Source organism: Ochotona princeps, chromosome 16 (genome assembly GCF_030435755.1).
Source record: "Ochotona princeps isolate mOchPri1 chromosome 16, mOchPri1.hap1, whole genome shotgun sequence".
Classification (NCBI taxonomy): Eukaryota; Metazoa; Chordata; class Mammalia; order Lagomorpha; family Ochotonidae; genus Ochotona; species Ochotona princeps.
The window spans coordinates 49,089,114-49,155,633 of record NC_080847.1 but is presented as its reverse complement, the minus strand read 5'-3'; the positions used below and the strand labels follow the sequence as shown (position 1 = coordinate 49,155,633).

General features: G+C 56.3%; 6 protein-coding genes across 11 annotated transcripts in view; 2 read left to right on the top strand and 4 right to left on the bottom strand.

The window, feature by feature from the left end:
- The window catches only part of CATSPERG (cation channel sperm associated auxiliary subunit gamma), a 25,869-nt gene extending 21,470 nt beyond the window's left edge, over nt 1-4,399 (bottom strand). The window contains exons 1-3 of one of the 2 annotated variants that reach the window (XM_058674529.1): nt 4,285-4,399; nt 2,569-2,853; nt 2,434-2,487 (exon numbers count right to left, since the gene is read on the bottom strand). In XM_058674529.1, coding sequence (XP_058530512.1) covers nt 2,434-2,487; nt 2,569-2,823 — 309 coding nt within the window. In that variant the 5' untranslated portion in view covers nt 2,824-2,853; nt 4,285-4,399. The remainder of the gene's footprint in view (nt 1-2,433; nt 2,488-2,568; nt 2,854-4,284) is intronic. The other variant, XM_058674530.1, reaches the window with a different exon arrangement.
- Nucleotides 4,400-10,014: 5,615 nt separating this feature from the next.
- Nucleotides 10,015-16,255, bottom strand: KCNK6 (potassium two pore domain channel subfamily K member 6). The gene is made up of 3 exons (XM_004595075.2): nt 15,844-16,255; nt 10,420-10,815; nt 10,015-10,273 (listed from the first exon to the last, which is right to left on the bottom strand). Exons 1-3 carry the CDS (start codon nt 16,160-16,162, stop codon nt 10,050-10,052), a joined length of 939 nt encoding a protein of 312 aa, XP_004595132.2. The 5' UTR covers nt 16,163-16,255; the 3' UTR covers nt 10,015-10,049.
- A 7,078-nt stretch (nt 16,256-23,333) lies between these two features.
- Nucleotides 23,334-31,654, top strand: YIF1B (Yip1 interacting factor homolog B, membrane trafficking protein). Of its 4 annotated transcripts, none has more exons than XM_004595074.2 (8): nt 23,334-23,490; nt 28,915-29,153; nt 29,271-29,375; nt 29,476-29,554; nt 29,684-29,741; nt 30,133-30,288; nt 30,368-30,461; nt 31,404-31,654. In XM_004595074.2, exons 1-8 carry the CDS (start codon nt 23,451-23,453, stop codon nt 31,557-31,559), a joined length of 927 nt encoding a protein of 308 aa, XP_004595131.1. In that variant the 5' UTR covers nt 23,334-23,450; the 3' UTR covers nt 31,560-31,654. The 4 variants fall into 4 exon arrangements, with proteins under 4 accessions (XP_004595131.1, XP_004595130.1, XP_058530723.1 ...); XM_004595073.4 differs by having other exon boundaries at nt 23,353-23,499; XM_058674740.1 differs by having other exon boundaries at nt 23,473-23,612.
- A 229-nt stretch (nt 31,655-31,883) lies between these two features.
- Nucleotides 31,884-32,762, bottom strand: C16H19orf33 (chromosome 16 C19orf33 homolog). Its single transcript, XM_012929812.2, has 4 exons — nt 32,504-32,762; nt 32,360-32,418; nt 32,156-32,218; nt 31,884-32,028 (listed from the first exon to the last, which is right to left on the bottom strand). The coding sequence occupies exons 2-4, from the start codon at nt 32,414-32,416 to the stop codon at nt 31,921-31,923; spliced, it is 228 nt and encodes a 75-aa protein (XP_012785266.1). The 5' UTR covers nt 32,417-32,418; nt 32,504-32,762; the 3' UTR covers nt 31,884-31,920.
- Nucleotides 32,763-37,193: 4,431 nt separating this feature from the next.
- SPINT2 (serine peptidase inhibitor, Kunitz type 2) lies at nt 37,194-58,431 on the bottom strand. 2 transcript variants are annotated; one of them, XM_004595165.3, is made up of 7 exons: nt 57,921-58,431; nt 41,897-42,067; nt 39,723-39,782; nt 38,817-38,867; nt 38,413-38,574; nt 38,238-38,276; nt 37,194-37,386 (listed from the first exon to the last, which is right to left on the bottom strand). In XM_004595165.3, exons 1-7 carry the CDS (start codon nt 58,024-58,026, stop codon nt 37,220-37,222), a joined length of 756 nt encoding a protein of 251 aa, XP_004595222.2. In that variant the 5' UTR covers nt 58,027-58,431; the 3' UTR covers nt 37,194-37,219. The 2 variants fall into 2 exon arrangements, with proteins under 2 accessions (XP_004595222.2, XP_058530400.1); XM_058674417.1 differs by lacking the exon at nt 39,723-39,782 and having other exon boundaries at nt 57,921-58,420.
- Nucleotides 58,432-62,056: 3,625 nt separating this feature from the next.
- On the top strand, nt 62,057-65,714 carry PPP1R14A (protein phosphatase 1 regulatory inhibitor subunit 14A). The gene is made up of 4 exons (XM_004595164.2): nt 62,057-62,382; nt 64,329-64,409; nt 64,885-64,917; nt 65,486-65,714. The coding sequence occupies exons 1-4, from the start codon at nt 62,182-62,184 to the stop codon at nt 65,612-65,614; spliced, it is 444 nt and encodes a 147-aa protein (XP_004595221.2). The 5' UTR covers nt 62,057-62,181; the 3' UTR covers nt 65,615-65,714.
- Nucleotides 65,715-66,520: the final 806 nt, after the last annotated feature.

Genomic DNA, 66,520 nt, shown 5'->3' with positions numbered 1-66,520 from the left:
CTTGCATGTACCAGGATCCCACATGGATAACAGTTCATGCCTCGGCTACTCCACTTCCCATCCAGCTCTCTGCTTCTGGCTTGGGAAAGCAGTCGAGAACAGCCCAACACCTTGGGACCCTGCACCCGCATGGGAGATCTGGAGGAGGCTCCTGGCTTCTGGCTTAGGATCGAGCTTAGCTCAGGTCACTGTGGCTACCTGGGGAGTGAGCCAGTAGACAGAAGATCCTCTCTGTCTCTCTCTCTGTAAATCTGACTTTCTGTAAATCTGACTTTCCAATAAAATAATAATGAATTTTTTCAAAAATAAAAACACACAAAAATGTGTTAATGGGCAAGGGGTGGGCCTCAGGCTTAATTGTTAGGTTGCCAGTCAAGAAGCCCACACCCCATGGCTGAGTGCCTGAACTTAATACCACCTCAGCTCCTGACTCTGGCTCCCTGCCAATGGAGACCCTGGGCAGTACGAGGCAATGGTTCCAATAACTAGGTCCTTGCCACACACATGGGAGACCCAGACTGGCCTCCACACCCGTTTCAAAGTCGGGCCAATCCTGGCTGTCAGCACTGTGTGGGGGGACGAACCAGCAGATGGCTCTCTCTCTCACACACACATTCCCTCTTTGCCTCTCAAAGAAATCACATTTCTAAAATTGGGCAAAGGATTCAAATGGAGAGTTCTCTAAAGAAGAGAGGAAAACAGCTGAAAACCACGCAAAAGGATGTTTAACAATGTTAGTTTTCAGAGGATTGCAAGTTGAGACCTCAAGGAGACAGCACTTCATACACTTGGATGCCTGTAATAAAGATGGACAATGGCCAGTGTTGGCAACAGCACAGGGAATCCGCAAGTCAACCCCACTGTGGTGGGTGCGGGGAATAGGAAATGATAACGATGTGGCTGTTTTGGAAAACAGCTTGATATCACCTCCAAAGTCAAGTGGGGTTCTGTCTGGGCCAGCAGTTACACTCCTAGGAATGGACCAGAGAGAACCAAAAACACATGCTCACACAAGATGTGTACACAGATGTCCAAAACAACTTTATTTCTATAGCCTGAAACATAGAAGGAAGCCAAATGTCCAGTAATTCATGAGCGGATACACCAAATGGGATACATCCACACAGTGGAATATTACTCAACTGTGAAAAAGGGAGAGCTGACACAATATAACAGGCTTGAGCCTTGAAAATGGCTGCTTTGGGCCCGGCACGATAGCGTAGTAGTTAAAGTCCTCGCCTTGCATGCCCGGGATCCCATATGAGCACTGGTTCTAATCCCGGTGGCCCTGCTTCCCATCAGCTCCCTGCTTGTGGCCTGGGAAAGCAGTTGAGGACGACCCAAAGCCATGGGACCCTGCACCCGTGTGGGAGACCCGGAAGAACTTCTGGTTCCTGGCTTCGGATTGGCTCAGCTCCAGCCGTTGCGGTCACTTGGGGAGTGAACCATCGGATGGATGATCTTCCTCTCTGCCTCTCCTCTTCTCTGTATATCCGCCTTTCAATAAAAATAAATAAATCTTGGGCTCGGCAGCGTGGCCTAGTGGCTAAGGTCCTCGCCTTGATCCCATATGGCCGCTGGTTCTAATCCTGGCAGCTTCACTTCCTCTCTATCTCTCCTCCTCTCAGTATATCTGACTTTGTAATAAAAATAAAATAAATCTTTAAAAAAATAATAAATCTTAAAAAAAAAAAAAGAAAAGAAAATGGCTGCCTTGGGCCCGGCACGATGACTCAGTGGCTAAATCCTTGATTTGCACATGCCGGTATCCCAAGTTCATGTCCCGGCCGCTCCACTTCCCTTCCAGCTCCCTGATTGTGGTCTGGGAAAGCAGTCGAGGACAGCCCAAAGCCTTGGGACCCTGCACCCCATGAGGGAGACCTGAAGGAGGCTCCTGGCTTTGGATCAACTCAGCTCTGGCCATTGTGGTCACTTGGAGAGTGAACCAGTGGATGGAAGATCTTTCTCTGTGTCTCTCCTTCTTTCTGTAAATCTGCCTTTCCAACCAAAATAAATAAATCTTTAAAAAGAAAGAAAACATGCTGCCTGGAAACAGCCAGACACGAACAGGCCCACTACCCTATGATTCCATGTAAATTAAGTGTTCTTCACAGGCACACTCTAACTACACTAGGTGGTCTTGAAGGGGGAGGAGAGAATTTCATGGGGATAAGATACAAAAATGGTAGCACAACTTCCTAAACACACTAAGAACAATTGACTTGTACACTTTCAGATGATCAACATCATGGTTTGTGAATTACAGTTCAATTAAATATGAGCAAGAAGGCTTTCCAGCACCTCCTGGGTGCCGGAAGGGTACCTTCTAGAATTTCTCGGGTCCCGGGGGTCTATGCTGCTGCCAGTGTTTAAAGGTTACAGACAAGAAAGCTGAAACTTTGGGGGCAGAGCCCACAGGTGGGGCACACTCACCTGTCCCTCGCAGGAGTAGTTGATCTTCAGGTAGTAAGGGAAGCCCAGATATTTCTGCCACGAGGTATTGGAGGTCAGGTCCTGAGCCCAATGGGAGGCGGCCCCTGAGGGTTCTCATGACCCCTGACACCTCACCTTGCTCGGGTCGATGGGTGCGTCCACCAGCTCACTGAATACCTGGCCCACCTTGTCCACTAGCTCTTGATGGAAGAAGCGGTCACTTGCACCCTCCTCGCCTATCCTCTCGAACTTGTTCAAAACCACCTGCCAGGTGCACTCCTGAAAATCCTTGATGGCCGACAGCCCCCACGGCTCCAGCAGCACCGCCAGCAGTGCCCACATGGCCCGCGGGCCTCGGATTCCCGGCCATGCAGGCTTCGCAGGGTGCATGGCTGGGCAGCTGCACAACGCGGCCACAACCTGGAGAACGCGAGGGTCAATGCCGGTGCGCGAGGCAGCTCCCTGCAGTGGACCTTTGGGAGCCGGGCACACTCGGGCGGGATTCGGGCACACTCGGACGGGACCTGGGCACACTCGGGCGGGATTCGGGGACACTCGGGCGGTTGGCCCTGCCCGGGCCCTTGTCCCTGGCTGCACCCCTGCTCAAACTCCTGGCTCCGCCCCTGCTCTTGCTTCTAGCCCCACCTCTAATCTTACTCCTAGCCTCGCCCCTGCTCTTGCTCCTGGCTCCGCCCCTGCTCCTATTGCGGGTCCCACGCCGGCCAGGGCTCCGAGCCCCGACCCTACTGATGCTAACGGTCACGGCCCGGCTCCGGCGCCTCGTTTCGCCCCGCCTCCTCGTCTCTCCCCTTACCCGGGCCCCACCCCTGCTCCGTGCAAAGCCCCCTCTCTGGAACCCGCCCCTGCCCTTGAGCCAGCCTCGGTTTCTGCGCCGCGCTTTGAGCGAGCCCCTCTTGCTTTCCCCGGCCTGCGGCGGCCGGTGGCCCCGCCCCCGTACTGCTCTTCGCCCCGCCTCCTTCTCCTGGTTCTGGCTCCACCCGGGAACCCCGTACTGTACTCGATCTGGCCCTGCACCAGGGTCTCCGCCCAAACCTTGTCCACGCCCCGCCCTTTCCCCGGGCCCCGCCCCGGTCTCTTGCCGGGGGAGGGCTCCTCCTTGGGCCTTCTCGCCTTTCCCCGCTCCTGCTCCGCCCCTTTGCCCGGCTCGGGAGCCGACTGTTCTTCCCGCCCCTTCCTAGGGCCCCGCCCCGCCTCCGTACCACGCCCCCTCTCTTCGCCCCGCCCCCTTCCCTCGCCCCGCCCCGCCCACTTGCCACGCTCCCTTTCTTCGCCCAGTCCCGCCTCCTTGCCACGTGCCCTTCCCTCGCTCCGCCCCGTTTCCCTGCCACGCTCCCACTCCTCGTCCCGCCCCGCCCACGTGCCACGCCCCCTCGTCTCGCCCCGCCCCTTCTCCCGGCCTCGGGGTCTCGCCTCCTCACGGGCGTTCCCCTCGCCGCGGGGCCGCTGCTCGCCTCTGGGTTTTTTCTCGCCCTTCGCGCTCTCCGCCTGCGCCTTCTCCTCGCCCCTTACTTTCTCGTTCGACACCGGCCCTGACTTGGCGTTCCTCACCTTCCCCCCGACGCGCGATACCTTTTCTTCCCGCCTCTTCTCACCTCCTCTGTCCATGCCCTTCACACCCGGCTGCCGAGGCCCCGCCGCTAGCTCATCCCCCCCGCTGCTGGCCGCGCCTCTCCCCCGCTCCGCGGGCGCTCCCTGTCGGTCCACGCGGGGCCTCACGGTGGTCTCCTCACTGTCCCCCGCCTCCGGCCGCCCGACCCACCCCTAGCCCCTCCCCGCCCCTGGCATCCCGCCCTGGGATGGCACCGCCCTCTTCTCCCCGCCCCGCGGTACCAGCCTCTTGGTTAAAACCGGTCAACCGTCACTTGTCCGCGCCTCTCCCGACCCTCTTGCCCGCTCTCAAAATGGCCGCCCACCGTTCCCCAGACCGACTTCCGCCTCTCCCGAGGCGCAAGGCGCGGGCGCCCCTGTCTCCATGGTAACGCGCATCGCCCTAAGGGACGCGGCGGCTGGGCTGCCAGAAGCTGTGCTCGCGAGGAAGGTTGAGGGGGAGGTCCTGGCGGTGGCTGTGGCCATACTTTTTCTGTATCCAAAATTCTACTACCGGGACAGGCACAATGATTCAACAGGCTAGTCGTCCGCCTGCCAGCGCCGGCAGCCCACGGGGACACCGGTTCGTGTCCCAGTTGCTTCACTTTTGTTCCAGCTCCCGGCTTGGGGCCTGAGAAAGCAGTGGAGGACGGCCTTGGAACCCTGCAGCCGTGAGGGAAAACTAGAAGCTGCTGCTAGCTCCTGGCTTGGGATCGCCTCACCTCCAGCCGTAGTGGCCACTTGGGGACTGAATCAGCAAATAGATCTTCCTCTCTGTCTCTCCTCTGTATATCTGACTTTGCAATAAAAATAAATCTTTTGAGAAGACGACGTCTACTGCTGAAAACCCAGTGCGGTCTCCTAGGGACCTGGAAGGTGGTGGAGGAAGCTGCCTGCTGTCCTCTGCGGTGGCCAAGGGCAGGCATCCGATCCCTCTGAGGACACGCGAAGAAAAGCAAGCAGCGCTGTGCCTGGCACGAATGTTTGTTGAGCTAACACTTTTTGTTTGTGTTCTGTGCTTGTCCCTGGGAAGGGCTGTTAACTATAGTCGATAGACCTAGCTCCCGCCCAGGTGTGAGGAGGACGGGAAAACCAAGGCCCCAAGCCAGCCCCCGTGGAAGCTGCTGAGGGACTGGCTTGAATCGAACCAGCTTCTTCCACCCAGCTCAGCAGAGCGCTGGGTCTGTGGGTTAAACTGTTGCTTGTGAGAGTCAGTTCCACTGTTTAGATGGAATGTGTTGCAATTCCATGTGTTGGCTCAGGCCTTATGCTTCTTTTCCCCAGTGAAAGATGCCTTTTACTGAGACTGGGAGCCCACCAGCTGCGCCAGCTATTCCTGACGTTAAACTTCTCCTATTACCATTCACCCTTTCCTACATAACCCCCCACCACCACCACCATTGCCAAGGCCTTCTGCGAGTGTAGAAGTGGCCGTGACCGACTCAGAGTTTCTGAGTACCCAGCAAGTTAAGTTTTAACTTAACCAAAGTCAAGTTAAGCCCTTTGGTGGGCTCCAGCGGTTCCCACAGCCCTTGAGCAGGACAAAGTCATGGCTGCTTCCCTGTAGTGGAAAACCCGCCCAGTCGCTGTGCCCCAGGGTCAGCTCCTTACCCAGTTGTTCCCTGTGCAGGCAGCCTGGCTCACTGCCCATGCCCATCGCCTGCCTGGTGCCTGGCCTTCACCTGCCCTCTGGCTCAGGAAGTTGGTTGCATGTGGCTGGTGCTACCCCCACTGCACATGACACCTTGTGGCCGGAGACTGCCTCACCAGCCTGTGCTAGTCACCACCATGTTTGCACAGCACCTTGGTGCCACCCATGACTTGCACGAACTGCAAAGCAGTTGCCAAACTGGGATGTGCAATAGACTCTCCTCCCTCTCCCCCGCCCACCATGCTTGATTAGGGAGGACTGGGGTGTGGCGTGACGATGTGGTTCCAGCAGACCCTGCCCCTCACCCCCCAGCACCTGGAGAATGAGAGCTCCACAAGCTTGCAGGACGCCCCGGGACCCCCAGCTGACTTCCAGCTCCCCCCTGACAACCCGCAGGCTCATCTCCTTCCTCCAGACACATCACAGTGACACTGGCTGGCCACCTTCCTTCCTTCAGTTCTCCCCTCTGAGACCCCATCCCATTTCCGCTCTCGAGAGCACCAGCCCTGTCCTGCATGGCACAGAATGGGTGTTCCTGTGTCAGGGAACCCTCCATTGCCACTCCCCGCCCCACAGGACAGAGAGGCAGAACTTCATCTGAGGGAAGGAACTCCTCAGCAACCGTGTACCCAAGTCCAAGTTTACCAGAGTCAGTGAAAAATCCCGCTGCACCGGGTGCCACGCCTGTTAACAGCTCCCTTCTAATTCCAACCCCAGGAGGCAGTAGGTGATGACCCAGTTATCAGGTATCTGCCACCCATTGTGGGAAACCCGGCATGATTTCTGGATTCCTAGGTTTGCCCTGCTCAGCCCCAGGTATTGCACACAGATGCCAGTTTGTGTCCCGGCTGCCCCACTTCCCACCCAGCTCCCTGCTTGTGGCCTGGAAAGCAGTGGAGGACGGCCCAAAGCCTTGGGACCCTGCACCTACACGCAGAGCTCAGAAGAAACTCCTGGCTCAATCAGCTCAGCGCTGGCTGTTCTCTCTCTGTCTCTCCTCTCTGTAAATATTTCTTCCAAATAAAAAAAAAACTATTAAAAATATGTAAGGGCCCGGCGCGATAGTCTAGCGGCTAAAGTCCTCACGTTGAAATGTGCTAGAATCCCATATAAACTCCAGTTCTAATCCCGGCGGCTCCACTTCCCATCCAGCTCCCTGCTTGTGGCCTGGGAAAGCAGTCGAGGACGGCCCAAAGCCTTGGGACCCTGCACCCACACGGGAAACCTGGAAGAGGTTCCTGGTTCTTGGCTTCGGATTGGCGCAGCACCAGCCGTTGCGGCTCACTTGGGGAGTGAATCATCGGACGGAAGATCTTCCTCTCTGTCTCTCCTCCTCTCTGTATATCCAGCTTTCCAATAAAAATAAATAAATCTTTAAAAAAATATATTTATTTTATTTTTGTTGGAAAGTCAGATTTACAGAGAAAGGGAGAGACAGAGAGGAAGATCTTCCGTCTGCTGATTCATTCTCCAACTGGCCGCAATGACTGGAGCTGAGTCGATCCAAAGCCAGGAGCCAAGAACTTCTTCCGGGTCTCCCATGTGGATGCAAGGTTCCAAGGCTTTGGGCCGTCCTTGACTGCTCTCCCAGGCCGGAAGCAGGGAGCTGGATGGGAAGTGGAGCTGCCGGGATTAGAACCGGCGCCCATATGGGATCCCGGGATGTTCAAGGCGAGGACTTTAGCCACTAGGCCATGCCGCCGGGCCCATAATAAATCTTAAATAAGTAAATAAATATATGGCTTAACTACAGCTCAAAAAAATTTTTTTCATTTCACTGTGTTGGTGGGAAAGGCAAGGTACAGAAATGAGAATTAAAAGGATACAAACAGACCAATAGTTATGGGTATCTAATTTATAAATTGTTAAGAAGCAAAGTGCAGAAATGAGAATCGTCAGCCCACCCTTGACTGTGTGTGCCAGACATGCCATTACAGGCCATCTAGGATTTAGTTCCTCGCTTCCCAAGCCCATGAGGTAGTCAGTGTTATCCTCCCATTCCACAAACCGGCAAACTGAGGCAAGGGGAGGAAAACACACTTGCCCAAAGCTCTGAAACTGAGGAGTGACCATTCAGACTTGTTCCCGGAGACTCTGCCTCCAGAGTCCCGTCTTCACCACCTTCCCAGTGCAGATGCCACGCGTGAGAAGTGTCTATGCATGAAGCTGCTGCACGCCAGGATGGGCCTCAGCGGTGGCCTGGAAAAGCAGCCATGTGGATGGGCGGCCAGGGCCTGCTTTCCATGGCACCTTTTTCTGCACCTGTTTTGGTTTTTCTTTAAGCCTGTATGCTTCTTAAAACTTCTTTCCTGTCTTAAACTGAAAAGAACTTGGTTTCCTTCTCTTGCAGAACTCAGAAGGAGCAGCAGGGAGGTGTGGAAGGCAGCTGGCTCGGAGAAGGCAAGAGATCTAGTCTCTGTAGCCCGTGATGGTGTCAGCAACAAGGTGAGCCATGACCTTGGCATGCAGCTGGGCAGAGCAGGCGAGGAGCTGGGAGCCAGATGGCAGATACAGCTGGGCACCCCCACCCCCCACGGGAGAGATGTGACCAACCAAAACCTTATTCAAATCCTGGGTCTGTCCTTCTCTCTGTGGCCTTGGGGAGGTTACCCAGCCTCTCTGGGCCTCCTCTCCTCACCTACAGACTGTGCAACGAAGGATGGCAGGCTGCTGCATAGGCCAAAGGCGCCGAGGGCTTGGCTCCATGCCCAGCACACGGTAAACCCTGTAGGATGAGGGTCCCTTCTCTGAAGGGCTGGCAACCGGAAGTGTTCCTAGCTTCTGAGTTGTTTGGACTTTGGAATATTTGTGTGGATGACACCCTCCAGTCACGCACCCCTTGTCTGTACTCCTGCCAAGCCCACCATGCCCTGGTCCTGCAGGTCCCACTGCCTCCCCTCCCGGCTCCTCACATCCCCATATTCTAAACCAGCCTCTGCTTCTCCCCACCAACCCCTTCTCTCCCAAGTCAAAGACACAGAGGCGTCATCTCTCTGCTCCTTCTCCCTCTCGCCTGCTCCTTGGTCACGGTGAACCTTGGTCCACCTCCGGGCTGTTGCCCAGCTTCCTTCACCCCAAAGCCTTTTCTATCTGCCTATGTCATGGTCCAGCTCCCAGCCCAGCGCTTTTGTCACAGCCACAGGAAGTGGTAGAGAGGGGGCCCCAGGCACAGAGGGGCATCTTGGGAGGGGACAAATCTTGGGGGCACTAAACCTAACTCAAACCCCTCCCAGCCTCCGTGGCTAAGACGAGGGAGCACCCCGCCCCGCCTCAGTTTCCCCACCTGTGGGAGAGCGTGATCCATCCTATCTCCTTCACAGAGCGGGACTGCACAGGGCAAGCATCGTGGGACAATATGCGGTTGCACAGTGATGGGGGCACGGCACTCTCAGGGTCTCCCTCCTGAAGGTGACAGTCACGGAGTCCTGCCCAAGGCCATCGGCAGTACAGGATAATGCTGAGATGGACACCCGGTGCCTCATAAGTTCTGCATGCTCTGGAATGCCAAGCGGATCTGGGCTGGAATGCTCTATCAGCTTCCCACCTGGCAGAGCTACTAAGACAAAGTCTGCTCCCCAGTCCTGCTGAAGAGGCCCTGTTCCCTGGTGACACCTGAGAAAAAGCAGTTAGATACAACTTCTCCTGCAACTCCTCTTTCAGATCTTGGTGGCCTCTTCCTCCAAGAAGCCCTCCCAGACCTTCCAAGCGGGACTGAACACCTGCCCCATGCTTCCCTCCTCTCAGCCCTGACCATCCACCTGTATGCTTTCTCCTGGGCACACCTAACTTCTCCTGCTGCAATCCTACCCGTGTGGGCCACCGCTGCCAGGAGACAGGCCTATGGCCATCACCCACCGAACTTCGTGCCCGGCGAGAGCACAGTTGCCTCCGTCACCCCCTCCTCCCACCTCCCGTGCCTCCAGCACCACCCAGCACTGGGAAGGGGGGTGCAGAATTTCTGAATGAGTGAATGTATTCTTGCCTTCTGATAGCTGAAGACAGGAGAGCGCTCAGAGAGGAACAGTCACTCGGCGGTGGAGGAGACAGGGACACAGAACCGGCAGCTGTGGCTCGCAGGTGAGGCGGACGGAACCCATGAGAATGGAAAACCAAGGCAGGAAGACAGTACGAGTGGAGGCAGGGGCACGGAATGTGAGGGAAACGAGTAGGGAGCAGAACAAGGTCAAGTTGCTGCCCCAAGACAGAGCGCCCACCCCTTGAGCTGGCGAGCAAGGACAGCCAGCTGTGGCCAGGGCTGGCATGCATCTGTGTGCCATGGGCCGGATGAACTCTCCCTGGTGGCCCCGGTGTCAGGCCCAGCCAGCCAGCCTCCGTCCTAGTGCCTGCCCTCCCAGGGCTACCTGGGGATGGAGGCATAGTCGACGTGGGTGCCGGCAGAGAGTTGCTGGTGTGGCTCTGGCGCGTGGTTCAGGATGTCCACCTGATCATCGTGGTCCTCACTGAGGGTGGCGGGGTTCGGGGCAGGCAGCAGGATGAGCTCGGTGAGGCCATGCAGGTCGGACACGCGGCGGAAGGTTTGCAGTACCAGCACCATGAAGACCAGGCCCAGGAAGAGGTAGACTGGGGAGAGGGTGCGGCAGTGCGCTCAGGGCTCCCACCTGCCAGCCCACCTTATCCCACCCCGGAGTGGGCCTGGTCTCCTTCAACTCCCCTGCCCTGCCCCCTGTGACGGAACTGTAGCCTGCTCTCCCCCCACCCCAGCTCACCTGTGACCAGCACCTTGTAGAGGGCCCGGTAGGGCTGGCCCGGGGCCTCCCCCGGCACGTAGTCCCCCAGGCCGATGGTGGACAGGGAGATGAAGCAGAAGTAGAAAGCGTCCAGGAAGCTCCAGGCTTCCTCCAGGTAGGCGAAGATGGCCGCGGGCAGCAGAAAACAGACGGTCAGGATGACTCCCAGCAGGGCCACCAAGTGCCAGCGGGCCGCCCGCCGGGGCTCCCAGCCCCAGCGCGTCCTCAGCCAAGACACGGGCTTGTGAGTGAGCAGCAGGGACAGGCGCTGGGCCGAGGCGGTCAGCAGCAGCATGGTGGTGGGAACGCCCAGCAGCGCGAAGGCGATGGAGAAGGCTTTGCCCGCGTCGGTCAGTGGCGTCGTGTACCCGTAGCCTGGAAGAAGAGAGAGGTGGGGGAAAGGGTCACTGGAAACCCTTGTGCCCTGAATGGAAACCTAGGCTCATCCCAAACCCGAACTGGGGCTCTGACCAGCCGTCCCCATTCACTTTCCAGGCCCGGTCACCTCGGCTGAGTCCCGGATTCTAGCGTCTTCGCATCGCGTCCCACGTCAATAGCGACACCTGCTGGCTCCACCGTCACACAGCTCCAGAACCCACCTGCGTTTCTTTTCGTTTTATTTTTTTTATTTGTTTTATTTGTTGTTGTTGTTGTTTTTCCCGCCTGCGTTTCCACCACCCCATCCTCTGACCCGGAAACCACAGCGGGAACATCCGAGGCAGGCCTCGTCCCTCCCCTGCTCAGAGCGCTCCCGTGGCTCAGGTCACTCAGGCGCAAGGTCCCCCCCCACAGGGCAGCATGCTTCAGTCTCAAGCCCCCCTAAGGAAGGGAATTCTGTCCCAAGCATAAAACAGAGCAATGTTGGGGAGAAAAAAAGCCAGTCAACAAAGGAAGGGATTGGTTAGATTCCAGGTAGCTGTTTGAGCAAAATCCAAGAGGGGGAACAGCAGTGGCCAGGAGTGAGGGTGTGGGGGCGGGGGAGCCATGCTCAGTGGGGGGAAGATGAGGGGTCCTGGGAGGGCTGATGGGGACAGTCGTGCAGCATGACCAACCTGTGGCACTGCGGTGTGTGCTTGACAAACGGTTACCGTGGAAATTTTTACCTTACCACAATGAAGAAATTTAAGACACACGCAGAAAGATCCTACTGGAGGTTGGCATTCCAACATTTAGACCCCACATCTGCTAGCAGAGCTCGCGGGGCCAGCTGTGCCTGTTGATTCCAGCTAACCTGCACCCTGGGAGGCAGCAGGTGAGGGTTCACGTATTTAGTGGGAGACCTGGATTGGGCTCTGGGATCCTGGCTTCAGCCTGGTTCAGCCCTGGTGCTGCGAGCATTTAGGAAGTGAATGAGCAGGTGGAAAAATCTGTCTCAGTCTCTCTCCCTGTATCTTTGATGGAAGGAAGGAAGGAAGGAAGGAAGGAAGGAAGGAAGGAAGAAAGGGAGGAAAAGGAAAGGAAGAAAGAAAGATAGAAAAGCTCAACTGGCTAATCCTCCGTTTCCAAGCACCAGCATCCCATATGGGAGCCAGTTTCTGTCCTAGCTGCTCCACTTCCCATTCAACTCCCTGCTTGTGGCCTGGGAAAGCAGTCGAGGACAGCCCAAAGCCTTGGGACCCTGCACCCACATGGGAGACCCAGAAGAGGCTCCTGACTCCTGATTTTGGATCTGCTCAGCTCTGGCGATTACAGCCATTTAGGGAGTGAACCAACGAATGAAAGATCTCTTTCTCTCTCTCCTTCTCTCTCTGTAAAGTCTGCCTTTCCAATAAGAATAAACACATCTTTAAACAATTAAATGACAATTCATTCATGAAAACATAGGTGCAATAGCCCAGGGACACCAGGCGGAAGGACAGTGCTTCCTCCCGGGAGCTCAGTGTGGCTGCGACTATTCTCTGTCACATGGAGTGACACAAAAGCATCGGGTGACTGACTTCCAGGAAGGACTCCTCCCTGCCCCCCCCACCTCTCGTGCTGGCGTGGAGTGGCCAGCCTGGAGCCCTAAACGACCTTGGGAAGCAAAGGTGTGCGGTTTGCCAAGGGAGAGCCACACAGCACCGTCCCAAGTCTCTAAAAACTTTGACCATGAGCAAGAAAGCCTTCCATCTTGCTGGACTTGGAGGCGCGGCACCCCAGGATTCCAGTCCTCACTCATGCAGGGCTTTTGGCCGACGCTGACGTACAGCGCATTAAGGCACCGCCTGCCAGGCCGTCATCCCAAGTAGGCTCTGATTTCAAGTCCTCTCTGCTCCACTTCCGATCCAGCTACCTGCTAATGCACCTGGGAAAGCAGCAGTGGTGGATGGCCTAAATATTTGATGATGCTGACACCCACGTAGGAGACCCAAATGGAGATCCTGGCTCCTGCCTTTGGCTTGGCTTGGCCCAGCCCCAACCAACCCCAGCCGTTGCAGCCATTTGGGGAGTGAATCAGTAGAAGGAAGATCCCTCCCCTCTCTGTAACTGTCCTTCAGGCAAATGCATAACTCTTGGGACGGGGCAGTAGGAAGACGTGGGCCTCCAGACAAGGACACTGTGTCTAGTAGCAATTCTGAAGTCATTCCAACAGTTTGGCGGTGCCCCTTAGTTTTATTTCCAGTAACAATCCTAGGACTCCCCTCGATATCTGAGTCCTTGGCTTGCTGCCCTGGAATCTCCTCCTGTGCTTGTCCACCGCTGGCCTCCTGGCTGCCTTTGCTGTGGTCATAGTCAAGTCTGACGTTTGCCCCTCTCCTCCATGACAATAACTTTCCACTTTTAACAGACATCAGGATAATTCTTCTCTGACAACATACACATTAGCCTTACTAGCTGAGGCCATGGGCTGTGGGGCCTCATGGCTTTCACTTAAATATCCCCTCTAGGGCCCGGCGGCATGGCCTAGCGGCTTAAGTACTTGCCTTGAACACTCCGGGATCCCATGTGCCAGGAATCCCGGCAGCTCTACTTCCCATCCAGCTCCCTGCTTGTGGCCTGGGAAAGCAGTCGAGGATGGCCCAAAGCCTTGGGACCCTGCACCCGCGTGGGAGACCCGGAAGAGGTTCCAGGTTCCCGGCTTCGGATCAGCGCAGCACCGGCTGTTGGGGTCACTTGGAGAGTGAATCATCGGATGAAAGATCTTCCTCTCTGTCTCTCCTCTCTGTATATCTGACTTTGTGGTGAAGATAAATAAATCTTTAAAAAACTCCCCTCTATGCTTCCTTGGCTGTGTGATCTTGGATAAGCTGTGTAACTTTTCTGGGCCTCGGTTTCCACTGATTAAACAATAGGGCCAGGGCGTGTCTTTTGGGGAAGGGGTAAGCTGCCATGGGTGAGCCCAGCATCCCATACAAGCCGTGGCTTGAGTTCCCAGCAACTCTGCTTCCGCCCAGTTCCCTGCTGACACAAGTGGGCAAAGCAGCAAGAGGTGGTCCCAGTGCCCGGACCCCTGCCATCCACATGGGTAATCTGACAGACCTCCAGTTCCTGGCCCGGCCCGGTCCAGCCTTGGCTGCTGCGGCCATGAACGGAAGATCTATCTCCCTTTCTGTAACTTCGTCTTCCAAATAAATATTAAGAAAAAAGTTAAGAGCCAATCGTGGGACCTACCTCCCAAGTCTTTCTGTTGGGGAAACGAACTAAAGCCAGCAAGCGCTCCATCCTCCTTCCGGCTACTATGAACAATGCTGTGCAGGAGGCAGTGAGATCACACCCATTTCACACATGACGGAGGAGGAGGTGGAGGGCAAGAGACCAACAGTGGCCGAGCAAGGACACTGAGCAACCAGGGCCTGCCTGGTGCCAGCTTTCTCTCACCTGCTGTGCCAGTGGTGACTCCTCAGAAGCTAGGACAGGACAGTAGGAGGAGAGCAGAGGGTGGAGGGGGAGGGGGCGGGGCTTGCGGCCCAGAGCGGCCCAGAAGCCTCTTTAGAAGTCCAAAAGCAGGTCTAGCAGGCCCAGGCAGTGTGGGGAAGCACAAGCTCAAGGGGAGGCCGGCTAATTACCAGACAGGGCTGCCAGTGACCACGGCAGCCAGCCTACACAGTGGGGCTCCCCACTGCAGCGCGCCCCACCACCAGGGGACTTACAGAGGTCAGGACTGGCCCTGGCCCAGTCTCCGCCCAGTTCCAAATCCTGAGCAAGAAGACCAAGAGATCATTTGTGGCCGGATGAGGGACTGCAGGCAGGAGAGCCCCAGGGACTTGGACAGGGTTGGACAGGCACCAGCTGGGCCCTGGGGTTCAGACATGGGGGTCCCAGCAGTCAGGATCTTAAAGGACCAGTGTTCCAACGCCTGATTTGGGGCCAGGGGGTCTTAAGTTCACAGGAAAGAGGGACAGGCATGTGAGGGGGTAGCTTCTGGACCACAAATGGGATTGGGAGAGGAGAGTGTGTGTGTGTATGTGTGTGTGTGTGTGTGTGTCACGTACACATGTGCTGGGGGATGAAATGCTCTCAAGGACCACATGGACAGCTCACTCGGGGTCCCTGCCAGGCGGTCCCAGGCGTTGGAGCTCTGCCAGAGGCGGGTAGCAGGATCCAGAGAGTCCCAGCCAGGGGGTCTGGTTTCAACAAAGTCCCAGGGGGTGTCTTTGATTTAGGACACGTTTTACCTGGAGAGGGGATTGTTTAGGGACTGGGGGTACCAGGCCTGGCTGGCAGCTCCGGGCAGATGGGAAGGAGTGTGCTCTAGCTTGGGCCATGGGGGTCCCCTTCACACACACACCGTTAGGCTGGAGAACCGGGACTCCCACCCAAGCCCAGAGGAGGGGGACTGTCTGCTGACAAGAACTACCCGCTCCAGGTCTCCCCAGTACAGGGACATCCAGGGAAGATGGGATCTTGGGCAGGGCTACCTGTTAGGGGCAGCTCAGGTCAGAGATGAGGGGGAGGTCTCAGATGGGGTTCTCCCAGGTCGTGCTGGGAGGGGGTTCCTCTCCAAACAAGGTCTACAGTGACAGCAGCTGAGAAGGCTGGAGATGCTGGGTCTTGGTGGGGGGACCCCCAAGGCCAGCTGGAGGTTGGGTGGGGTTCCCAAGTGGTGGCCTCGAGGGACAGATATCAGCAGGCCAGCGGACATGGTAGAGCGGATGATTGGTGTGGCCGGGACACAAGTGCCTAAGTCCCCAGGCGGCTGAGGTCCAGCACCAGGGGTCAGAGGATCACAGGTGACGGGTCTCTGGGGACAGTCCTAGGCACAAAAGAGGGCCCTAGGTCCTTGCCAGATGCACCTTGCCCTATTCCAGTCCCAAGGGGACCAGGGGCTTTCCCTGCCCAGGGGCCCAGTCCTGCGGGCTCCACCCTCCCCAGAGGATCTGAAAGGGGATGACAGCCCAGAAGGTAATGGTATCAGGGTGTGTCAAGAGCAGTCCCTAAGGCCCCGATGGTCGCTGGCCTGGCGGCAGGGGACGGCTCACGTACCCACAGTGGTGACCAGCGTGCTGGCGAAGAAGAGGGCCGAGGCAAAGTCCCAGGAGGGGTCCGAGGCGTTGACCCCCGAAGCGTTGGAGAACACCGTGCGCCCCAGCCGGCCGGCCGCCAGCACTCGCTCCACGAAAGCGTCCAGGGCGGGCGCCGCCACACAGGGGCTGCGGCGCAGCAGCTGCTCCCGCAGTGTCCCCAGCTCGGCGCGGAGCCGCGCTTCTTGCGGCCCCTCCAGCCGTGCCACCAGCAGCGCGCCAAGCACTAGGTACACGGCGTAGGCGGCCAGGGCGCCGGCCAGCAGCGCGCCCCGCCGCATGGCGCCGGCTGAGCCCGGCTCCCGCACCGACCCGCCGGCCCGCCGCCCGGCTGACGTGGCCCGCGCCCCCGACGGCCCGGCCCCCGCTTTCAGTTCCGGGAGTGCTCGCGGCGAGGTCTCTGAAGCCCCGAAGAGGAAGAGGAAAAGGGGGAGGAGCGGGGGTGGAGGACCGCCCTGCGACTGGGAAACTGAGGCACGCCCAACCGCCAGGTGTTCATCGCGGGCAGGGAGGGTGGAGCCTGGCACTGCCCGCACCCGGAGACCAGCAGCTGGAGAAGCAGGGTGATGCCCACCGCTCGGACAGCTGGGGCGGCTGCTAAGGTAGTGTCCTGTTGGTAGGAGGTGGCTGGAGACTCAGAGCCAGCGTTCCTGCGCCCAGGGCGAGAGGGGCTGCTTTCACCCTTCGGGGACACACAGCGTCCGGTGCTCAGGGGCGGGAGGGAGGCTGCTTGGCTAGTTACCATACTGGGGACACAGCAGGACTCCGGGTCCAGGAGAAGAGGCCCGCTTGTCAGCAGAGGCACACCCAGGAGAGAGAGAGAGAGCAAATTTCCGAAAAGAAGAAAAGACAAAGATCTATCTGCTAGTTCGCTCCCCAAATGGCCACAATGGCTGAGCTGAGCTGATCTGAAGCCAGGAGCCAAGAGTTTCTTCTAGGTTTCCCACGTGGAAGCAGGGTCCCAAAGGCTTGGGCCATCCTCTGCTGCTTTCCCAGTCCATGAACAGGTAACTGGATGGGAAGTGGAGTAGCCAGAACATGAACCTGCTCCCATATGGGATGCCAATGTCTGCGGGTAGATGAGCTTGTTGAGCCACCATACCAGCCCCTAAGAGGGAATTTTTCTATCCGTGTCCTTCCACACTGCTCTGTGAAGGAAGGCACCTCTGGCATCCCAGGCACACCTGACTGGTAGGAGAGAGGGGCTTGGGTCCCTGGCTTCTTCCATTTAATAACACTGTGGCGAAGAAGGCAGCAATGCAGTACCAGCATCCCCTGTGGATGCGGGTTCGAGTCCCAGCTGCTCCACTTCTGATCCAGCTCCCTGCTCATACACCCAGGAAAGCATCAGAGCTGACCCAAGCGCTTGGGTCTCTGCACCCAAGGTGGCAGATCCGGCAACAGTTACTGCTTCTGGCTTCTATCTGGCCTGGTCATGACCTTGTGGTCATTAGGGTTGGGGGTGAACCAGTGAACGGAAGACCTCTCTCTGTCTTTTCCTCTGACTCTATATCTCTAGAAGCAGAAATACAAATCTTTGAAAAAAAAAAAAAAACCAACCAGCTGTGGAGTTCTGGGAGTGACTTGGGACTGATAATCCACCAGGTGACACAAGGCCACCAGGAGGGAGCCACAGTGACCACGTGCTCACCATCTACCAGGGCTGTGGCCACATGCACAGGCGCTGAGTCCTTAAACCTTCTAATCAGTCTTCAGGAAGCAGGTGAGAAACTGTGGGCTTTGACGTGGCGCACAGGAGCAGGGACTGCGGCCCAGATGGGCTGCTACCAAGAACACCTGCCTCCCCCGTCGGAGAACTGGCTCTCTCCTGTTTCAGTGCCTTGGGAGGCCACAGATGAGGACCCGAGTGCTTCGGTCCCTGCTAGCCTTGGGGGAGACTGGGAGGACGTTTCTGCCTCTGCTTTTGGCCTGCCCTCGCCTAGCCCTGGCTGTGGCAGGTATTCAGAAAATGAGGTGGCAAACTGAAGGTCTCCCTCTTACCTTATCACTCCATTTTATTTTATTTTTTGTTACTGTTTTGTAAGATTCTACTCATTTATTTATTTTTGATTTATTTATTTTTATTGGACAATCAGATATACAGAGAGGAGGAGAGACAGAGAGGAAGATCTTCCGTCCAGTGATTTACTTTCCAAGTGGCCACAACGGCTAGAGCTGAGCCGATCTGAAGCCAGGTATTCCCTCTGGGTATCCCACGCGGGTGCAGGATTCCAAGGTTTTGGGCCATCTTCCACTGCTTTCACAGGCCCCAAGCAGGGAGCTGGATGGGAAGTGGCGCTACTGGGACAACAACTGGCGCCCATATGAGATCCCAGTGTATAGAAGGCCAGGACCTTAGCTGCTAGGCTACAGCACAGGGCCAACTAAGACTTTATCTATCTATCTATCTTTAAAGAAATGTTTATTTTTATTGCAAAGTCAGATATACAGGAAGGAAGAAAGACAGAGAGGAAGGTCTTCCATCCATTGATTCATTCCCCAAGTGGTCACAACAGCCGGAGTTGAGCCAATCTGAATTCAGGAGCCTCTTTTGGGTCTCTCACATGGGTGCAGGGTCCCAAGGCTTTGGGCCATCCTTGATTGCTTTCCCAGGCCACAGGCAGGGAGCTGGATGGGAAATGGAGCTGCCAAGATTAGAACCAGTGCCCATATGGGATCCTGGTACATGCAAGGTGAGGACTTAAGTTGCTAGGCTAGCGCACCTGGCCCAAGATTTATTTTTATTTGAAAGGTGCATTACGGGGAGATGGAGTGACCAAGAGAAAGATCTTCCATCCACTGATTCACTTCTCAAATGGCTGTAAAGGCCAGAGCTGAGCCAATCCAAAACCAGGAACTTCCTTTCTGTCTACCATGTGGATGCAGGGTCATTTTTATTGGAAAGTCAGACTTACAGAGAGAGGAGAAACAGAAAAAAGATCTTCCATCCACTGGTTCACTCCCCAAGTAGTTGCAATGGATAGAGCTGAGCCAATCTGAAGGCAGGAGCTAGGAGCTTCTTCTTCCAGATCTCCCACATGGGTACAGGGTTCCAAAGTCCTAGACCATCCTCCACTGCTTTTCCAGGTCACAGGAAGGGAGCTATAAGAAAAGCGGAGCAATCAGGACACAAATCAGCATCCATACGGAATCCCAACACACACAAGCAGAGGACTTTAGCCACTAGGCTACTGTGCCGGACCCTGGTTCACTCTCCAAATGGCTGCCACAGTCAGAGCTGAGCTGAAGCCAGGAGCCAGGAGCTTCTTCCAGGTCTCCCACATGGGAGACTAAAGCTTCGGGCCAACCTCTGTTGCTTTCCCACCCACAAGCAGGGAGCTGGTTGGGAAGTGGAGCAGCCAGGACATGAACTGGCACACATGGGATTCAGGCACTTGAAGGCAGAGGATTATCCAATTGAGGCATTACACCTTTTTTTTTTTTAATTGCTAAGTCAGATATACAGAGAGAAGGAGAGGCAGAGAGGAAGATCTTCTGTCTGCTGATTCACTCCCCAAGTGACCACAACGCCCAGTGCTGCACCAATCCGAAGCCAGAGCCAGAAATTTCCTCCAGGTCTCCCACGCAGGTACAGGCTCCCAAGGCTTTGGGTCGTCTTTGACTTTCCCAGGCCACAAACAGGGAGCTGGATGGGAAGTGGGGCCACCAGGATTAGAACTGGCACCCATATGAGATCCCGGCACGTTCAAGGCGAGGACTTTAGCCACTAGGTCACCATGCCGGGCCCTGATAAGAAGTTTATAGTAAATGTTTTGAATTCTGTATCCCCAATTTTCTCGGTGTTTTCCTCAGTTAACTCTGAGTTTGGCAAAGGGTTTTGCTCCTTTGCAGGGGCGTCTTCAGTAACATTCATTGTGCCTCTGTCTCTTCTTTTGCTCTTGGTCATTGTACTTCTGGTTAGCAGATTCTTCTCCTTGAGGCAGGTTTCTAAGCTGTGTCACCACAGATCTACAGCTCGATTTTACTTACTGCAGTTGGCACATGGCTCTTTGTTTGCAATCACTTGTGCCACTCTCTCCAGCAAGTTCTAGGTCTGGGTTCTTATGTTAGTTTTCCACCATGGTCTCTGTAGCCCCAGCTCCTGGCTCACCAGTCTCCACCTCCTGTGACACCATGCTGAGGCTGCACCGTTGTCTGTACAACCTTTCTTCCACTTCCGGTTGGAGTAGGTCCCAGGATTAGGAAGATACCAGGTGTCCTATATAGCTAGGTTGTTGTTGGTGGTGATCTTGCCGGAACCTATTGGCCGTCAGGCCTGAGGGCCACACGGACCTATTTTGACTTGCACAATGCCATAGTCTGTATTATTTTCCTGTGGGAGAAGTGCAATACAATGAGCTCGGCGAGTTCTCACCAAGCTCAGCATATGCGGAGCTCACTGTTGTCCCTTGCAGTCTTAAATTCTTTGTCACACTGTGAGAAATGGCGTCTGATGTGCCACTACTAGAGTTCTTGATCTGCTGGCCTTCAGGTCTGAGGGCTATCAGAACCTGTCTTGGGTGGAACCTGTAGGATGCCACATTGTTGCAGTTCACTGAGCCAGAACTGAGTTCACTCCCAGCTCCATGCAAGCACAGTCCTGCCCCACAGCCCCTGCCTCCTTAAACAAAATGGTACCTGATTAGGTGCTAGGAGGTGGACTGGGCTGTGAAATCCACCCTGTTCCCACACTGCCCATCTGAGATCTGCTGCTCTGTCTCTGCTCTCGGTCAAATCACCTCCAGGGCTCCTGGCAAATGTCCCTTCCCACCTCGTTGCTGGTGGAGTTCAGATTGCCACTTGCTGAATACCACTGGGGTATCAGTTACTGCAACACCACACCGTTGTGTCCGCTGCTTTCCTGTGTCAGTCAGTCTCTGGATACCCCTCTGCTTTTGTTCTGTCCTCTCCTATTTCCTGGAACGTGCCCTCTCTGGTTCACACTGGCTAATATTTCTCCGTCTTTTTAAATATGTCCTTACCCTATTCCGCCATCTTGATTCTCCTTTGTTTTATTTTTTAGGATTTATTAATTTACGTTGGAAAGGCAGGTTACAGAGAGAGAGAGAGAGAGAGATCTTTGACCTATTGGTTTACTCTCCAAATGGTTACAATGGTTAGAGCTGAGACAGTCTGAAATCAGAAGCCAGGAACTTCTTCTGTGTCTCCTACATGGGTGCAGGAGTCCAAGTACTTGGGCCATCCACTGCTGCTTTCCCAGGCTGTAAGATGGGAGCTGGATCAGAAGTGAATCATTCAGGACTCAGCCATAGGGGATTCCAATACCGCAGATAGAGGCTTAGCTTGCTATGCCATAATGCTAGACCTGAAAGGGAGTTTTGTTACTTTTTTTTTTTTTTTTAAAAGCAGGGTCCTGTTGCCTATTTATATATTTTTTTCCACATCAAGGACTGAACCAACTACAGATCAAAAACATAATTGGCAACGAACTTGCATTTGAACTGAACACGTAGAGATTTTGACCCCTTAAACCATGCAGCAGTGCAACGCACTCCCATAGCTTTGACATTGTTGTAGGCATGACGTATCACCCAGAGGCGAGTGAAGGTTTATGGGGGCTGGTGTGGTTTTATGCATGTTCTGTATCAGAGCCTTGAGCAATCTCAGTTGAGGGGATCCTGGCACGACTTCCTTGAAGACACTAGGAGGTGACAGCATCATGCGGTGGACACGAGGCCGGCACAAAGTCAGCTTACTTCCTTTATTCATGTCAAAGAAACGTATTTATTTAATTGAAAGTCAGAATCACAGAGAGAGACAGAGAGATCTTCCATCTGCTGATCCACTTCCTAGACAGCTACATTAGCCATGGCCGGGCCACACCACAGCCAGGAGCTCCTTGCAGTCCTCCCATGTGAGCAGCAGGGGCAGAGCACCTGGGCCATCTCCTGCCTGCTGCCTTTTCCAGGCCTCAGCTGGATAGCAGGTGGCACAGCTGGGACTCTAATTGGTGCCCACAGCAGTTGCCAAGCATCACAGATGGCAGTTTTACCAGCTAAACTTACTAACATTTTTTTTGTAAAGTTAGGGACAGGAGCCCGGCATGATGGCATAATGGTTATGGTCCTCACCTTGAATGCGCCGAGATCCCATATGGGCACTGGTTCTGATTCCGGCAGCTCCACTTCCCATCCAGCTCCCTGCTTGTGACCTGGGAAAGCAGTTGAGGACAGCCCAAATCCTTGGGACCCTGCCCCCGCATGGGAGACCCGGAAAGAAGTTCCTGGCTCCTGGCTTCGGTTCAGCACAGCACTGGCCATTGTGGCCACTTGGGGGGTGAATCAATGGATGGAAGATCTTCCTCTCTGTCTCTCCTCCTCTCTGTATATCTGCCTTTCCAATAAAATACATAAATCTTAAAAAAAAAAGTTAGGGACAGCATTGTAGCAAAGCAGGTTAAGCTGTGGCCTGCGACCTTGGTATTTCATGTGGGCATCTCTCTGTCTAACCTGTAAGCTGTTCCACGTCTGACCCAGCTCCCTGTTGATAAGCCTGGGAAACCAGTGGGAGATGGAAGAAGGCCCAAGAGTCTGGGTCCCTGCACCCCTGAGGAGACCTGAATGAAGCTCCAGGCTCCCTGGTAGTTGTGGGCATTTGGGGGCGTAAGCAGCTCATCTCTCTCCTTCTCTGTCTCATTGTTTCTCCCCTTCTCTATAACTTTGCCTTTCACATAAATAATCTTTAAAAAGTCACAAAACCGATGACTCCTGAAGGAAGTGGGAGGACCGGAGGTGAGGAGTGTATGGCCAGGGGCTTGTGGGGCAGATGAGAAACCACAAGGGAAAGAGGAAGGGACAGCTCTCCCAGTAAGTGCCCAGACAGGAAGGCTGCGAGCCAGTGGGGGGAGGGAGGAAGGCGGGGAATGCCACTGTGTTCTTAGAACTGTATCTAACCTGTTACCTACTAAAAATTAATAGAAAGGGGAAGCCGCAATGACAGGGTCCCGGGCGGCTGACATCCTTCCGCAGTGCTATCTCCAGGCACAAGTCACTTCCACCCTTATCTGTCCGAGATGTGTGGACAGGGCAGAGAGCAGAGCCGCCTGCGGCCGCACCTGCAGCAGCAGCCGGCGTGGCTGCTCCGAGGAAACTCATTTTAAAGAATTTCTCAGAAACTGAGTGCATCTTCGAGGAAACAGCCCCGGTTCTTCTCACCTCACTCTCGGTGTCCACTTCAATATCACACAACCGTATCCGCGTGGCAGCCCCACACAGCGCCGGCCCTGCCCCCGACCCTCGGCCCGCCGGCCCCCGATCCTCTGGCCACCCGAAGCCCGCGCCGGCCTGAAGAAAACTCCATTTCCCAGAGCCCCCTTCGCGACACAGCCTCGGCGACAGCGCCGACGCCCAGGGCCGGCCCCGCCCCCTACCGCTCCCCTGACGTCACCAGACCCTAGACCCCGCCTCTTTATGTAAGCCACCTCCCACTCGCCCTGAGCCACCGTGGGAGGGCGTGGCTTCCACGCCTTCGTGAGGCCTATTGGCTGAGCGTCCGAGGAGGGGCGTGGCTACGGGAGCCCGGTGGGCGCGTTGCGTTCGGCGGGGAAGTATGCACCCGGCAGGCTTGGCGGCGGGGACGCCCCGGCTGCGTAAGTGGCGTACGTGGCCGGCTGAGGGCGCTCGGCGGGTGTGGCGGGGCGGCGGCGGTTGGCGAGGTCAGTGCCGGCCGGAGGTCACGAGCCGCGAGGTGTGCACGGCGCCGGGATGCCAGGTCCGCGCAGGGGGCGTCCGGGGAGCGGTTCTGGAGGAAGTGCCTGAGCGGGAGACGCGGGGCGTGTGCGTTTGTGCGCGGAGAGACGCGGCTTCCATTCATTGAGGCGCGACGGGCCCGTCTTTCCCGGCTGGTCGTCCTGCTATGCGGACCCCTCGTGGCCCTCCGTGAGCGGGGCAGGGCCGGGTAAAGACTGGAGCCTGGACGACGCAGCGGGTCTCCTGCTGGAGGCTGTTGCTGGGAGTGACCGGCGACGCCCTGGTCGGCGCAGTTTGTGCTGGGGCGGGGTGAGGACAGAGACCATCGGGGGGGGTGATGAGGGCCGCTTGCAGAGGGACTGGCCTGCTGGCCCTCCCTTCGCCCCTGTGTGAGGTGCCTGTGCTGGCCCGGGCTGGGGCCCGAGCTGTGCACCTCCGGGAGCTGCCTGCCTGCAGAAGCCGGCTGCTGGAGCTGGTGGTGAGACCAGCTCGGGCAGGGCATCCATGGGGGCGGATGCAGGTGCCATGGGCGTCCAGGGAGAGTCCAGCAATATTGGGGGAAGACAGTGCAGCTCACGATGAGCTGGGTGATGGCAAATGGGAGAGGCGTAGGCGGTCCAGCCCCAGGCCGAGGAAGCAAGCAGACCAGTGAGCCTTGGCTTAGAAGTTGCAGTGTGTGCCCAGAAAGGGATCAAGCAGCGTGGGTTACCATGGGCAGCCTGGAGGGGACGAGGGTGCTGAGTGTGACAGTGCAGAGAAAGGGCTTTCCTCCAGCCCGCCACCTGCACTTGTCATCGGGCCTCCCCCTGCGCTGTGTACTGTTAGGAAGGGAGGAAGGCCTGACACACCAGCACAGCAGCTGTGATTCTGACAGGTGCTGGGCAATGACAGGGCCTGGGGGAGCGGTGTTGGCCAGAGATAGCCACAGTGCCAGGTGTGGGTGAGATGGCTGTGGGCGCCAGGCGGAAAAGGAGGACAAGGGTGGAAAATTAGGCTACACACTTCAAGGAGCAGAGCGCAAGCAATTAGTTGAAAGGGACCTATGGGAGACTGACGGCTGGGTAAAGCCAAGGGTTTGTTTTTTTTTTTTTAGAAAACTTTAGAGATTTATTTATTTTTATTGGAAAGTCAGATATACAGAGAGGAGGAGAGACAGAGAGGAAGATCTTCCATCTGATGATTCACTCCCCAAGTGACCACAACGGTCAGAGCTGCGCCGATCCAAAGCCACGAGCCAGGAACTTTTTTCCGGGTCTCCCATGCGGGGGCAGGGTCCCAAGGCTTTGGGCCGTCCTCCACTGCTTTCCCAGGACACAAGCAGGGAGCTGGATGAGAAGTGGGGCCGCCGGGATTAGAACCAGCGTGTGCAAGGTGAGGACTTTAGCTGCTAGACTACCTTGCCGGGCCCTTTTTAGATAACTTTGGAGGTGGAGTTCTGGCATAGCAGGTAAAGCAACTACCTACAACAGTGGCATCCCATATGGGTGTGGGTTTTTGTTCAGCTCCATAATGACCTAGGGAAGGCAGAGGCAGATGGCCCTAGTATTCAGGCCCCTGCTGCCCACGAGGGAGACCCAAAAGACGCTCCTGGCTCCTGGCGCTAGCCTGCCTCAGCCAGCTGGGAGTGAGCCAGTGCACAGAAGATCTCTGTGACTCAACCTCTCTCTGTAGCTCTGCCCTTCTTTTTCTTCCTCTTTTTTTTTTTTTAATAAAGATTTATTTATTTTATTGGAAAGTCAGGTATACATAGAGGAGAGACAGAGAGGAAGATCTTCCATTTGATGATTCACTCCCCAAGTGACAACGACCTGGGCCTTGATAGTGCAGAGTGGCAGAACCCTAAATACCTCTTAAGAAGGGGGTGACAGGAATGGAAGTGCCCCACACTGAGGTTTCAAGAAGGGGGACCTGCTGGCTGGGAGGGACAGGGTGGGTATTGTGGCACAGTCCTGGAGCTGCTCCTCAGATGCCACCCCACCATATAACAGTCCCAGCTTCTCCACTTTTGATCCCCATTCCTGCTGGGACACCTGTGAAGGCAGCAGATAACGGCCCTAACTTCTGGGCCCTTCTGACCCGCCTGGGAGACCCTAATGAAGCTCCTGGCTCCCAGCTTCTGCCTGTGCCCAGTCCTGGCTATTATATCCATGTGGGGAGTGAAACTGCCAATGAGGCTTTCTCTCTTTCTCATTTTGCCTTCCAAAGACATCACAGACTTGAAGTGGGAAAGGGAAAGAGACATGGTGCTACCGCTTCTTCTGAGACTAATAGAAGAGCTGGGGCTGTGTGCAGTGGCAGGTGCCTGAGCAGGAGGGCCGGGTGCCAGCTCAGAGTGGGTAGTGTGGGCAGCCAGGACTCGAACTGGTGTTCTGAGATGGGATGTCAGCGCCACAAGCAGCAGCCTAACCCAGCTGGCTTGAACGGGGGAGAAAACAGGCACATCCAAACCCCAACCAGGGTTCAGATTCCTTGTGACTGCAGTCGTGCTCGGACCCTGGGAACATCTCAGTAAGCTCAAGAGAGCTTCGGGGGTCGTTGCTGTGGTACAGTGAGTTAAACCTCCACCTGCAATGCCAGCCTGCCCTGAGGGAGTGTCATTTCACCCCCTGCTGCTGCACTTCTGATCCAGCTCCCAGTTAATGCACTGCCGCTGATGTGGGAGAACCGGCTAGAGCTGCAGGCTTGGGTGGCTTCGCCTGCTCTGGGCCTGGGTGTTGTAGCCTTTTGAGGAGTCAATGAGCAAATGACAAGACCTCTCTCTTTCTCTGTAACTCTGCATTTCAAATAAATGAAGAAAATTGATTTCCTTTTTCTAAATCAAAATAAACTTAAAAATGTAAAGTTCTAGGTGAGAACAGCTCTTTGAGTTATTCATTTGATCTCATTTATTTGAAAGGCAGACAGATCATCCACGTGCTGATTCACCCCACTGCTGGCAGCTGCGGAGGCCAGGCCAGGTGGGAGGCCGGGCCAGGTGGAAGGCTGGGTCTCGCACGGACGGCAGGGAGCAAGTGTCTGAACCGCCACCTGCTGCCTCCAGGATGCAAACCAGGAAGAAGCTGGACTTGAGATGGCACTAAGACTTGAACCAAGCACTCCCACATAGGATGCAGGCATCCCAGGCAGTGTGTGACTACTGTGCCAAGTGCCCACTCCTAGACCTAATTTTTAGAGAGGGAGACTTTTCTAGCCACTGATGTATTCCCCGAATGGCCACAACAGGCAGGAGTGGGCAGGTCAAACCCAGGGGTCAGGTACTTGGAGCATCTTCCATTGCTTTCCCAGGCATTGTGTCAGGGAGCTGGGTGGGAGTGGAGCAGCCAGGATGCCAACTAGCACTCTGACATGGGAGGCTGGTGTCTTAAGGCAGCGGCTTGGCCTGCTGCACCACAAGGCCATGGGTGGAATCTTCTTTTTTTTTAAATTTTGATGTTTCTTCCTGTTGTTGAAGTAGTGTAGTGACATCTCATTGGAGGAGATGATATTCTGCCAGCTCTACTTTCAGACCAAGGAGGGTATCCCAATGAAACTGTTGAATTTATCTGGACAATAAGATGCTGGACTCTCCGTATGGTCCATACCCGCAATGAAGGAATCATGACTGGATATGAACTGTACTACTGTAACAATATGGAAGGATTCAATATGGGGGGAGGGCTTTGGAAGGGGCTCGGGGAATCCCAGGGCATATGAAACTGTGTCATAAAATGATATTAAAAAAAAACAGAAAAGATTTATTTTGGGACCCAGCTTGATAGCCTAGCAGCTAAAATCGTCGCCTTGAATGCATTGGGATCCCATATGGATGGATGCTGGTTTGAATCCCAGCAGTCCCACTTCCCATCCAGTTGCTTGCTTGTGGCCCTTGGAAAGCAGCTGAGGACAGCCCAAAGCCTTCAGGACCCTCCACTCACGTGGGAGACTCAGAAGCTCCTGGCTTCTGGCTTCGGATTGGCTCAACTCCAGCTATTGCGGCTGCTTGGGGAGTGAATCGTCGGACGGAAGATCTTCCTCTCTGTCTCTCCTCCTCTCCATATATCTGACTTTGCAATAAAAATAAATAAGTATTAAGAGACCACAACGGCCGGAGCTGTGCTGATCCAAAGCCATGAGCCGGGAACCTCCTCCAGGTCTCCCACGTGGGTGCAGGGTCCCAAGGCTTTGGGCCGTCCTCGACTGCTTTCCCAGGCCACAAGCAGGGAGCTGGATGGGAAGTGGAGCTGCCGGGATTAGAACTGGCGTCTATATGGGATCCCAGCATTTCAAGGTGAGGACTTTAGCCCCTATGCTACTGCGCCAGGCCTAATAAATAAATCTTTAAAAAAAAAATTGTTTTTATTGGAAAGGCAGGCAGATTTACAGAAAGGAGGAGACCTGGAGAGAAAGATCTTCCATCTGTTGGTTCACTCCCCAGGTGAGACCAAAGCAAGGAGCCAGGAGCTTCTTCCAGGTCTTCCACATGGGTGCAGGGTTCCAACGCTTTGGGCTATCCTCGACTGCTTTCCCAGGCCACAAGCAGGGAGCATTGATGGGAAGTGGGGCAACCCGGGATGTGAATTAGTGCCCATATGGGATCCCAGTGCTTGGAAGTTGAGGATTAGCTAGTTGAGCCAACATACTGGCCGTTCTGGATATAATTTGTAATTGTGCATTTCCACAAGATTTCTGAAGTTGCCTGTGTCTGCTGTGGCCATGTTGCTCACTGGTTAGAAGCCAGTCCCTGGTGCAGACGGCAGCCCCACCCACCTGGTCACTAACATGGCTATATGTTTGGGGACATTGTGTGGTCACCTCCTTCATTCATGCCCCCCCCCACTGAGCTCATTTCCGGCGTATCTGGGTCCTCCCTCCCCCAAGACCTCCCACCTTGGCCTGGTCTGCTGACTCCTGCTTCCCCTGTCCCCTTCCCCATCTGCTCTCTGGCAGAAGCCAGCTGTGTGTGTAGTAGGCGGTGCCCAGCACGAGGCCAAGAGGGAGATAATGAGCCAGAGGGAGTGGAGAAGGAGACTGGGATAGAGGCCTTGTTTGCGAGAGGCTCCATACGCATAAAGGACCATATACATAGAGCAGCTGCCATCGTAACTGGATGGATGATGGCAGAGGGGCAGGCAGATATGAACGATGAACAGGTGACGAGTGGGGGTGATTGGGCATGGATGATGATTGAGGGAGGGAGGGAAGTGCAGGGACGCGTGGATGGAGATGACGGATGGAGGACAGCGGAGCCCAGCACAGCCCATCGAAAGCCGCACTCCATGATGTGGCAGGTGTGAGAGGTGAAGCCTCTGCAGGATGCCTGAGCCTTCCCTGTCCTCTCCCTGCAGCCTCAAAACGGAGGATCCCTGTGTCCCAGCCCGGCATGACCGACCCCCACCAGCTCTTTGATGACACGAGCTCAGCCCAGAGTCGGGGCTATGGGCCCCAGCGGGCCCCCGGCAGCCTGGGCTACCCAGCAGCGGCCGCCTCCCCGCAGGCTGCCTTTCTGACTGACCCCATGTCAAACATGGCCATGGCCTATGGAAGCAGCCTGGCCGCTCAGGGCAAGGAGCTGGTGGACAAGAATGTGAGTGGGCCGGGGTAGGGGCAGGGAGGGGTGGTGCTGGCGTGCCCGGGAGGAGACGCCCCAGCCCCCAGCCCCCCTCCCCGGCGTCTCCCTCAGGCCTGAGCGCTCCCTCCCCAGATCGACCGCTTCATCCCCATCACCAAGCTCAAGTATTACTTTGCCGTGGACACCGTGTACGTGGGCAAGAAGCTGGGCCTGCTCGTCTTCCCCTACCTGCACCAGGTCAGCACCGCTCGCGCTGAGGGGGTCAGAGCCTAGGCCCGCAGGTGGGGGGAGGAGCCCCACTGGGGGTCCTGGCTGCTGCCCCCCACTCTGCCCACAGGACTGGGAGGTGCAGTACCAGCAGGACACGCCCGTGGCCCCTCGCTTCGACGTCAACGCTCCAGACCTCTACATTCCAGGTCTCCACTCCTGACCACCTCCCACATCCTCCTTCCTGGGCAGAGGGGCAAGTTGGGGGGCAGAGAAACTGGGTACCTGGAGCCCAGGGTGGCGCCTCCAGCTTGTGTGTGTGTCTGTCTGCCCTACAGCAATGGCTTTCATCACCTACATCCTGGTGGCTGGCCTGGCCCTGGGCACCCAGGACAGGTAAGGGGGGGAGAGGAAGGCAGCACAGGGGTCACAGGGGCTGGGACAGCAGCCTCACCTTTCTCCCACTGGCTCAACACAGAGCCCTGCCTCCTCTTCCTCACTGTCCCCTAAGTAGATGCGCGCACCCCTCTACTGGCTTGTCTGAGATGCTGGCCTGGCCATGTACCCCATTCTCTCCCCAAACCCCACTGTCCACTGATGGCCTGTTCTAGCACCCCTGCCCCCCTCCCAGAAGCACACTCTGGCGCCCCCTCCTAACCAGGCCAGGCACAGCCCCTGTGCTTCCCCGGGGCCCCCCAGCCCTGCCCAGGGTTTGGGCTTAGGTCTGCCAGCGCCATGGCAGCTGCCCAGGCAGGTGAATGAATGACGGCCTGTGGGTGCCCCTCAGGTTCTCCCCGGACCTCCTGGGGCTGCAGGCTAGCTCGGCGCTGGCCTGGCTGGCCCTGGAGGTGCTGGCCATCCTGCTCAGTCTGTACCTGCTCACTGTCAACACTGACCTCACCACCATCGACCTGGTGGCCTTCCTGGGCTACAAATATGTCGGGTGAGTGCCCATCCCCTGCCCGTGGCCAGCCCCAGCTCTCCCTGGGCCTCCTCTCAGCCCGGTCTCCCCCTCTCCTCAGCATGATTGGCGGCGTTATCATGGGCCTGCTCTTTGGGAAGATTGGCTACTACCTGGTGCTGGGCTGGTGCTGTGTGTCCATCTTTGTGTTCATGGTAAGCCAGGGCTCGAGTTGGGGGAGGCTGAGGGCATGAGCCCATACCCCCACAGGCAGGGGGCCCCTGGAGGTATCCGAGCAGAGGACATCCACCGGGACTTTAGACCAGAGCCATCTAACTGAATTTAGGGGCTTAGGATGGCGACCCCAGCCTAGGTGCTCAGGAGGGCCTCCTGAAAGAGGTGTCCAGCCAGGCCCAGGGAATGGGAATGCCCAGCACGCAGACTGTGAACTGGGTTCTGCCCTCACTCCACTCTCCTCACTTGGAGGGCCTTCCTGCCAACCCCCCCGCCCAAGGGATTTTGAGTCTCTGCAGCTGGAGACGGGGTACTTGTTAAGTAATGGGTTCATCAGGCCTGGGCCAGCCCCCAGCATCACCAAAACCTCGGGCAGATCGCTTGCTTGCTTTAAACCGTTTCTGCATTTGTACAGCAAACATACCCATAAGCTTTAATTTTGGTGTCCCATTTTAAAGTTGTAAAATTCATTAAATCTAGTACTTTGGGCTTGTCTTGAAAGATTGTGCCCTGGCCAGCCTTAACCCCAGTTAGAGTCGCCCCCTCCCTCAGGTGGGGGGCCACAGTGAGGCTCCCAGGGCACTAGTGGGCCCACATCATCTGTGGGGTGGACTTTGGGGAGCCAAGCCCCCTCCAAGTCCAGCAGTAGATGCTTGAGGCTGCGGAAGGACAGGGACTTGTCTGGCGTTGCCTGCATAGCACCAGATGCTCCCAAAGGCTCATAAAAAAGAATAAAAAGCCAAATTTAAAATCCATGCCTCTGTGAGGTCCTCCAAAAAGCGCACAGAAGATGACTATTAACGGAAAAACTATGCATGGGTTTCAAACAATCTCTTCCACCAACATCACCTTTTAACTGCCGGTCCTCACGTGCTTTGCCCCCCCACCCAGAGCCTTGACCCAGCTCCCTCCTCCCTACCCAGATCCGGACGCTGCGGCTGAAGATCCTGGCCGAGGCAGCGGCTGAAGGGGTGCCCGTGCGCGGGGCGCGGAACCAGCTGCGCATGTACCTGACCATGGCCGTGGCGGCAGCACAGCCTCTGCTCATGTACTGGCTCACCTTCCACCTGGTGCGGTGAGGGTGCTGAGCGAAACCTCGTCCGCTGCCGCAGCTGCTGCTGCTGCCGCCAGTGCCTGTGCACGCGTGCGGCCGCCACTGTCATCTCCGCCCCGGCCCCGGGGCCGCCCCCGCCTGGAGCCTCCCCACTCCCCTTCCAAGGTGCTGAGAGATGTCCCGCTGCACAGGCTGCGCGTCCGGAGCGCGGCCGCTGCTCCCCAACAATAAACCCAATGGGCAAAGGACTCATCTCCTTGGCTGCGGCGCGGAGGGCGCAGGGCCCAGGACACCCGGCAGGGGGCGGGCCCGGGCCGGACACGGAGGGGCGCACAGGCGGAAGCGGAAAGCAGGGAGAGGTTTTTAATGAACCGGGCTGTGCCTCATCAGTGGGAGGGCTTCTTGCTCTTATCCTTGTTTTTCTTCACCTTGGGTTTCTTGATCTTGCCCGGGGTGCCATCGTGTGGCTTGGGCTTGGAGCCAGCAGCGTGATGCTACGGGGATGAGGACAGTGGGTGGGAGATGGTACTGGGCAGGAAGTGGACGTGGGACCCAAACCCCACCACCCCGCGGTTGGGACTCTGACCTTGATGCCTGGGACGTCGGGGAGCAGTTCCTTACCTTGCCATCCGAGTCCGAGTCGCTGGAGCTGCTGCTGGAGTCCGAGGAGCTGCCATGGCCTTGCTGTGTGGAATGCGACATTGAGGCAAAGAGCCCCTTAACTGCCCCCCACTGATGGGCAGGCAGCTTGATGTATGCCAGAGCCCTAGGGGGCCAAGGTGACCCTCTGCACCCCTTGGAGACATGCCAATTGGGGTGACTTACCTTTGGATGGTGAGGCGCCCCCGGAGGCTTGGGATGACCATGCTTCTTGGGGTCCATGGCTGTGGAGAGAAGTTAGGTTGGGTGATGCAGGGGACCCCTCGCCCCTTCTGCTCCTGCTCCCCTCCACACTCCCCAGGAGCGCACCTGCTTCTGCGGTGGTGCCAGGAGGTCTGGCGAGGTCTGAGCGGCAGGCGCAGAAGCAGCGGGACCTGCCCCGCCCAGGAATACCGGGATGGGGGTGTTGGGGCGCCCCACCCGACCTTTGTCCTGGGCCATTAGCCCTGACTCACTGCCCTTCTCCGGCCCCACCCAGCCCTGCCCCAGTAAGGAATGAGGAAGGTGGGCAGTGGGCAGCCTCCGGGGCTGGCCTTGAGCAGCAGGAGAGGCTCTCTGGGGTTGTGATGGTGGGAGGCCTGGGGCTGTGTGCTCCCACAGGACACTTCTGCGCACGCTGATGGCACCCTCACGCCAGACCCTGTTGCAAGGGTCATTTGTTGTCACTCCCCTCTGTGGCCTTGAGCAGCAGTGTCTAAAGGGTGAGGGACATGGATTTGGAGCCAGCCTAGACTTTGTGTTCTTAAGATTGTTTATTTGAAAGACAATGTGGCAGAAAGGTTTTCATCTGCTGGTACTCTCCAAATGGCCCCAACAGCCAGAGCTGGGCCAGACCTAAGCCAGGGGCTCCATCTGTGTCTCCCACAGGGTGGGGGGTGGCAAGGACTCAAGTCCTTGGGTGGCCCTCTCCGCCTCCCACAGGGAGCACCCTGCTGTTTTTCCTATATCAGCAGGAGGCTGGATCACCAGGGGAGCAGCCAGCCCTTCTTTTTTTTTTTTTTTTTAAGATTTTATTATTATTGGAAAGCCGGATATACAGAGAGGAGGAGAGACAGAGAGGAAGATCTTCCATCCGATGTTTCACTCCCCAAGTGACCGCAATGGCCGGTGCTGCGCCGAATCCGATGCTGGGAACCAGGAACCTCTTCCAGGTCTCCCACGCGGGTGCAGGGTCCCAATGCTTTGGGCCGTCCTCTCCTGCTTTCCCAGGCCACAAGCAGGGAGCTGGATGGGAAGTGGAGCTTCCGGGATTAGAACTGGCGCCCATATGGGATCCCAGGGCGTTCAAGGCGAGGACTTTAGCCGCTAGGCCACGCCGCCGGGCCCCCCTCTAACTTCTAAGTGATGACTTAGCCCACTCGCTGTTCCATAACACCTGCCTGCCCTCCCTCATTTGATTTAAGGATCAAATGGAGAGATTTCCAGGACTGGTGTCTGTTACCGAGTAAATGCTTGTGAAGTGCTGGGTTGTTTCTGTCCTTAAATTAAAAGCTGGTATGTGAGTTGGGGCTGCCATGCCCAGCTCGCCCCAGACTTGGTGGCTGCCAGCAGCCGTCACTCCTCACAGTCCTGGACACGATTGAGGACCTCTGTGTGGCTCCCCACCAAGAGCAGAATCGAACATTTGAAAGGCAGTGAGAGGGGGACGGATGGCAGGAGTGGGGAGAATTCTTCCATCTGCTGGTTCACTCCCGATAGCTGCAAGCGCTGGGGCTGGTCCAAGCCAGGAGCTGGGGGTCTCCCACGTGCATGCATTTGGACCATCTTCCATTGCTTCCCTAGGTGGATCACAAGTGGAGGAGCTGGGACTCAGCCAGGCGTCTGCCTGCTGCTGTCTCCTGAGAGCCTCCCAAAGCCTTCCTGAGCTCCCACCTCCCTGTAGCACCCATGACAAGGAGGCTACCAGGGCTGAATTTGGGGGGACTGGAGAAGAGAGTGGGGGAGAGTGTGGCGGGGAGGAAGCCTAAACTAGAGTGGGTGAGAGTGTTCGCTGGGTGTGGTCAGCCCACAGGGTCATCACCAGGAAAGAACCCCCTCCCCATTCTTTGGAGAGGCTCTGTTCCCTGTCACTCAGCTAACGGGCAGAGCCAGCAGCCACCATCTGTCCTTCCCAGGCCCCTACTGGTCCATGGGTGTGGGTGCAAGATAACACTGCCCTGTTACGGGGCCTTGCCCCAGCATTGAGCATTTGCCTTCTGCTGCCTTTTCCTAGTGAACTGCTGTGGTGCCCTCTTCCCTCTGGGGGAAAGGCCCTTGTGTTCTCCAGTGGCTCAGCAGTCCCCTGGAGGGGCTGGCCCTGTGGCTAGCACTCCACCTACAGGCCACTCCCATCCTTGGGGTCTTACATCATCACAGCCACTTAGGAAGAGGCGGCTATTGGCCTGTGCATTAGAGGACCTCCTGAGTGACTGAAAAAACAGCTGCTGCAAGCTCTGGTTTGCTCTCTGGCCTGCAGTTTACGTGAACAGAATGCCCTGGTCTGTAAACAATGCAATCCCCATCCCAGAATGTTTCCTTTGAAATTAACCACATCCTTGGAGCTGACCCTCCCAAGCACACATCACGCAAGAACTCCCATCTGCCGGGTCATTCCCCCAAACGCCCACATGGCTGCGGCTGGGACAGGAACTTGCACTGGGTCTCCCCTGTGGGTGGCAGGGGCCTGAACACCTGGCCATGGTCTGCTGCCTTCCTGAGTGCATTGGCAGAGTTGGAGTGGAAGCAGAGCTGTCAGGATTGTATCCAGCATTCCTGGATTCTTCAACCTGCTGTACCACGCCAGCCCTTCTCAGAACCACCTTGCCGAGCCAGCCTTTGGGAGGTGCCAAAGGGCTGTTGGTGCAGCTGGAGAAGCCCAGCTTGGCTCTCATGAGGCTAACCGTGTTCATAGGCTCATGTGTTCAGAGCGCTGACAGGAGGGTCGTGTGAGCACAACCAGCGGGGGCGGAGTCTCTCCTCTTCCGGCCAGCAGCATCCGTGTCGGCATCTGGGTGAGCTTCCCTCGTCCCTGGCGACAGAGCACGCTGCCTGTGCAGGGGGGCTGTTACCAAGCACCACATTCAGATGGGAGCACTTGCCCCACTGTGCCAAGGCTGCCCTGTCGCAGGAAGGCATTACCCCTTCCTCAGGGTGCTCGCTGCAACCCCAAGGAATGAGCCGGCTAAGAGCAGGCGGGCCACACACACCAGCACACATGGCTCTGGCTTCCAGTGAATTTTCACTTGGGTATGCTGTTCTGAGCACTCGTTATCCATGTCACCAGCAGGCTGGGCCCAAGTTCACGTTCATACAGCATTTAACATAGACTCCTATCAACAGGATTCCAAAGGCCATAATTACTCTTGCTTATGTCACGTGGGGGGCTCATGGGCCAGGTGAACAGCAGATATGGTCCAAGGTCAGTCCACCATCCACTAGGACTTAAGGACTGATGTGCTGGCCTCTGGTGGCACTGCCAGTCAGCAAAGGCCCAGAAAGTAATAGTCACATCCAGTGGACAGACAACAGCTTAACCCCACACCCCCATGCCTACCCACCCCCCATAGCCACACAGCAGGGAGGGAGGACTGACTGGCAGCATTCCTGCACCCACTTGGGTGGGCCATTGAGGGCAGCGCTGGGCGGCAGGCTCTGGGCTTGCTGGGAACGGCAGTGTCTCAGACAAGGACGTGCCAGCCTGTGAGTTTAGAAACATCAGGGGGCCCAGTGTGATGGCTCAACAGCTAAATCTTCATCCTGCAAGCGCCAACATTGCACATGGATGATGGCTGGTGTCCTGGCTGCTCCACTTCCCATCCAGCTCCCTGCTTGTGGCCTGGGAAAGCAGGTGTTTGGCCTGTTACGGTGCCTGATTTTTTTTTTTTTTTCTTAAGATGTACTTATTTGATAGAGAAGACAGAGATCTTCCATCCACTGGTTTGATCCCCCAAATGGCCACAACTGGGGCTGCACCAGATGGTATAGCCAGAAGCCAGGAACTTCACGGTCTCCCACAGGGCTGACCAGGGTACAGGAACTTGATCCATCTGCCACCGCTTTTCCACATGCATTAGGCAGGGAGCTAGATCACAGTGGAATAGCAAAGACTGGAACCATGCCAGGGCCATAGCTGTGGCTTAACTCAGTATGCCACAGTGCTGGCTTGGGTTACATGCCCAGCAATGGGAGGTAAAATCTGTTCATCTGCTCTCCACCATGTGGCTTCTGGTGGAATTCCATTAGTGGGCCACCCACTGGCCACTCTGCTTGGTCAGACCAATGGGCGGGGCTCGAAATGCCTTCAGGTGGCTTCACAGGGAAGCTAGAGGAGGCTGCTAGGCTCTGGGCAGCAAAACAGGCCTGTGGACAGGTCACCCAGTGCTGGGAGACAGCAGTGACAAGTTCAGTGGCTGGGTCCCTGGCTTCCATATGGGACCGTGTACCTGCAGGAGACCCTGAGGAAGCTCCTGGCTCCCGGCTTCAGATCGTCTCAGCTCCAGTCACTGTAGTCATCTGGGAAGTGAACCATCAGATGGAATCTCTCTATCTCGTTCTCTAAATCTGTCTTTCCAATAAAAATAAATATTCAGCTAGCCAAGCCACTTAGAATTCCATGGGGTCTACTTTTAGGAAAGGCCTTGCTCGCCTTGCTGCACCCTCCCTGGCCCCCGCAGTGTGCTGTGGTCATCTTGATAGATTTTACATTAATATCCCAAGGCAAGTACGTGTTGAAAAGAATTTATTTTCAAACGATGACCTTTGTATTTATACATTTTATTTTCTTTCTTTGATAATCCTAATTAAAAAAAAAAACTCAGCTTTTGCTTACTTAAAAAAAAACTATGAATCAAACAAATGGAAGAAGCTCTTGAAGAGTCACTTCTGTGATGAGAAGAGGAGGGATTCACAAGAAAGGCAACGGCCCAGGAGACGCTGCGCCCATGGGCGCCGGCCACTGCCAGGACAGCCTGCAGCCTTCCTCCAGGGACACACAGCAAAGCACACTCACAGCACACGGCCCGCTCTGTCACAGTCTGCCCGGCAGCCTCACAGGACCCCCGCGCTCTTCACCAGCTGCTCCTTGTCGTCCGCAGAGCTCCACACGGTGCGGAGGGCGCGCTCCTGCCTCTTGCGCGCCACGCGGATCAGGCAGACCACTGAGGCGCCCAGCAGCAGGATCAGGACCATCACGAGCTGGCCCACCAGGACCACCACTGCGGGTGAGAGGGGACAGGGCAGCGGGATCAGTGCACATCCCTAGACTGCGCAGCGCAGCGTGGCTGCACCTTCCCACACAAACCCGCCTCTCTGCTGCCACCTCCAGGGCAGCCTGCACAGCAGGGCAGGTACCCAGCCGGCCAGGCACCCAGCCAGGCAGGCACAGCACAAGGTATGTGAGACACGCTTGCCGTGGGGTGAGAGCAGACACAGAATCCCAAAGGCTCTGTGCTCACATACGGTCTGGGCGGTGACAGATGTGACCAGCAGGGCCAGCTGGCTGACTCGGCTGCTGCGGAGGGAAGTGTGCCAGCAGGTGGGAAGCTTTGTGCCCCCAAGGGCAGTCCTCCCTCCTGCCTGTGAAACAGGTTGGGCATCTATAAGAAGGCAGACTGGCAGGCCAAGTCTTGGCTCAAAAACAGGTAAAAAAGAGGCCAAACTGGCCTGGCAGGTATCAACTGTCACCATTCACAGCTCAAAGACAAAAGCCAGAAGATAGCCAGCTGCCTTGTTGCTGGCCTGTGGCTTTCAGGGCCCCCTGCCATCCCCATGAGCAGATGCAGATCCCGTTTAGTTCAGGGCAGTCGCAGGCCTGAGTACAGCAGATGCAGGGGGCCCCAGCACACCCCGACTCCCGGGAGGGCACTGTGCATCTCTGACTCACTCCCAGCACCCACTGTGCGCACCATGCGGCAGAACAATCAGCCATCACATGCAGCCAGTTGCCCTGCTAGGCTTGTGCAGCTCTTCCCACGAGAAGCTGTCCACAGGGAAGGATGGTGGGTCCAGGCCCACCTGAGCCTGCAAGGCTGCAGCTGGGCAGGGGTAGGAGGACTGGATCACTTACCTTTACTGCCAGTGGGCAGGGCAGGGTAAACCTGCTTGCCTGCAAGAGAACACACAGATGAGAGGTCAGCCTGGGCTCCCCACAGCATGGGCAGCAGAAACCTGGCTGGCCCGGCAGGGCGGGAAAGGGGGAAAGTGGGATTCCCAGGGAGGATGTGGGGAGGCTGCCGGCTCACCAAAGCAGCGCCCCATGCACGCCTCCCTGGAGGGGTAGCTGTTCTTGTTGCCACGGCAGCCTCCATAGATGAATTGATCGCAGGAGTTCTTCTCGGCGTCGAAGTACCAGCGTGGGAAGGCCGCGCGGCAGGGCCCAGTAACGGCTTTGGCATTGCAGTATTCTGGAAACAAGAGAGCCCAAGGAGATCAGCAGGGCGCAGGGAGGCGGCCCACAGTCAGCAGGGTGAACCAGACATGGGTGCGGCCCAGTCCCACTCTGTCCTGGGACTCCCCTCCTCCCAGAGGCCCAGCCTGAGCTGCTGAGGGGACACCAGAACACTATGCCAGGGCCAAGCTTTGCGATTCAATCCAGGGACCGCTCCAACCCCACAGGCGCCCTGTGCGGAATTGTGCAGGACCTTACCTTCAAAGTTGAAACCATCCCCAGAAGGCTCGTCCGAATCCTTTTTGGGCACTGGAACACAAACAAGGCATCATGAGGCTGGGATGGACACAGGACACGCAGCCACACACGTAGTGAGGGCTGCAAGGGGGCCCACCCCCCCGGGGGTGACTGGGGAAACCAGCCCCACCACCGGCTCCAGTGTGCCAGGCAGGAAGGCCCAGTGCAGTCTGATAGGAAGTTGCTCTGACACACACTGGGGCTGGAGCAAGGACGGTACCCCCATGCCCAGTGAGGGAGCAGATGGGAATCCAGCACATCAGGGCCATGCCACAGAAGGACCAGGACAGCAACAGGACTCCCAGCAAGGCAGAATCCAAGCCAGTCCAGCCACTGAGTGACAAGACTCGCTTCCAGGGGGGCTGTGTCAGGGAGGCCTATCCTTCCCTTTGTGGTCACCTCACCGGCCCCACAGGTCCCTGAGCCAGTGACCAGTCTCTGGGGGCGCCGGGCCAGCCCCTCAGCGTGTGTACCTTATCTGCAGTGGGACCACTCACCCCAGGCTCCCAAAGCTGAGTCCTTTAAGCATAAAAGAGGAAGGGGGCGGAGGCAGCCAGCACTACAAAGCAAGCTGATACAAGGCGTGGATGAAGGCCTGCAGGATGGAAGGCGAAGAGGCAGGGTGGCTTCTGATGCAGGGAGGGAGACGGCAGGACCACAGGGAGCAGAGGCAGCCGAGCAGGAAGGGAGACGGGGTGTGGGGGTCAGGGAGGCAGCACTGTGGGCAGCCCTGCAGCCCTGTGCTCCTGGGGCAGAGGAGGGCAGATGCAGGAGGCCGAGGCTCTTGCAGCCCCACACTCAGGGTCCTCTCATAGTCACCCTCTGCCTGGCTTCAGCCCACGAGCCTGGGTCTTCTCAAGAACCTACCACTTGGGGCAGAAGACTCGGCGCCATTCCTCTTGGTGGTTTGCTCATCACTGGGGATTTCTACAAGACAGACAGGCCACTCGGACAATGCTCTTCTGAGCTGCTGTACCCAGTGAGAAACCCAGATGCCGCCTCAGAATGGCCATCCATGTTGCAGCGGGCACTGTGGCCTCTCATGGCAACTCCTGCCTCTCCCTGACATGGGGCCTTCAATGCAAAGTGGGACAGCAGCATGTTCGCCATGCTCAAGAGGAAGAACCTCAAGTTGCCTCTGAGGATCAGACTTCAAGAGCAGCTGGAGGGCCTGGCGGCATGGCCTGGCAGCTAAAGTCCTCGCCTTGAAAGCCCCGGGATCCCATATGGGCGCCGGTTCTAATCCCGGCAGCTCCACTTCCCATCCAGCTCCCTGCTTGCGGCCTGGGAAAGCAGTCGAGGACGGTCCAAAGCCTTGGGACCCTGCACCCGCGTGGGAGACCTGGAGGAAGTTCCTGGCTCCTGGCTCCGGATCGGCACAGCACCAGCAGTTGCTCTCACTTGGGGAGTGAATCATTGGATGGAAGATCTTCCTGTCTCTCCTCCTCTCTGTATATCTGACTTTGTAATAAAAATAAATCTTAAAAAAAAAAAAGTTATTTAGGGCCCAGCACAATGGCTCAGTGGCTAAATCCTTGCCTTACACATGCTGCAACCCCATGTGGGCACTGGTTCTAGTCCTTGCTGCTCCACTTCCCATCCAGCTCCCTGCTTGTGGCCTGGGAAAGCAGTTGAGGACGGTCCAAAGCCTTGGGACCCTGTACCCGCGTGGGAGACCTGGAGGAAGCTCCTGGTTCCCGGCTTCTGATTAGGCTCAGCTCCAGCTGTTGTGGCTACTTGGGGAGTGAATTGGATGCAAGCTCTTTCTTTGTCTCTCCCTCTCTCTGTATATCTGCCTTTCCAATAGACAAATATATATTTAAAAAAAAGACTTCTAGGTCAAACAATCTAATTGTATCCACTTATGTGAAGAATTAAGAAGCGGAGGGCTGTGGCAGAGTGTGCATCCAACCCCCCTGGGCACATACTCCCAGTTTCCTGTTGTGTTTTACCCCCACCCCACCCAAGAGAGGCTGTGGTGCAGGGAGCCCAGGAGCCCACCTGGAGTCTCCCGCTAGTCCCAGGAGACCTTGTGCAGGGGTGCCTGGTGGCCTAACCTCCTATGGAACCACCACCTGGCACGTGGGTTCCACTCACAGCCATCTGCTAAGAGGTACAGGCACAGAGAAAGGAGTGTCTGGTCCCCAGGGAGGTTCTGGCTTTCGTCATAAATTAATAAGCTCCATTCTCACTCCTGTTTGGCTTCCCACAGAGCTCGCCTGCCAGTGCAAGCAGATGCCAGCCACAGCCCCAGGGACAGCTGGCTCCAGCAGCTAGCGGGAAGTAGCTCTGTAGACCTATGGACAGCCATGGTCAGGTGGGCCAACGAGCTCTTGGGGCCCTCCACAGAAGCCCCATGCTGCCCCTAGCAGCCTGCCTCCTCCCAGCAGCATCATGGTGCCTCTCAGAGCCGGGTGGCCCCGCGGTGTGTAGCAGCCCTCTCTGAGCCCACCTGTGCTGCTCTGTGCCTGACAGGAGCACAGAGCAGGTGGCCAAAACCCTCGTCTCACACCGCATCACAGCCGCGGGTGGAACGCCCCTGATGCCCCTGGCTGTGCTCACACAGCTGCAGCAAGCACCTGGGCAGGCAGTGCCATCCACACTGTGCCGTGGGCATCGCGTGCAGCCTCACTGCCATGGCAACCCCAGCACCAGCAGCAGACCGGCCTGACAGAACCACAAGGCAAACGCTCAGCAGGGAGAGAGTCCAGAGGCCCTGGGCGCCGCAGCCTCAACTCCGGGGAATGACACATCCCTGCCAGAGCTCCCAGCTCTTACCCACCCATGCAGCTGGTAGTGTCGACACATCTAAATCCCACAGAACCTGCTGCTGCTGAGGGCTCAGTCCCAGGCCGTATGTGCCCCTTGAAGAGGGCTCCTAGCCTGGCTGACTATACTTTCCAATTCACTGAGGTGAAAAACCCCAGTGCCCAGGAGGCCAGGCCAGGGAAGCTGGTTTCTGCCATAGCCTCAGCTGTGGAGACCAGAACGAGCCAGAGGGAGCCCAGGACACAGGGCAGCCTGCCCGCTACACATCTCACCTGTGACCCCGGCACACTTCTCCAGGCACTGCTCCTTGCTCAGGTAGTTGTTGTCATTTCCTTCGCAGCCTCCATACACAAACTGCTGGCAGGTGCCGTCCGTGGCGTTGTACCACCACCGGGGGATGGAGGCCCGGCACCGCCCCACCACCAGCGAGACACGGCAGAAGTCTGAAATAGGCAAAACTGTCAGTGTGACTGATGACCCGGCAGCAAAGGACCCAAATGCCGGAGGCAGCAGCCCTGGACTGCGGGGGGCTCTTCCTCTTACCGGATGGCAAGCCCACACCCATGGAGATGCCAACCCAGCCTCCCAGTCATGCTGCTGCTGCTGCTCTGTTCTTGTCCCTTCAGTGACCCGGACACAGCCTGCACAGAAGTGCTATGGAAAGGCAGATCCCAGGACCCTGCTGAGTGCTGCTCAGCCCACCTGTCCACTTCACACACAGATCCCTGCAAGAGCTCCAGAGAAGGTCCCGGCCCCAGCTCCTGGCTTCCCAACTGGGCCCAGAGGCTGTACCAAAGCCCTGCTAACTGCCACCTCTGCACACCACGGGGGCTAGCCTCCCCCTACCCTTTTTTAAAAATATTTCTTTTTATCAGAAAGGTAGATTTACAGAGAGAAGACACAGGAAAAGATCTTCCATCGATGGTTCACTCCCCAAGTGGCCACAACAGCAGGAGCTGAGCCTATCTGAAGTCAGGAGCTTCCTCCAGGTCACCCCCTGGGTGCAGGGTCTCAAGCCCTTAGGCCATCTTCTACTGCTTTTCCAGGCTACAAGCAGGGAACTGGATGGGAACTGGAGCAGCTGGGACGTGAACCGGTGCCCATACGGGATCCTGGCACTTCTAGGTGAGGCTTTAGCCACTGAGCCATCGTGCCGGGCCCAACCTTCCCCTCATTCTAAGGGAAACAAGAATATTCTAAAATTCCAGGGTTTGAGGCTATGGCATATCAGACTAAGTCTCTGTTTGCAACACTGACATTCCATATGGGCACCAGTTTGATGGCCCAAGTGCTTGAACACCTGTATCCACCCGAGAGACAAAGAAGCAGCCCTGGGCTTTGGCATAGCCCATCCTAGCCATTGCAACCAGTGCCCATATGGGATGCCAGCAGCACAGGCAGCAGCCTAATTCACTATGCTACAGTGTCACTTCCAGGGCTCTTTCTTTAAAAGCTACAAAGGCCTGGCGCGGTGGTCTAGTGGCTAAAGTCCTCACCTTGAACGCGCCGGAATCCCATTTGATCACCAGTTCTCATCCCGGTGGCCCTACTTCCCATCCAGCTCCATGCCTGTGGCCTGGGAAAGCAGTCGAAGATGGCCCAAAGCCTTGGGACCCTGCACCCAAGTGGGAGACCCGAAAGAGCTCCTGGTTCCTGGCTTCAGATTGGCACACTACCAGCCACTGTGGTCACTTGGGGAGTGAATCATTGGACGGAAGATATTTCTCCCTGTCTCTCCTCTCTGTATATCTGACTTTGCAATAAAATAAATAAATCTTTTTTTAAAAAGCTACAGATGTAGCCCAGAGTGATAGCCTAGTAGCTAAATCTTCACCTTGCAACTGCTGGGATCCCATATGGGCACCAGTTTGTGCCCTGACTGCTCCGCTTCCCACCCAGCTCCCTGCTTGTGGCCTGGGAAAGCAGCAGATATGGTCCAAAGCTTTCGGACCCTGCACCTGTATGGGAGACCCAGAAGAGGCTCCTGGCTTTGAATCAGTTCAGCTCCGGCCACTGTGGCCATTTGGGAGTGAGCTATGGAAGATCTTTTTCTCCATCTCTCCGTCTCTCTATAAATCTACCTTTCCAATAAAGATAAATAAATCTTAGAAAAACAGAAAACCTAAGTACCTTTTCACCAAGATGGTGCTCAAGCTAACAAAGGAGGCTCCTGCCCCTCCCAAAGCCAAAGTGAAGGCCCTGGTGGTGCTGGCACGTCACCCACCATCCCGTGGCCCAAGATGAAGCGCCTGCGGCAGCAGCCCAAACACCCCCCAGAAGAGTGCTCCCAGGAGGTACAAGCTTGATCTCTAGGCCACCATCCGGGCCCTGACCACAGCGTCACTAGCAAGAAGACAGAAGAATAACACACTCGTGTTCAGGGTGGACATCAAGGCCAAAAAGCACCAACTCCAACAAGTTGTAAAGGAGCTCTAGGACACTGATGCGGCCAAAGTCAACATCCTGACCAGACCTGATGGAGAAGGAAAGGCACTTGATTAGGAAGCTCTGGATGTTGCCAACAAAATTGGGATCATCTAAACTGCATCCAGCTTTCTAACTCTAAATATGCTTTTCATCAAAAAAAAGAAAGAAAGAAAAGAAAAAACAACCTAATAAGTATGCTACAAAGCATCTTACCCGAGCCTTTCATGAGTGAAATCACCCCTTATTTTCAGAAAAGGCAAGCTGAGCCAAGTCAGCAAACAGGATACAGGTTACGTGGCGTTGGGAGAGAGTACAAACAGGCCCGTGGATCTCGGGAGGAAAGGCAGTGCTCTAAGCGCGGGCTGTGGGGACAGCTGCACAGCACGATGTGAGACACGTCCCTGGACCCGACACTTCAGCTGACTTTAAAACACAGGAGAGCCTTTGTCTGCAACACATCAACCAGAACCAGCTAGGTGTGCCACTGCAGCAGGTGTCCGACAGTGAGCCAAAGGCCACAAACACAGGCCCAAGCAGACAGCAGGAGGCCTCTGGGGCAGCACCACACCCAGCCCGCCCGGCTGCTGGCCACAGGACCAGACAAGCACCCACCCATGACCAAGTCCCACCCCACATTCAGACAACTTCCAGCTGGCAGTGTCCGGTGCCCAGGGTGGGGCAGCCTGGCTGGGAGCCCGGGATCCACTCTGCACCCCAGGTCCCCAGCAATCCCAGGTACAGTTTCCTTAACAAGCAACCCCAAGGGAATAGGCTGGCACAGCTAAAGCAAGAAGGAAACAGCTCCTAGCGCACCCAACAAAGCTGGAGGCCGCCAGTGGTGCCAGCAGAGCCCAGTGCAGAAGAAGCAGCGGGACCCACAATGGTCGGCTTTTTTAAAAAAAAAACAAAACAACATTTATTTATTATTTACTTGAAAGTCAGTTGTAGAGAAGGAAGGAGAGATCTTTCAATCATTTGCTCACTTCTCAGATGGCTGCAATAGTTAACTTGGGCCAGGCCAATGCCAGGAGTTTCTTCCTTCTCTTGCTTTTCCTAGGTCATTAGCAGGGAGCTGGATCAGAAGTGGAGCAGCTGGGACTGCTCATCTGGGATGCCAGTGTTGTATGTGGCAGCTTTACCTACTCGGCCCCAGCACTGGCGCCTGGACTGCTTTTCCCAGCCAGATATGAGCTCTCTGCTGCACATGGAGCCTGGGTGCATGTGAAGAGGAAAGGGACAGAAGTCCATCAAGGCATGCTGGTCGCCACCCTGACAAACCCAACACGTGCTGCCCAGAACCTGGCACTTATTCCGGGTGCAGGCGGGCACCCGGGTCAGCACCAACAAGCATGCTGCCCAAGCTAACAGAGCAGCAAGACACAGGAACCAGGGCCCCGTTGACTAATTAACCTGGATGTCCCATTTGCCAGCACACACCACAATAGCAAGCATACAGACAAGTACAGCAAGTATCACTACTGCATCCATTTGCGTGGGATATGCCACGCAGAGCAACCATGGCCAGCACGCGACTTGGGCGGCCCACCACCACTGAGGTGGTCGCCTGCCTCAGACACACCTCTCGGACACAGTGCTGGCTGCTGCCTCCAAGTCTTGCAGGCCTGGGAAGCCATTCTGTCTGCAGACAGCTGTTCCTATCTGCCAGGAGAGAGCTCACCCAACAGCAGAGAGCAGCCTGGGCAGAGGTGGAAGGAAGGGGAACCAGCCCCATGGAGTTCACTCTGAGAAACACACACCAAAGACAAAGGAGCTGTGGAAAAAAACGTGCACCACTACAGCTAGCTGAGGGCACCTGGGACCCCTAGGTCGTTTCCACTGCCTGTGTTGGAAAACTCTTACAGTACAAACAACACACCTCTACTGACTCAAAGCTGTACTACAGTGCTATGTCTCGGGTCAACTGGCTGACGCTGGAGCTGATGAAGACTAACTTCACCCTGTGCTGGCGCTCCTCGGGCAGGCTCCTGGGACCCCTCTCTGCGGCTTGAAAGCTCGGCCCCAGCACAGTGTCCCACAGCAGCCACCACCATAGCCTCAGTTCTTCTTCCCTAGTCTTCCAGAAAGTTCCCAAACACATCAGCAACACTATGAGGATGCTGCTATGATTGTCATCTTCCTCAAAAACAGAGAACTGTAGCAGAATCAGATTAAAATCAAAAGAACAAAACAAGAACCAACCCTCTTTGCTCCCCCTCAGCAGCATCACACCACCGACTGTGACAACAGCCTGAATGGCACAGGGACAACCCCACCTTAGAAATGAGGCCCAGTGGGCTCGGCAGCGTGGCCTAGTGGCTAAGGTCCTCGCCTTGATCCCATATGGCCGCTGGTTCTAATCCTGGCAGCTCCACTTCCTATCTCTCCTCCTCTCAGTGTATCTGACTTTGTAATAAAAATAAAATAAATCTTAAAAAAAAAAAAAAAGAGGGCTTGGCAGCGTGGCCTAGTGGCTAAGGTCCTCGCCTTGATCCCATATGGCTGCTGGTTCTAATCCCGGCAGCTCCACTTCCTCTCGAGTCTCTCCTCCTCTCAATATATCTGACTTTGTAATAAAAAATAAATCAATAAAATTAAAGAAAATTAAAAAAAAAAGTAAAAAAAAAAAAAGGAAATGAGGCCCAGTGCTGAGGGTGCCCAGGGTCAACCAAGAGAAAACGCCACCGCATCAACAGGCGCTAACTGGGAAAACACAGAAGTGGAATTGTGTGGAAGCCTTAGCACTGCGCAGGGCCCTGATCTGTCCTGCTATGGTCTCTGCCATCAGTCCCACTGATGCCAGCCAGTCACAGGCAACAGCAAACCACAGGGCCTGGCAACAGGTGAAGGGGGGTTGAGCAGACATATTTCCTTTCAGGAAGTTATTCCTTAACGAGCAATCCTTTTAAGAGATGATAAAATCATCAGAAAGCGACTGGGAGGCAATCATGAAAGATGTTTCAAGTCCGACCCGAGTGCTCAGTCACACTCCACAGTCACCTGTCCTAACTGTGCCCAAGTGGAGCAAACAAGCACAGGTAAGGCTGAAGGGAACTCAGTCTGGACACACTCGCTCTAGAACTAAGTATTTTTACTTAGAGCAGACAGTAACATTCTCCTGGGAAAGCATCACAGTGGTTAAAAACTCCTGCCCTCTGAAACCTGAGCCCGAGTTAGACTCCCAGCAGGCACTCTGAATACCAGCTATTGCAAAACCGGACAACAAACTGGTCCTCAGGAATGAAGTCGGGAAAACAGGTTTCTCTGGCCCACGGTCACTGGGCTTCACCCTCACTTACTGGGCAGCTGGTCGGCTGGAATGACCTGCTGTCCCCTCCTCACAGGCAGCTACCCAACAGCAAACTGATCTACCTTCATGGGCCTAGGAGGACAGAGCCCACCACTGCTCAGAAGAGCGTGCTCACAGGTGTACCCCCTTTAAAAGAGTCCACCACAGCAGAATGTTTCAAGCATGCAGAAAGTACAGCAAGTACCACTGCTGCATCCACCTGTCAGCTTTGTCAAATTTCAACATTTAAAACATCGTTTTCAGGCCCAACAAGGTAGCCTAGAAGGGTATAAAGTCCTCACCTAGAACATGTCGGGATGGGCACCAGTTCTAATCCTGGCAACCCCGCTTCCAATCCAGCTCCCTGCTTGTGGTCTGGGAAAGCAGTCGAGGACGGCCCAAGGCCTTGGGACCCTGCACCTGTGTGGGAGATGGGAAAAAAGCTCCTGGCTTCAGATCAGCTCAGCTCCAGCAGCTGAATCATCAGATGAAAGATCTTCCTCTCTGACTCTCCTCTGTATATCTGACTTTCCAATAAAAAATAATACAAATAAATCTTTACAACATCATTTTTGGGGCTGGCACTGATAGCTCCATTGGCTAATCCTCTCCCTGCAAGTGCTGGGAAATTATATGGGTGCTGACTGGTATCCTGGCTGTTCCAGTTCCATCCAGCTCCCTGCTTTGTGGCCTGAGAAATCAGTAGATGGTCCAATGCCTTGGCACCCTACACCCGCGTGGGAAACCTACAAGAGGTTCCTGGTTCCTGGCCTCAGATCAGCTCAGTTTTGGCCATTGCGGACACCTAGGGAGTGAACTAGCGGAAGAAAGATCTCTCTCTTCTTTCTGCCTTTTCCAATAGGTAAATCTTTTTTTTAAGATTTATTCATTTTATTACAGCCAGATATACACAGAGAGGAGGAGAGACAGAGAGGAAGATCTTCCGTCCAATGATTCACTCCCCAAGTGACCGCAATGGCTGGTGCGCGCCAATCCGAAGCCGGGAACCTGGAACCTCTTCCGGGTCTCCCACGCGGGTGCAGGGTCCCAATGCATTGGGCCATCCTCGACTGCTTTCCCAGGCCACAAGCAGGGAGCTGGATGGGAAGTGGAGCTGCCGGGATTAGAACCGGCACCCATATGGGATCCCGGGGCTTTCAAGGCGAGGACTTTAGCTGCTAGGCCACGCTGCCGGGCCAATAGGTAAATCTTTTAAAAATCACATTATTTTCTTAGAGATTTATTTTTCAGAGTGACAGAAAAGGATAGACTGAAGGACCTTAATCTACTGCTTTACAAGTGTCTACAACAGCCAGGGCTGGGCCAGCTAGAAGCGGATCTCAATGTCAAATGCTTGGACCACTGCCCACTGCTTCCCAAGGCACCTCATCAGAAGCTGGATTGCTAAGGGCTGAACCAGGTTCTAACACGTGACACAGACACCCCAAGCAGCAGCCCGACACACTGAGCAGCAATGCTGTGGATATTTTAAAAACTATTTTCATCTTACTGGAGAGGAAGAAAGATGGGTGGACAGTGGACAGAGGCTTTCCATTCCATTTGCTAGCTCACCTCCCAAAAGCCTAAAACACCAGGGCTGCTCCAGGGCAAAGCCAGATGCTTGGATCTCAAACCGGGTTTCTCATGCGGGTGGCTAGGCTGCAAGTACTGCAGCCGGCACCTGCTGCACCCAAGGGTGCACGTTAGTGGGAAGCTGAGCCCGAAGCGAGGAGCCAGGCCTGGAGTCAGATCCTCTGACCTGTCTCAGGCATCACTGAACTGCAGTGCAACACCCACCTCCCCGCTCCTCCTCTGCTGCTCTCCCCCAACTTCCCTGAGCTCCCGCCTTGCACTTTTGGCACTGTCAGAGGGTTATCACCGGAAAACAGGAGGGTGGCAACATCACTACAAGCTTTGATGGGCTCAGTGGCAGGAGAGCAGTTGTGCTATGCATGGGGTGCCCGAGTCCCATGAGCCCATAGTTGCCCATGTGTGTCATTACATGCTGACCCCTGGATAGCAAAGTTAGCGGCTGTGACCTCAACTTTACACCCCCGTACGAACAGCCGTAAATGGGTGTGGATGAAACGCAAACCTTGCCGGTAGGGGCTTGAAGGTATTGGATGAAGCTGCGGTAACTGCTGGACGCGAGTGAAATATGGTGCCTGCACCTCAGGCTCTGGGGTCACAGGACCTCCACAACAGCTCCGTCACCCCAGGAACCACAGCCCCAAAAACATGTTGGTGAATAACCATGGCTGCGCCCCAAATAAACTTTATTTATGAACAATAAAACTTCACTTCATGTAATTTTTCATGCCATGAAACACTCTTGTTTCCAACCATCTTTTTTTTTAAAGGGGGGCAGCATTGTGGTGTAGCGGGTAATGTCACAAAGACGCCAATTCAAGTCCTAGTTGTTCCACTTCTGATTCAGCTCCCTGTTAATGCACCTCTCTCTCTCCTCTCCATAAATCTGATCTGCTTTTCCAATAAAAACAAATAACTCAAAGGGCATGGGAGCCACCCAAGTAACAAAGGAAATGACCAACACTCTGGTATAGGTGAGTAGCACAACAAGGAAGAGTCATCTGGAGAAAGTGCACGCAGGGTGGGGTGCCAGAAGGAGCCTGTGACCCGGCGAGCGGCCCATTGGGGACACAGGAATCCCAGCTGCTGCGCAAGCTGGGATAGCGTCCCTTCCGTCCTCGGAGTTGGCCTCTCACTCACAGCGCACAACAAAACCACAGGCATAGCGCGGGTCTGGTTGATTAAAACAAGAACAAAGCCAGAAAAGCGAGAGGGACTGGAAGGCTTGGGGAGCAGGCCAGGCTGACTGGGGAAGCAGCGCAGCCGGGCTGGGCAGAGGACTGCGGGCAACAGCCCTCGGCTCTAATGAGAACAGAGCTTGGCCGGCCTGAGGGAAGCCCCGGCAAGGGGAGATTATGCCCACTCCGAATGAGTTAGGATGGAAGTGCCCCTGGTGCATTCATTGGCACCAAATGCCCTTCTGTGACTTTGCTCTGGACTGCTTGCTGCCGCGGAATCCACCATTAATCTTGAACCTATCTTGACAGTTGGCTTGTCTAGGGAACAGCATTCGCCCCACCCCAAAACTCAAATTTATTTGCAAATAATACAGCCAGGAGACTCAGGCGCTTCCCTCCCTGGGCCCCAGCGAGGCGAGGCTTGTGAGCTGTGGAACCATTTCTTAATGGCTTTTCTCTGGCAGAGTGCTGGGAAGATTTAATCTTTGGGTTTTAACCACTTAAAGCGCCTTCAAGAGTATCTGGCACAGGAGCCAGCGTGGCACAGCAAGTTACGTGAAGCCAGCATCCCCTCTGTGCTCCACTTCCAACCCACGACCTTAGGAAGCAGAACACAGCCACGTGCGTGAGCCCCTGCCAGCCACAGGAAGAGCTCAATGAAGTCTCTGGCTCCTAGCTCTGGCCCAGCCCAGCCCCAGCTGTTTGGACCATTTGGCATAATGAACCAGTGCTGAGAAGATCTCTGCCTGTAAATATGTATGTATGTATGTATCTATCATCTATCTATATATACACACAAATAAAACACAAAATTTGTGACAAATAGTAGATAGTGCATCTTTCTAAAGACTGGGCTAATATGCGGCGGCGGAAATAAAGATTAAAATGGGAGCCCAGTGCAGTTGCCTAGTGGCTAAAGTCCTCATCTTGCATTGCTGGGATCCCATATGAACACCAGTTCATGTCCAGCTGCTCTACTTCCCATCCAGTTCACTGCTTGTGGTCTGAGAAAACAACAGAGGATGGTCCAAGTCCCTGGGACCCTGCACTCACATGGGAGACCCAGAAGAAGCTCCTGGCTCCTGGCTTTGGACTGCCTCAGCTGTGGTCATTGAGGTCATTTGGGGAGTGAACCAGCAGATGGAAGATCTTTGTCTCTCCTCTCTGTATATCCGTCTTTCCAATAAAAATAAATAAATCTTGAAAAAAAAAAGAAAAAGAAAAAGAAGGATGACGCACAACACCACAACTCCAATCGAGTTAGGAGAAAGAGAGGACTCGGGGTCGGGAGAGGCCGACGGCCGAGCACACAGTGCACAGCTGCTGCTGGCAGCCCTGCAGCACTCCGCCCCTTGGGGTTAGAGCAAGGCTGAGGTGTAAGTGACCTGATCCCTCAGCTGGCCCTAGTAACGGCAAGGCTGCCAGCAGTAGACAGATCAAGCCCTACCCCTAATCCAGCATGGCTGCAGGACAGGGCCAGCGGCCAGCGAGGCAGTGAGGAGGCGAGCCCAGCGGAGGACTGGGGAGACAGCGAGCTTTAGGTACCCATCTGGACTTCAGAACGTTGTCCCCAGCACTCAGAGGATCCTGGAAGGTTCTGTGTGAGAAACAGGTGAACACCAGGGACGGACTCAGCCCATTTCAATTCCCCTAAGTCCAATTCCAAACCTGGTATTTGTTTGACATTGTCTTAATTTACAGCACTCTATAAATCCATCTACTCAGGGCCCCGAGAAAGCTCTAACTCCGAGCGCTCCTGTCCCCGGGGCGCACAGCTGCCAGCCACCCATCTCTTCCACACGCACGGGCCTGGACAGCGTCATTACCAGGTTAGGAAGATCACAAGCTTTGAAATAATCCCCAGGTATTTATGAGGAAAGAACATTTACAATCCAAGTCCAACTTGGATTACAAGCCTCATAAAATCTAGCTGCTTTATATATGTATATAAAACATTTGGATATGAAAGTTTACATTTCATAAGCCACCAGCATAACGCATCCCACCGTTCCTTCATATTCTCACTAACATTTGGACCACAACTCCAGCCTGACCTAACTCCCCAGCGAAAACTTGGCCACGCCACCTGACTAGCGTGGACAAGAGCAAGCAGTTTCCAAGCTCTGCATGGAACCATCTGCTGTTCATTTGCACTCATGGATTCTTAACCGTCTGCAAATCATGGGTGGGTTTCTGACACTGTGAAAACTGCTTGTCCCTCTCCCCAGGACACTGTCCCCCAACCTTTTCCATTATCACCCAAGTAGCCTTTTTAGACTTGTTTTCCAAATGGCCCCAGGGCATTTCAACATCATGGACAAAATAGTTATCTACTTACAGAGAGTGAACCTTGGAAAGCCACAAATGATTACAATATCAAGTTATATTCTCATCCTTCCAGGGACACGTGCTAGACTGTGAACAGCAGCCTCTGGGTCACAAGCAGAGAAACACAGAATGCAAATCCAACTTCGGGGCAGACATCATTATGCAGCAGGTTCAGTTGGCTTCCTAAAGGTCACCAGTTCAAGTCCTGGCTGCTCCACCTCTGATCCAATTCTATGCTAATGTGCCTGGAAAACCAGGAAAAGATGGCCCAAATGCTTGAGCCCCGGCACCCACTCATGAGCGCAAGAAGAAGCTTCTGGCTTTGTCCTGATCCAACCCAACCCTAACCTCAGACACTGCAGCCACTTGGGAAGTGAAGCAGCAGATGAAAGATACCCGTGTCTCTCCTCTCTCTTCTAGCAACTCTACCTTTCAAATCAATAACTCAATCTTTAAGATACTGATGCTGCGGTGTACCTGGTAAAGCTACTTCCTGCAAGGACAACATCCCATATGGGTACTGCTTCAAGTCCCAGCTGCTCCACTTCTAATCCAGCTCCCTACTGATGGCCCAGGAAAGCAGCAGCAGATGGCCCACGTGCTTGGGCCCCAATATGGGAGACCCAGAAGAAACTTCTGGCTTCTGGCTTCAGTTTGCCCAGTCCTTGGTCCTTGCAGCCATTTGGGGAGTAAGCCAGTAGATGGAAAGCTTATCTTTTCTTCTCTTTCTGTAACTCTTAAATAAAATAAATCTCTACCTAAATTTTTGAGAAAAAGTCAGGGACTTCAGAAGGCTTGAATGATTCCAAGACCCAGAAAAGAACCACAGTGGACCCTTCCTCCTAAATTTGTATGTTTAACATCTAAGTTCTCGTCCTCATTTCTAAAACGACTTTCGAGTGAAAAGCATCAAAAAAACCTCACATTAATTAAACCCAAAGTCACTGGGTCTGGGCTCCAGGAGTTCCCAACAAGACCATGTTGGAACCGCCCAGTCAACACCACTGTGACCTGGCTGGTCCCTGACATGCTAGTCCGTGCTGTAACACTGCCCGCTGCGTGGGGGCCACCTGTGCTGGCCTCGGCAGTCAGGTGTCCGGCGGGCGCGGCCTCCTGCAGCTCATTAAGTCATTTCAGTGTGACCCCTGTCGGGCACTCCCCCGCCCCTGTGAGTCACAGGCCACTCAGCCCTTATTTGTCCTGCCCTGGCAGCCTCAGAACATAGCAAACAGAGGCTTGGCTGCCTGGCCACCCACCTGAGGACAAGGAGGAGCAGCCTGATGACAAACCACCCAGCCAGGTAAACTGAGAAAGGGGCAGGAGTGAAAGAGAAGCCGGAGTCGTAGCTTTCCCCGCAAACACGCAAGCCGAGCTCACGCACACGGCCTGGCTGGCTGCTTTCCCCCAGAGCATGGAGCCCCACCACCTCAGACGCCAGAGGCCACACTCTGAGGCCAGCCCCCACAACACTACTACTGTACCTTCCTCCACAGCCCTTATGACCAGCTCATGGAAAGATGGGATTCAAAGTTTCTTGTGGTGTGATTACTTCTGCAATCCATACACAATTTTTCTTTTAAGGGCAAAGAAAGCAAGCACCAGAGACCGTGCTTCCAGCCCCTGGCTCACTCCCAGACACCCACAGTGGCTGAGTACGGGCAGCAGTGGGGCCAGCAGCAAGGAGCTCCGAGAGGAGCCGGAGTTGGGGATCATGCATTCCGTCATGGGATCCAAGATGTGACACCTGCTCTCCTGTGGACTCCTGAAGCACTCTCTCGCCTTGTTTCCTAGGACAGATTTCTCTTTCCATGGCCAGAAGGGGGTTTTCTGGTTCAACAAGTTATCTGCTGACGAGATCAGTGTCTCAGACTGTTCTGGAACCACACTTCCTGGCCAAGGAGATCAGGCTGTTGGCGACCAGGGTCAAGAATAACAGAAGGTGCTGTGAGGTGGGGGAAGGGTAACCAGCCACCTCCAGCTGCACTGATCTCTGACCTACAGCGTCACAACTCGCCACAGGTGCAGGGAGGAGGAAGGGAAAGAGAACTGAGTTACAGCTGACTGGAGACCTGCTGGGAAGCTGACTGCTTACGCAGAGTCCTGGGAAAACTAAAACTAATCCCGAAGAGGACGAAGAGGACGGAGGCTACCGCCAGCTGGGCCCTGCCTGAGAGGCCTCAGGCAGCCACGCCAAACTCCAGTGGCAATGCCCAGAGTGGGAGCGGCACCTGAGTGTGCCCTGGAAGGGACTCCTGAGGCTCCACTCCCAGCCCTGTGCTGCTCCTCCTGAATTTAGCACTCCAAGGAGGGAGAACAGAACCACACAGATCCATAGTCACCCAAAAAAGGCTTCTTGTGACAGCGGCGCACATACAGCTGCTGCTGGATGCCATTCACCTCCTGGTACTAAATGAAGCAAATCTTTCAGACGGGGGTCGCGCTCCCCACCCCTAGACGGACAGAGCCAGTGAGGTGAACAGCCTGGGGGCAGGGTGCTCCGGAGGCCCTGCCAGGAAGGGACCTGCCTGGGAAGGCAATTCAGGCCAAGCCCAAAGCCAAAGTCTGGCCCTAAAAATCCCAACTCAAGAAGCCATTAGGCACATCAAGTTAGGGGTAGGCCTCCTGGGAACACAGTTTGCTTTGCAGGGCACAAGACCAGTCCTCTCCAACCCCTCCGCAGTGGTCCCGTCAGGATCTGGCTGGCCAAGACCCATGTGTCTGGCATATCCACTAACGCCCCTAGCCTGCCGGCGCAAGCCTCGCCAGCATGGGCTGCCATACATACCAGGGACACTGTCACAGCAGCCCAGAGCCAGCACTCAGCCCCACAGCCTACTGCCCTTTCTCCAACTCTTGGGCCCTCAGGGGCTCAAGACCTACCTTCAGCAGCATCTCTCATTTCCTCACTCTCTTCTCAAAACATTTTTTTTCCCTTTAAAGACTTGGCTATTTAACGAAATTCAGAGAGACTGATCCTTCATCTACTGGTTCACTTCCCAGATGGCTACAGCATCCAGGCTGGACCAGGCGGAAGCCAGGAGCCCAGAGCATCCGGGCCTCCCCCACGCACTTGGGCATCTCCTGCTGCCTTCCCAGGAGCATAAGCAGGGAGCTGGAACAGAAGCAGAGCACTCAGGACTGGAACCAGTGCTCCAAGCACTGCAAGCAGCAACTGAACTCACTGTGCCACGCCACCCACCCCTAACTTTAACATTGTTTATTAAAGAATATGTTTACTTGGAAGGCAGAGAGACAGAGTGTTGGGAATTTCCTGTCTGCTGGCTCACTCCTCAGATGGCCACAACAACTGGGGCTGGAGCAGCCCAAAGCTGGGAGCCAGGAGCTCCACCTTGATCTCCCCATGGGAGTGGCAAGAATCCAGGTACTTGGGCCATCATCCACCGTCTCCCAGGTGCAGGGCAGCCAGGACTGGAACCAGGCACTTCAATGTGGGATGCAGGTCATCTCGAGCAGCAGCTTAACCTACCACACCACAGCCCCTGACCCATCCCCAACACTCCTGCCATCCTCCTCTCTGGACTGGCCCCTCCAAGGGAAGCAGCTCCTTGCTCGGGGGTGCTGCTTCCCAACCATCTGCCTCTCCCTCCCGAGACCCCCAGTGGTCACTCTCTGCATCCTGAGCTGGCCCAAGGCACGTCCCCCACCCCTCTCCTGGGTGGTCAGCTCTGGGCCACTCTCACCACCCTCGGGGCCTGCAGCTACAGAGGTGACAGTGGGCTCTGTTCGCCGTCCTCCCTCACACACACCTTGGGGCTCCATAACTGCAGGTTCTACAGCACCTCTGTCACTTGTATCTCACCCCTTACCCCCACCCCGCCTTATTTTTCTAGTTTATTCCCTCCTAGAAACTCCACTCTGGCAGTCAGCTGGCCTGCCACCTCTCAAGCGCCTCAGCCACCGTCTCTAAAGGTTGAGTTTCTCCACCAACCGTTCCACCTCTCCCTTGCACACCTTCTTTGTTCATTTGTGTCTCGGCTCCACTGGCCTGGCGGCACCTGTGCAGCTCCAGACAGGTGGACAAACACCTCACCCTCAGCTGACCTTGCTCTGTGTGAAGACCAAAGCAATTGGAACACGGGAAAAAAGCAAAACCGTCCTCAGATTAAGCGTCCCGGCTCCAAACAAACAGAGCCACATAAGAACTCCCCAGAAAGGTTAGGAGGTCCCACCAGTCACAGTGGGGCCAGCAGCCGTGGCAGCCACCCTGGGCTTGCCCCAATACTCGCGTGTGGCCTCAGATAGAGTTGTCCAGTTACCACCATCCTGGGCTTCCAGGATGAAAGCCCAGAGCTCAGGGCGAACACCAGCTGCTGTCCCAGCCAGGCAACAGCTGGGGAGCAGGCCCTGCCACCACCACAGACCAAGCCCTGGCAGGGTCACTTCAGTTCCGGCTACTCCATTTGCAATCCAGGACCAGCCACATGCACCTGCAACACAGCAGGTGCTGGCCCACACGCGAGACCCAAATGGGGTCCCGGGCTCCGGCCTGATCCAGCCCCAGCTGTTACCGTCATGGGTGGAGGAATCTTACTCTGTGCGTCTTCCTCCCTATCACTCTGCCTTTCAGATAAAAAAAGGTAAAAAGAAAATTAATCTATGTGAAAAAACCCAGAAAGGCCTCCAGAATGCTGTTCGACACCTGGGTCCTGATGCTGAGGCCCTGGAGCCAAGGGGCAGCTGCGGGGCAGCTCTGCCAGGCCTGCCTTTTCTGGCCTTAGGGGCAGGAAAACTAACCATCCCCCAACCCCCCAAAGCTGCCAGAGCCGGTGACCTGACCAGTACACACACACACTTCCTGCTTTCCCTCTTGGCTGGCCAGTCCTCCAGCTCACTTTTCCCTCAAAAAACCCACCAAGCTCGTTGGCCTTTCAAGGCCTTTGTTCTCCATGAACTCCGGGGAGACCCTGGTCTCCCCCAAACGCACCTTTTTTTTTTCCTTAGGTGACACTCAGACGTCACCCCCTTCCTGAGAAATCTCCCTCCCCCCCACCCACCCCTGGCCGCCGCCACGGGATCCAGTGAGGCCCTCCCTCCCCTGTTCCCTGGGGTCCTCCCTCACCAAAAGAGTTCTCCCCATCCCCGTCCCGCCACCCCCACCCCAGAAGCCAAGCTGACAGCCTGAAAGCAGGAACCTGGCTGTGGCCACAACCGACGTCAACCAAGCAGGGGCCCCGGGAAATTTCCCTTGAACCCCATGAATTCCTCTTTCAGGAGACCTGAAGCAGCGATGGGTGTAGAAACACGGGCGCCGCCCTCTTCCACCCCTTCCAGCCTAGGACACTACACGCTCGCTTTTCTGTTTTTTTTTTTTTTTTCCCCCTTGGATCTCGCTGGGCAACTCCGAACGCCGCTGCCCAGAACCCAAAGCCGATTAGCCGGGAGGGGTAACGCTGCCAACAGGTGTCCGACACCCCGACCCCTGCACACCTCCCCGTCCTCCTCCGTCGTCGCCCCCCGGGCCCTCACCGTGGATGGTCCGGCCTCCGCCGGCCGCCTCGGCCCGGCAGAGCAGCAGCGATGCCAGCAGGGCCAGCAGCGCCCGCCAGCGCCTCGGCCCGCACGGCTGCGCCATGGCCGGCTGCGCAGGGACGCCGGGGCCGCCTCGAGCCGCCGACCGTTGGGGTCTCGCGATCAGGTGCGGGAAGACCCTGCCCGCGCACGCGCACTGGGAGGGCCGCGCGTTCAGGTACGCCCGCCCCTCAGCCGAGGGTCCGCGGGGTGTCACCGGGCCTCGGGGAAGGCCCTTTCTCGAAGTTTCGGTCCCGAAAATGCCGCGAGGCGCTTCAGGCCCGCTCCTCGCTCGCCCGCTGGCGCCCCCCAACCCCCTAGCGACTCTCGAAGACTCGTTCCCGGGCCCGAGCCGTGCCGCACCCTTAAACACTCGGGGGAGTCACCAAAGCCAATGGCGGACGGCTGGAAGACGCGAGAAGGTGGCCGGCCAGGCGGGGGGCGGGGCGCACCTGGCGAGGCGGAGTGTGCAGGGCGCAGACGCAGAGCGCAGGTACCTGCGCGGACGCTGCCCCGCCCACGGCGCACCTGGACCCGCCCCCGAGGCCGGGGCGTGGCTTTGGCTGGTCACGCCCCTTGCCGGACCTGCCGGGGTGGGGACGCCGGGTGCCTCCGAGCTAGAGCCAGAAGGAGCTCATTTCTCCAGCGAGGTTGGAGGCAGTCAACAGGATGGTTCTATACTGTGTTCAGTGCGGCCCGCGCTGTGCCACGGGGGGTCTAGCTGCTGCACCTTTGACCCTGACATAGGAGCCCCATTTCCAGTCCCAGCTACTCCACCTCCTAGCTAGCGCCCTGCTCCTGCACCTGGGAAAGCAGTACGGTATGACCCGCTGAGCCCAGGCCTGGCTGGCGTGGCCATGTAGGAAATGAAGCAGCAGATGGAACAGCTGTCTCCCTCGCTCACCCTCTGTAACTCTGCCTTTCCAATAAATAAATAAATAAATCTTTAAAAAAGAAAAACAAAGAAATAATGCATTATTATTGAAAACGCGGAACAGGCTGGCATGTGGGGTCACTTTGGCTTCCCACATGGGGTGCCTGAGTTGCTGAGTCTCTCCCAGCTTTCTGCAGATGCACTCCGGGGTGGGAGGAGGGTGAGGACAGGAGATGGCTCAAGTACTTGGGTCCCTGCCCAGCTCCAAGCTCCTGGCTTCAACCCAGCTCAGCCCAGAATGTTTCAGGCATTTAGGGAATGAACCGTTGGACAGAACATCTCTGCCTTTTAAATGCAACTTAAAAAAAAAAAAAAGAGGGCCAGGCGCAGTAGCCTAGTGGCTAAAGTCCTCGCCTTGAACACACCAGGATCCCATAGGGGCGCCGGTTCTAATCCCGGCAGCTCCACTTCCCATCCAGCTCCCTGCTTGTGGCCTAGGAAAACAGTCGAGGATGGCCCAAAGCCTTGGGACCCTGCCCCCGCATGGAAGACTCAGAAGAAGCTCCTGGTTCCTGACTTCGGATCAGCACAGTTCAGGCCGTTGCGGTCACTTGGGGAGGGAATCATTGGACGGAAGATCTTCCTCTCTGTCTCTCCTCCTCTCTGTATATCTGATTTTGCAATAAAAATAGATAGATTTTTTTAAATCACTGAAGTTTAAAAATAATAAAAGAAAAAGAAAATTAGCCCGTTTAACCATGCAGTGAGGAAATTTCACTAGGAACTGTGATGCAAGATCCCAGCTGCCTTGATCTGGACAGTGAAGCAGGCTCTGACAGGATGGGAAGGGCCGGACATCCAGTAGTGAGACACACACAAAGGTCCCAAGAGAGTTGGAGACACCCTGGAGTGTTCGGGATCCCGGGCCACTCCCTTGGTGCAGCCTCCCTCTGCCTAAAGCTGCCTTATCGAAGCAGTGTGTTTACATGAAACAGCCGGACTCTTGTACTGCAGTGGGGTCCTGCAAGGTCAAGAGACTGAAGACAAATGAAGTGCCCCCTGGCCCCGTCCACTCCCGCTAAGCACATTTACAGACAGAAAGGGAGACAGAGAGATCTACCCACTGATTCACTCCCCAGAGAGCTGCATAGCTGCAGCTAAGCTGATCCAAAACCAGGAGCTTCTTTCGGGTCTCCCATGTAGGTGCAGGTGCCTAAGAGCTTGAACCATCCTCCACTGTTATCCCAGTCCATAAGCAGGAATCTGGGTTGGAACTGGAGCAGCTAGGACTTGAACCAGCTCCCAGATGGGATGCCAGCCTTGCAAGGTGAAGGATTAGCTTGCTACGCCACTGCACCCATTTGGTTTAGGGATCTTAACTGGCTTTGTTTTTCCTACAATCAGACTTAATTCCACCAACTAGCCCAAGTACTCCAGTGGGCTGAACAGAAAAGGCTGCTGTAACTGATAGAGAAAACAGAAACAAAGTAACCCAACATGGTTGATCATTCCAGAGTGACTCCTCTGAAGGTGGGGCAGGAATAAAGAACAACAGGAAATAACTGAGGTCTGGTGGTGGCCAGGCCTCCTTTTGTGTAGCCTATAAGCTCACTCTCGCCTCCATTGAAATGGCCCGTGTGGGCGTCAGCTTCCCAGGGCCAGCTTCTGGAGGGTCAGATCCCTGGCTTTGTTTTCAGCCTGGCACAACCGGACTGCAGCAAGCACAGCTCCTGGGCACTGACCATCCAGGTGGGAACTTCTCTGTCATGGTTTTTATTTTTATATTTGAAAAGGTACTTAAGGGACAAGATGGTGACATTGCCACTACTTGCAACTCCCCAGATGGCTGCCACAGCCTGGTAGAAGACAGGAGCCAGGAACACCATCTTGGTCTCCACCATGGGTGGTCACAGCCCAAGGACCTGAAGTATCCAGGTACCTAAACCATGATCTACTGCCTCCCAGCTGCCCACCAGCTGGAAGCTGGACTCTGAAGTGAAGCTGAGTCTTAAACCCGGGCACTCTGATACTGGAGGCAGGATGCCCAGCCAGTATTGGTACCACCAATGCCAACTCAGGTTATTTTAATTCTACCCAAGGCGTCACTCACATTCAGACATATGTTTTATGTATGCATGAAAGTTTGTGCCTACCAAATAAAATTTTTTTAAATTTTTATTGCAAAGTCATATATATAGAGAGAGGAGAGACAGAGAGGAAGATCTTCCATACGATGATTCACTCCCCAAATGAGTGCAACAGCCGGTGCTGCGCCGATCCAAAGCCAGGAACCAGGAGCTTCTTCCTCCGGGTCTCCCACGTGGGTGCAGGGTCCCAATGCTTTGGGCCATTCTCGACTGCTTTCCAGTCCACAAGCAGGGAGCTGGATGGGAAGTGGAGCAGCTGGGATTAGAACCAGGGCCCTTATGGGATCCTGGAGTGCATGGCAAGGACTTTAGACTGCTAGGCCACCGCACCAGACCCGGTATTTGCAATTTTTTTTTTCTCCCATTCAACTAGATTGTTCCTTCACTTCTTACAAACCATGTATTTATTTATTGATTTGAAAGGTAGAGTACGAGCGAGAGAGCAAGAGCAAGAGAGCTCCCATGCCTTGGTTCATTCTCCAGGGCTGGCAGGGTCAGGCCAAAGCCACAGCCCGAAGCTTCTTCCGGGTCTCCCATGTGGGGCCAGGGGCCAGGTACCTGAACCATCCTTTACTGCCTTTTCAGGTGTATTAACAGGGAGCTGGATGGGAAGTGGACTCTTACACAGACCCGGAGTCCCGTCCCTCCGTAGCCCTCGGGTAAGCTGTGTGGACTGCGTTTGGTGTCCCTGCTGCAAAGACGGCGGCTTCCAGAGCCCCGGGCTTGGCCGGGTTGTGCAATGAACTCCGGTTTGCTGACCGCAGCGAGTGACCAGAGAGGAGTGAGCGGGTGGGGGGGTGCAGAGGGATGCGTGTGTGTGACTGAATGAATGAACCAGCAAACCGCGGCTCCACCTCGGGGCTGCCCCCCGCGGTCGCCAGAGGGCGTGGACAAGGCTCGGCCCCGGTCAGTCCCGGGACCCCGCCCCGGGAGCTCCAGGCCCGGGAGCCCAGCCGCGGCTCTCGGACCCCGCCCATACCTGGACCACGAGGGCTTGCAGCCTGCGCTCTGCAGGAGGGGAAGCTGAGGCCAGGGCGTGCGGGGTGGACCCGGCCACCCCCATCCCCACTCCCGGGGCGAGCCCGAGCCCCCGCCCCCGGCCGGCCCCGCCCCGGTCCGTCAGAGGCCCCCGGGGCGCGCGCACCGCCCAGGCGCACATCGCGGCGCGGGGTCGGCCGGCGGCAGCGGCAGCGGCAGGATGGCAGCGCAGCGGCTGGGCAAGCGGGTGCTGAGCAAGCTGCAGGCTCCGTCGCGGGCCCGCGGGCCAGGGGGCAGCCCAGGGGGGCTGCAGAAAAGGCACGCGCGAGTCACGGTCAAGTACGACCGACGCGAGCTGCAGCGGCGGCTGGACGTGGAGAAGTGGATCGACGGGCGCTTGGAGGAGCTGTACCGTGGCAGGGTGAGGCGGGGCGAGGGGCTTGGGATGGGAGGGGGGGCATCTGCGCAGGCCCTACGCGCTGGGGGTCCCCGGGATGACTGTAGCTGGTGTGCGCTATGAGGGTACCCCCACGTCTTTCAGCTTGGCCATCTGTGCTTGGGACACCTTACTTGTGGCGGGAGACCCACGCGCACACTTGCATGTCCAGTCTTTCTTCCAGGGGCAAGGCAGGTGAAGAGACCAAGTTGGGGTCAAAGCCACTGGAGGTTGTTGACCGGCAGCCTGGACCTCATGTCCTTGCTCTTCTGGAGTTGGAGAAGGTTGTGTGACCTTCTCGCCCTACCTCCCACCCCCCAGGCCACAGGAGGAAGAGAAAGGGTGGGGGAGGGGGAGTCTGGAAGCCGGACCGACTTGGGACAGGGACCTTACACGCCCATGGCCAGGCACACGCAGACGCACAGCCCGGGAAGCCACAGGGAGAAGCACAGACGTAAGGGGCTATGCAGCAGCACGCCAGCGGGGGTCCCATCCGAGTCAGTATGTGCAGCTGTGCACAACACAACAGCTACCCCCGACACACACACACACACACAACCCTCAGTCCCAGACTGTCCATAGAGACACGGTGATGCAGGTGGTAGCCACATAGAATACACCCAAGCTACCCCTGGAGGGACCCCAAATGCCTCCTGCGGTGACCAACCATGACCTCCTGACCACGCACGGCCATGCCGACAGAGGCACAGAACAGGCACCATGGCCGCACACCAGACGCCCAAGTGCGCAAGGACATGGATCGGGGTCAGACACTCCTGGGAAACACGGAATTAAAGGATTCTTTAGGTTTAGATGGAACCCGCTTTTTCCTAATGGCCCAGGACTTGCTCTGAAGCTTTCAAAGTCCCCTTGGACGGTGAATGCTCGGGTTGCCTTGGTCACAGGCACCAGGCACTGTGTGAAATCATTCACGGTTCACAGGCCGTGGAACACAGCCATGGGCCCCACGGCCCATGCTCACCCAACTATGCCGCCACGGGTGGCATAGAAGCCAGGCCCTCTTAGCGCCGCCACGTCCTGTGCATGCTGGCCACCTCCAGAGGCACTAACTCTGTTGCTAGGGGTCTGCTGCACACTGTGAAGTCATCCTGGGGGTGGGTCAGGACCCCCTTAGGCACATACCCTGTAGGAAGCCACTCAAGGCTCTAGCAGCCCAGTGACACAGTCGGACATTCCTAGCCTTCTGGAACACCACGGACCCACCCCTCCTCCACCCAAAGCCTGTAGCCATTGGGGGGGCGGGCAGCTGGGGCCAGCTGGGTCCTGTCGCTGGCAGATAGGCTGAGCCAGCCTTCCTTGGGGCTTTTCTCCAGAGCAGCCCCCTCTGGGCCTGAGGGGTTTGCCCTTTGGCCTGGCTGGCCCCAGTCTCCCCGCCCTTCCTGTCTCCTGGGGGCAGAGGCCCTGCCCCCCCCCAGCTCCAGCCTGGCTGCTCCCCTCCCCCGCACCTAGCACCATGAGAGGAAACTGCCTTGAAAGGACACGAGCCGGGGCCCCTCTCCTGAATCCCACAATTCCACATTCCAGGACTGGATCGGGCCTGTTTTTTTTCCTGGGGGGAGCTGGAGCCAAGGAAAGAGACCCATGCCAGCCCTGGGGAGGGGGTGGTGTCGGGGACACGGGCAGGAGGAAGGGGGCTTCTAGGACTCAGAGGGGCCCAGCCATCAGGCTGCTGCTGCCCCTCCGGGCTGCCGTCCACCCATCTGCCACCCTTCCCCCAGCCCCTAGATGTCCTGCCTTGGCGGTGCTGTCCCTGACTGCCACATGATGGCTCCAGGACCCGCCAGCTGGGGTCTGGGGCTGCAGAGAGAGAAAGAGAGAGAGAGAGAGAGAGAGAGAGCGCGCACGGGAGCCTGGGACAAAGGCCAGGGAAGGAGGGAGACAGGGGACCTGACGCTCCCCCTTCCCCTTAGGAGGCGGACATGCCTGACGAGGTAAACATTGATGAGCTGCTGGAACTGGACAGTGAGGAGGAGAGGAGCTGGAAGGTCCAGGTAGGGTGTGCGTGTGTGTGTGAAGCCCCCCAGTCTGACACTTGGCACCCCCTAAAAGCAGCAGCAGCAGTTTCCATGTTCCCTGGACGCTTGCCAGGTGCCATAGAGCAGCTCACCTGTCCAGTGCCAACTCTCCATCACTCAACTCAGGGTGCAGGATCCCGAGGTGCAGGTTACTCCCCTCTGCAGAAGGAAGGGGGCGCAGAGAGAGCTGCCCAGCGTCGCTTGCCTGGGGTCACACAGCCCCGAGGACGGAGCCCTCATGTCCTTGCTCTCCTGGAGCCGGAGAAGGCTGTGACCTTCTCGCCCTATCCCCACCCCCAAGGCCCCCAGACTGTTCCTCCCCTTGAGGCCTGGTGGGCAGTCCACCCTGGAGTCTGACTTGCATTTGCCTTTTTGCCTTGGAAAGGGAAGGGGTGGAGAGGATTCAGTGTGAATTATTTACTGTGGCTTTTTTTGGGGGGGGCGTGTTTAGGGTCTCCTGAAATCGTGCACAAACCCCATAGAGGTGAGTCCCCCCCATCAGAGGTGCCCCCTCCTCCTCTGGACAGCTCCCCCACCGCCTGCTGGCGCCTTCTCCTATGCCCAGCTCTCCCCTCCTCCCTGCCCATCTGCTGCGGGGGCTCCATTATCTCCACTCCCTCCCCCAGCTGGCTCGGGTTTCTGTCTCCCTGTCTCTCTGCTGCCTGTCACTGCCCCCGCCACCCCAGGGGCCCCCAGCCTTACCGGTCCCCAGCCGCCCAACCCTCCCACTTCCTTCCCTGCTTTAAAAGGGAAAAATATTCATGTTTCTCCATCAGGCTGCCGGGTTCCAGCGTCACTGGGTGTCCAGCTGCCCTGCAGCCGCCTCGGGCCCATGTCTCTGGGGACCCTCCTGGGCCTGGACTCCGTGTCCCTGGGCCAGTGCCTGGGTCTCTGTGTCTCTCTCCCCTGTCTGTCCCTTCTTCATCCCTGCCCTTCCTCTGCTGCCCTGGAAGCAGAAGGGGCCCCCTAGCTCTTGGCGGGGTGTGGGGGTGCTAGACTGGGCCCAGGGGAGAGCCCCCCCACATTCTTAGCACCCCGCTCCCTGCCCTCAGGACTTCATCCAAGAGCTGCTGACCAAGCTGCGAGGCCTCCACAAGCAGCCAGGTCTCCGCCAGCCCAGCCCCTCTGATGAAGGCAGCCCACGCCCCCTGCAGGACCGCGCCCCGACTGCGCCCCCATGACCCTGGCCTGCCTCCGCCGCCCCTCTGTGTCTCTGCCACCCTGTTTCCAAGTTGTATTCCATGGTTCTGTAACAATAACACCAAGTGGCTGTGTCTCCTCTCCCTGGTTACCGCCGGCTTCCCTGCCCCCCTCCTGCTGTGTCCCAGCCCCCACATCTGGCCCTCCTCCCGCCTCCCAGGCCTGAGAAGAGATCTGCATCCAGGGCCACTCGCTCACTTCCTGTCCCCAGGCCCTGTGGGAATGACCCCCGGGGCCAGGAAGACGACCCTGGCCCTGGGGTGGCCCTTGTCACCTTCACACACACGTGGCCCCATAGATCCACTCTGTAGAGAGGACTGGGCACTTCCTGAATGCTTGGCACAGCCAGAGGTGTGGGGACCACAAAGATGAACAGAAACGGCCCCTGGCAGCCAAGTGTCCTTTCCTGGGTTGTGGGGGTGGGGGCTGAATTCCATGATGCTGGCTCCTGTGCCCGGGGTCAGGAGGGTGGTAGAAGTAGGTGTGGTCTTGCAAGATGCATAGACCTGTGGGTGTGAAAGGACTACCTCGTGTATACGTGGGGGTTTGACGGGGCATAGCTAGGGAGAACAGCAGGTATTGGCCGGGCTGTCCACCAATGAGGGTGGACAGCGTCAGCTCCTGCCCTGGCCAACCCCCCTCAACCCCTGCCACTCTGAAGATTCCCAGGGGGAGGGACTGGGCCTGGGGAACAGGTAGTAGCAGCTGTTCACCCAAGAAAAACAGTGAAACTAGCTCCTCTGTATTCTACCAGCAGATCTGGGTGACCCAGTCATGTGAAGTTGGGGGTGGGGCTGGGCCCCCCAGGGCAGAGCTGTGGTCTCAATTCCAGTGTTACAAAGTGGGGACCCTGTAGCCATCCTAGAACACCCGGAGCATAGGCTCCC

Coding starts and splice junctions, on each gene's coding strand:
- KCNK6 (XM_004595075.2), bottom strand. CDS start 16,162: ATGCGGCGGGGCGCGCTGCTGGCCGGCGCCCTGGCCGCCTACGCCGTG. Junction 10,816..15,843: donor CACGCTGGTCACCACTGTGG/GTACGTGAGCCG, acceptor CTCTTCTTCCAG/GCTACGGGTACACGACGCCA. Junction 10,274..10,419: donor CTACAAGGTGCTGGTCACAG/GTGAGCTGGGGT, acceptor CCCTCTCCCCAG/TCTACCTCTTCCTGGGCCTG.
- YIF1B (XM_004595073.4), top strand. CDS start 23,451: ATGCACCCGGCAGGCTTGGCGGCGGGGACGCCCCGGCTGCGTAAGTGG. Junction 23,500..28,914: donor GCCCCGGCTGCGTAAGTGGC/GTACGTGGCCGG, acceptor CTCTCCCTGCAG/CCTCAAAACGGAGGATCCCT. Junction 29,742..30,132: donor GCCCTGGGCACCCAGGACAG/GTAAGGGGGGGA, acceptor GGTGCCCCTCAG/GTTCTCCCCGGACCTCCTGG.
- C16H19orf33 (XM_012929812.2), bottom strand. CDS start 32,416: ATGGACCCCAAGAAGCATGGTCATCCCAAGCCTCCGGGGGCGCCTCAC. Junction 32,219..32,359: donor GGGCGCCTCACCATCCAAAG/GTAAGTCACCCC, acceptor CATTCCACACAG/CAAGGCCATGGCAGCTCCTC. Junction 32,029..32,155: donor ACTCGGACTCGGATGGCAAG/GTAAGGAACTGC, acceptor TCATCCCCGTAG/CATCACGCTGCTGGCTCCAA.
- SPINT2 (XM_004595165.3), bottom strand. CDS start 58,026: ATGGCGCAGCCGTGCGGGCCGAGGCGCTGGCGGGCGCTGCTGGCCCTG. Junction 42,068..57,920: donor CGGAGGCCGGACCATCCACG/GTGAGGGCCCGG, acceptor TGCCTATTTCAG/ACTTCTGCCGTGTCTCGCTG. Junction 38,868..39,722: donor CGAGTCTTCTGCCCCAAGTG/GTAGGTTCTTGA, acceptor TTTGTGTTCCAG/TGCCCAAAAAGGATTCGGAC.
- PPP1R14A (XM_004595164.2), top strand. CDS start 62,182: ATGGCAGCGCAGCGGCTGGGCAAGCGGGTGCTGAGCAAGCTGCAGGCT. Junction 62,383..64,328: donor AGGAGCTGTACCGTGGCAGG/GTGAGGCGGGGC, acceptor CCTTCCCCTTAG/GAGGCGGACATGCCTGACGA. Junction 64,918..65,485: donor CGTGCACAAACCCCATAGAG/GTGAGTCCCCCC, acceptor CCCTGCCCTCAG/GACTTCATCCAAGAGCTGCT.